The sequence below is a fragment of the Salvelinus namaycush genome, chromosome 21 (genome assembly GCF_016432855.1).
Source record: "Salvelinus namaycush isolate Seneca chromosome 21, SaNama_1.0, whole genome shotgun sequence".
Lineage (NCBI taxonomy): Eukaryota > Metazoa > Chordata > Actinopteri > Salmoniformes > Salmonidae > Salvelinus > Salvelinus namaycush.
In genome coordinates, this window is record NC_052327.1 from 46395978 (window position 1) to 46468066 (window position 72089).

The 72089-nt window shown below is 43.4% G+C and overlaps 2 protein-coding genes across 2 annotated transcripts; one reads left to right on the top strand and one right to left on the bottom strand.

The window, feature by feature from the left end:
- Positions 1 to 12728: 12728 nt before the first annotated feature.
- On the top strand, positions 12729 to 37281 carry LOC120066760 (protein mono-ADP-ribosyltransferase PARP12-like). The gene is made up of 12 exons (XM_039018228.1): positions 12729 to 13054; positions 19287 to 19422; positions 19608 to 19863; positions 19948 to 20076; positions 20160 to 20286; positions 20433 to 20601; positions 20702 to 20822; positions 20927 to 21023; positions 21267 to 21351; positions 21958 to 22088; positions 36183 to 36334; positions 36437 to 37281. Exons 1-12 carry the CDS (start codon positions 12738 to 12740, stop codon positions 36691 to 36693), a joined length of 1977 nt encoding a protein of 658 aa, XP_038874156.1. The 5' UTR covers positions 12729 to 12737; the 3' UTR covers positions 36694 to 37281.
- A 4581-nt stretch (positions 37282 to 41862) lies between these two features.
- LOC120066426 (thromboxane-A synthase-like) lies at positions 41863 to 43818 on the bottom strand. The gene is made up of 4 exons (XM_039017788.1): positions 43739 to 43818; positions 43214 to 43351; positions 42806 to 42968; positions 41863 to 42498 (listed from the first exon to the last, which is right to left on the bottom strand). Exons 2-4 carry the CDS (start codon positions 43321 to 43323, stop codon positions 42385 to 42387), a joined length of 387 nt encoding a protein of 128 aa, XP_038873716.1. The 5' UTR covers positions 43324 to 43351; positions 43739 to 43818; the 3' UTR covers positions 41863 to 42384.
- Positions 43819 to 72089: the final 28271 nt, after the last annotated feature.

Below are 72089 nucleotides of genomic sequence, written 5' to 3' on the forward strand. Positions count from 1 at the left end.
ATCTACCTAGAGAGTTTTCATCTGTATTTTTCGTAGCTGTCTACATACCACCACAGACCAATGCTGGCACTAAAACCACACTCAATGAGCTGTAGACCGCCATAAGCAAACAGGAAAATGCTCATCCAGAAGCGTCGCTCCTGGTGGCCGGGGACTTTAATGCAGGGTAAATTAAATCAGTTTTTCCTCATTTCTATCAGCATGTTAAATGTGCAACCAGAGGGGGACAAAAACTCTAGACCACCTTTACTTCACACACAGAGACGCTTACAACAGTCTCCCTCGGCCTCCATTTGGCAAATCTGACCATAATTCTATCCTCCTTACAAGCAAAAATTAAAGCAGAAGCATCAGTGACTCGGTCTATATAAAAGTGGTCAGATGAAGCAGATCCTAAACTACAGGACTGTTTTGCTAGCAAAGACTGGAATATGTTCCTGGATTCTTCCGATGGCATTGAGGAGTACACCACATCAGTCACTGGCTTCATCAATAAGTGTATCGATGACATCATCCCCACAGTGACTGTACGTACATACCCCAACCAGAAGCCATGGATTACAGGCAACATTCGCACTGACCTAAAGGGTAGAGCTGCCGCTTTCAAGGAGCGGGACTCTAACCCGGAAGCTTATAAGAAATCCCGCTATGCCCTCCGATAAACCATCAAACAGGTAAAGAGTCAATACAGGACTAAGATCAAATCGTACTACAACGGCTCTGACGCTCATCTTATGTGGCAGGGCTTGCAAACTATTACAGACTACAAAGGGAAGCACAGCCGAGAGCTGCCTAGTGACACAAGCCTACCAAACGAGCTGAATAACTTCTATGCTCGCTTCGAGGCAAGTACTATCCACAGACAGCGCTAACTCTGGCTCCTCTACCAACGGTGAGCGTTTTTTCTACAACAGAGGGCGGGGAAACCGGGAACAACGTCGAGGCCAACACCCCCAGCACGTAAGAGGGTTCGACACATACGTCGGGGGAAGAAGAAATCCACTACCACACCGCGACACCTATCAATTGAGACCCAGGACGAGCCCACAGTCCAACAGGAGCTAAATGTCTTCAACTTATCAAGTAAGACCCTGACATCCGCTCACCTCAGTGTTCTCAATAAGGGGTTAACATTTGTACCCACTGCATACATGAATGACTTTGATGTCCAGATAGATCTATTCAAGTTTTTCCGTCATCTGAGATTGCGTGAGTTCTTTGATAAGAGTGAAACTTACATGACTCCACTTGAAATGTCATCCTCAGTGAGTTGTATACATAGGTCTACCACGCAATCAATAGACTTACCTGTCCTACCGTGAGTCAAGGAGGAGATGGAGCCATTAACCCAGCTGAGGTACCTGAGAACTCTGAGAGAACTACATTTAGAGCAAAAAGTTATTTGTACCTCCCACCAAATGCAATGCCTCCATAGAAACTTTCTGTAGGATTGTTGAAAATTATGTAGGTGACTTACTGAAAGACAAACAGAAACACAAATCCTATGATAACCTGAGTAGAGATGAGAGAATGGCTCTTAAGGACTTAAAGTCAGATCCTTCGATTATCATAAAAAAATGTGACAAAGGAGGAGGAATTTGTATACAAAACAAATGTGACTATGTGAATGAATGTCGCCGACAACTATCTAAAAGTGACTTCTATCGCAAACTGAATTGTGACCCTACCCTGGAATTCCAGCATAATATTTTATCTACAGTGGAAAGCTGTTGGGAATCAGGACAAATCACTAAACAAGAAGTTGAATTTCTATGTGTGAAATTTCCCAAGATACCAACTTTCTATACAGTCGCTAAATTACACAAACAAGTATCTCCTCCTCCAGGTATTGTAGCAGCAATCGACTCTGTGACATCCAACATTTCTAAATTTGTGGATTACCACATTAAACCGATGTTTGAGAATCTCCCATCTTATGTCAAAGTCACATGATCTCATTGATAGAAGGCTTAGGAAGGATACCAGAGGGCACCCTGCTGGCCACGTTTGATGTGGGGAGCTTGTACACTAACATCCCACACACCGGAGGCTTACAGGCGCTGCAACACTTCCTTCAGCAGAGAGACTCTACTCTTGCTCCATCCAATGATTGCATCTTACAACTTACTGAACTGGTATTATCCCATAACTACTTCGTCTTTGAGTCAGACTTTTTCCTTCAAATTTGGGGTGTAGCCTTTTCCCCCCAACTATGGAAACCTGTATGTGGGACAATTTGAAGAAGCATTCCTTTTTAAAACAGACACACACCCCTTACTTTCTAAAATACTTCTATGGAAGAGATACATAGATGATGTCTTTGTGCTCTGGGAAGGAAGGCAGCAGGAACTAAATGAATTCCAAACTCTACTAAATGAGAGCTCTGAATAGCTCAAATTCAGCATGCAGACTGATGAGAGAAAAATAAACTACCTGGACTTACGGATTATCAAAGAGAATGATGCATTACACACAGACTTATACACAAAGCCCACAGACCACAATACCCTGCTATGTGCGGATAGTATGTATCCCCTTCCCCTCAAGAATGGTCTACCATTTAGCCAGTTATGTAGGGTTAAACTAATCTGTGGCCACCAGTCAGATTTTGACAGCAATACTAAAAAAAAATGACAGATAAATTCAAAATGAGAGGCTACAAGGACAAAAGTCTTGATGCCACAATGATGAAAATATCTCAAAAACCAAGAGCGTAATTACTAAAAACTCAACCAAAGAAGAAAAACAAGGCAACCGTCTTTTGTGTTAAGTACACCAAGGGTTTGGAGAAAATGAAAGCAATCCTGAAAAAGCACTGGCATATTCTGCAATCAGATAAAAAAATTGCACACCTCTTCAAGGAACTCCCACTGGTGGTCTATAAGCGTGGTCGCAATATTGTAGATAGTTTGGCGAGATCTGACATGCCCCCGGAACCACTCAGACAATCTTGACACCTATCCCAAATGGGAACTACAAATGTGGCTCATGCGCACAGTGTAATAGCACCAAATAAACGTATTTCTTTAGACACCCACATACAGGTCGAAAGATCCCTGATCCCATTATGAACAAGTCTTTAAAATTGAAAAATTATTTTTACAGCTTATTAGAATACACCTAATATGTTCCCCCTGTTGATGATGTTCATTATATATTAAGGTTGAACCAATATTACATGTAAAAAAAAAAATACGAAATTATGTACAATTGAATGAAACAATGTATGTTGATGCTAATATGATGTACAATATTCCATTATGTTTCTATATGATAACAATAGCATAATATATTTAATATTCCATACACTATTTTTTTAACAGTTTCACTAATTAATTTTAATTAACGTATGACACACCCCTCCACTGTCATTGGTTACACTAATTGCACTGTGTGTCTACATAACCTGGTTCAAGTATTTATGACGTTAACCTGAGGGAGGCACAGTGATGCCGAAACGTTGGTAAATACCCATTAAATTGCTGGGAGATTATACATGGAGTGTGCGACTTTATTTTGATAGTTTATAGCTTCGAGGCAAGTCACACTGAAACATGCATGAGAGCACCAGCTGTTCCGGACGACTGTGTGATCACGCTCTCCGCAGCCGATGTGAGTAAGACCTTTAAACAGGTCAACATTCACAAGGCCGCAGGGCCAGATGGATTACCAGGACATGTACTCCGAGCATGCGCTGACCAACTGGCAAGTGTCTTCACTGACATTTTCAACCTCTCCCTGTCTGAGTCCGTAATACCAACATGTTTCAAGCAGACCACCATAGTCGCTGTGTCCAAGACCACTAAGATAACGTGCCTAAATTACTACTGACCCGTAGCACTCACATCTGTAGCCATGAAATACTTTGAAAGGCTGGTCATGGCTAACACCATTATCACAGAAACCCTAGACCCACTTCAATTTGCATACCGCCCCAACAGATCCACAGATGATGCAATCTCTATTGCACTCCACACTGCCATTTCACATCTGGACAAAACGAACACCTATGTGAGAATGCTATTCATTGACTACAGCTTGTAATGATGGGGTGGTGAGTCGGAAGCAGGTGCAACGTTTTAATAAAACAACAAAACCAAGAACACAACACTAACATAAGGCAGTACGCTGAGACACACTTGTAGCAACAGGCACCGTAATTTCGCTACATTTTTAGTGTCTATCTTAGGGTGCATTCGTAAATTCACTCTGGCTATCTACTCCTATTTCAGAGCACTCTTCTGAGTGTGCCAGAGTGCAGAATAACTGATTAATTTATGAAGGCGCAACACCCGTTGAATATGACCGTTGTCAGTAAACGTAGACAAAAAAGCGTTATTAAATTGTTGCCAGCAGCACAGTTAGTCACCATCGCTCTAGACAAAATTAAAACGGCCTAAAGTGCTGACTACACTGGGCACGTGCGTGCATCCGCATGCGCATGTTGATTTAGTTCATCCACACCAGACACGATCAGGACATCCAGGTTGAAATATCAAATTAACTCTGAACCAACTATATTAATTTGGTGACAGGTCAAACCACATATGAAACATGCATGGTCATTTAGCTAGCTAGTGTGCTGTAGCTAGCTAATTTGTCCTGGGATATAAATAATGGGTTGTTATTTTACCTGAAATGCACAAGGTCCTATATTTCTGGATCGTTGTTTAATTTTGACCCATTTTGAGTCACACAAAATCGTGTGTTCTCTACTCTGATAGTTAATTCACAGTTTCTAATAATCTTGCCTCCTTCAGTCTTCTTCTGTAGACTTTATATGGTGGTTGGCAACCAAATTTAAGGTGCCATACCACCACCAACTGGACTGGAGTGTTGACCTCAGTTCATCTTTCAATCACCCACGTGGGTATACTGTATGCTCCTAAAAACCAATGAAGAGATGGGAGAGGCGGGACTTGCAGCGCATTAAGGTTGCATTCGTAAATTTCCTCCAGTGTGTCTGAGTGCGTTTTGGTCCATTCGTAAATTCAGAGTGTTGTCAGATTGTCAATTTGTAAATTCATTGAGTTTCGCTCTTGGAACGTTCAGAGCGCTTTGGCAAAGGAGTAGGATTGATCTGATCCGAGCTTTCTGACCTCACAATACAGTCAAGCGCCCAAGCTAACTGGCTAAAGTTGGCTAGCTTGTTAGTTATTTCCAGACACAAATGAGAGAACACCTCACTCTGACCATTTTACTCACCTTAGCAGAGCTAGTAAGGCTGTTTTCATGTTATCTAGAGCGTTAGTGACTGTAACTGTGCTGCCAGCAGCAATTGAATTCTGTTATTTGCCAACCTGTCATATTCAACGGGTGTTGGCGTTTGTAAATTCATCAGTTAGTCTGCGCTCTGGCACACTCAAACGAGAGTGCTCTGAAATCGGAGTATATAGCCAAACGAAATTTACAAACGCAGCCTAATTGTCTAAAATAGAAATGGCTACGAGCTTGTTGGAGCGAGCAGTTTGGATTAAATAATTTGAATAACATGTACAGTTGAAGTCTGAAGTTTACAAACTGTAGTTTTGGCAAGTCGGTTAGGGCATCTACTTTGTGCATGACACAAGTCATTTTTCCAACAATTGTTTACAGGCAGATTATTTCACTTATAATTCACTGCATCACAATTCCAGTGGGTCAGAAGTTTACATACACTAAATTGACTGTGCCTCTGTTGAATCATTGGTCATTGTGTTACATGACATACTTCACTATTTACATCTTATTTGCAAGCTAATGTTCATTATTCTACCTTACTCTGAGAAAAACGGGTATAGGACCTAAGCTGACATGAAAAGCTAAAAACTATTTTCAATATTTAAGAAAGAACATAAGAATAGTTTCTGCACCATTAAATGCACACAAATCAAGGGGTAACATAAATTCCATTATCATAAGATCCTTATTCTCTAGCGGCTAGCATAGAGGTAGTTCTGCTCCATATTCAAATGAACCAGTTTCGATGGTGACTCTCCCCCAGACTCCTCAAACACACTAGCAGTTGAGGACTGGGACTGAGCCCCTACAGCAGTAGCTGGCTATGTCATGCTGCTGGCAGAGGACCTTTGCACAGTGACAAATACAGTTCAAAAGAGCACATTACTACCCACTAGCACCCAGTACAAGATCTTAGCATTAAAAATTAGGCAGGAGAGAGAATTCTCCCTGCAGCGTAATCTGGTTTCATTGACATGCTAGGCTGATGCTGGGGCATTCAGAGGCAAAGCTGGCAAGTGTCGGAGGCTACTATAGGGTAGAGTGGGGTAAGTTGAGCCACACTTGTTTCTAGGAAACCAAACACAAAATTAATTATTTGACCAAATATTTAGGAAGAGGTCATAATTTCATGGAGTTTGAAGGAAGAAACCACATGGAAAAAGTGGTAAGCAAGTTAGGTACAAAAAACAGATTTTCATCAAGTCAAATTAATGTATTGTGCTATGGGTTTCATGATGTGTCACGCCCTTGCCATAGAGAGGTTTTTATTCTCTATTTTGGTTAGGCCAGGGTGTGACTAGGGTGGGCATTCTAGTTTCTTTAATTCTATGGTTTGTATTTCTATGTTTTGGCCAGGTATGGTTCTCAATCAGGGACAGCTGTATATCGTTGTCTCTGATTGGGAATCATACTTAGGCAGCCTTTTTTCCTTTGGTGTTTGTGGGTAGTTATCTTTGTTAGTGGCACTATAGCCCTGTTAAGCTTCACATTGACAATAATAAAAGAAAATGTATGCTCACCACGCTGCACCTTGGTCTCCTTCCCTGCGACGGCCGTGACAGAACTACCCACCACCAAAGGACCAAGCAGCGTGGCCAGGAGGAGCAGGGGTCCTGGGCCCGGGAGAAGAGAGAGTGGAGGACATCTTGGACATGGGAGCAGGTTATGGCAGGGGACAAGACCCTGAAATGGAAACAGGCGGAAGTAGCGAGGGAGGAACGACAACGATACCAGGAGTCACGGCAACGAAGCAGGCACGAGAGGCAGCCCCCAATTTTTTTTTGGGGGGGGGGGGGGGGGGGGCACGCGAGGAGATTGGCTGAGTCAGGTTGGAGACCTGAGCCAACTCCTCGTGCTTACCGTAGGGAGCGTGGTACTGGTCAGGCACCGTGTTATGCGGTGGAGCGCACGGTGTCTCCAGTGCGCGTTCATAGCCCGGTGCGATACATTCCAGCTCCCCGCATCGGCCGGGATAGAGTGGGCATCCAGCCAAGACGGATGGTGCCGGCTCAGCGCATCTGGCCGCCAGTGCGTCTCTACGGCCCAGGATTTCCTGTGCCAGCTCTGCGCACTGTGTCTCCGGTGCGCCTGCACAGCCCAGTGCGTCCTGTGCTAGCGCCCCGCATTTGCCTGGCGAAAGTAACCATCTAGCCAGGACGGGTTGTGCCAGCTCTACGCTTGAGACCTCCAGTGCGCCTCCACGGCCCAGTGTATCCGGTGCCTGCTCCACGCACCAGGCCTCCAGTGTGTCTCTCCAGCCCGGTGAGTCCTGTGCCTGCTTCACGGACCAGGCCTCCTGTGTGTCTCCCCAGCCTGATGAGTCCTGTGCCTGCTCCACGGACCAGGCCTCCTGCGTGTCTCCCCAGCCTGGTGAGTCCTGTACCTGCTGTACGAACGAAGCCTCCAGTGATGATCTATGGCACGAAGCCTCCAGTGATGATCCATGGCACGAAGCCTCCAGTGATGATCCATGGTACGAAGCCTCCGGTGATGATCCATGGCACAGAGCCTCCAGCGACGGTCTCCAGCGACGGACTCCAGTCCGGAGCCTCCAACGACGGCCTCCAGTCCGGAGCCTCCAGCGACGGTCCCCAGTCCGGAACCGCCAGCTAGGGTCCCCAGTCCGGGGCCTGCAGCGAGGGTCCCCAGTCCGGGGCCTGCAGCGAGGGTCCCCAGTCCGGGGCCTGCAGCGAGGGTCCCCAGTCCGGGGCCTGCAGCGAGGGTCCCCAGTCCGGGGCCTGCAGCGAGGGTCCCCAGTCCGGGGCCTGCAGCGAGGGTCCCCAGTCCGGGGCCTGCAGCGAGGGTCCTCAGTCCGGGGCCTGCAGCGAGGGTTCCCAGTCCGGGGCCTGCAGCGAGGGTTCCCAGTCCGGGGCCTGCAGCGAAGGTTCCCAGTCCGGGGCCTGCAGCGAGGGTTCCCAGTCCGGGGCCTGCAACGAGGGTTCCCAGTCCGGGGTCGGCGACGAGGTGCCCGCACCTGAGGCGCCACCAAAGTGCGGGGAGCCAGAAGTGGAGCGGGGTCTACATCCCGCACCGGAGCCGCCGCCGTGAATAGATGCCCGCCCGGACCCTCCCCTATAGATTCAGGTTTTGCGGCCGGAGTCCGCACCTTCGGGGGGGGGGGGGGGGGGGGGTACTGTCACGCCCTTGCCATAGAGGTTTTTATTCTCTATTTTGGTTAGGCCAGGGTGTGACTAGGGTGGGCATTCTAGTTTCTTTATTTCTATGTTTTGTATTTCTATGTTTTGGCAGGGTATGGTTCTCAATCAGGGACAGCTGTATATCGTTGTCTCTGATTGGGAATCATACTTAGGCAGCCTTTTTCCCTTGGTGTTTGTGGCTAGTTATCTTTGTTAGTGACACTATAGCCCTGTTAAGCTTCACAGTTGTTTCTTTGTTTCTTGTTTTGTTGGCGACATTGACAATAATAAAAGAAAATGTACGCTTACCACGCTGCACCTTGGTCTCCTTCCGACGACGGCCGTGACATGATGCTTGTACCTAAACTAAAGTAGATAATGTATAGAACAAAGTTCTATGAAGTTAGTTGGTCTCTATAAGCTTCAATATGAGGCCCTAAACATAGCATTAAAGTGCATCCCTGTAGCTGTGTGGGCTAATATAGTCAAAATGTTTACCTTAGATTAAGTTGAGCCAAGGACATGTCGAGCAAATTGAAGCGTTTTCTTCCCAGGCGTAATGCAAGGCATTATTGCTAAGATATAAGGTAACAACAGGGCCTGGACTATGGTAAAGTGTAAAAATAAGTGTTTGTTAGGTGTTAAGCCTGTGTTCAAATTATAAAAAATAAATGTGATTGTGTTGAATTATGTTTGGGAAATAAATATAGACCGTTTAAAAAAGGTAGTGGTAATATTTAATTTAGTACAGAAATGTGTAGGTGGCTTAATTTAACCAATACATGGGATAAGTTGTGCCAAGAGACCACTTTTTTGGACACTATGTTTTCAAAACTGTAATGTTTACATGAATTCTGATTATTTTCAGGGATACACAACATCCTGAAATATATGTAGATATATTTGTTAGAAAGAATACTATATTTCCCTTGATGGAGTGATGTTGAATGTAAAAAGTAGCTCAACTTAACCCACTCTCCCCTACAACCGGTGTCTCCTGAGAAGTTCTCCTGCCTGAAGGAGAAACTACAGATCTTGGTTTCTATAGGCCAACTATACAACATATCTTGTAATTTACAATTATCATAATGTTCAACATTACTGTAATACAAGTATGAGTATGAATTTGCAATGCAGTAGGTTACAACAGGGAGGGTTTTCTGTATTTGTAACTTTAAAAGCTGACTCATACACAGCTCAGGTAACATCAACTTTACTTGCTCTCTCTTTATAGGCTACCTGTTAGGTCTACTGACTAACCAATCTCTTCCATGGTTGCTGTTTTTTAAATGATTTCTTGAATTACAAATCATAATTGAATGTAGGGAAGGGAACTCCAAATAAAACTCAATGTAGGCATGAAAGGTTCCCACAAAGTATCCTGTGTTATAACAGTTACACCAATATGATAGACAGTATATTGTAACAAAAGTTAATGTTCTTTGCAACACTGTAGTTCCATCATGTGACCATTAGTATTACATCAATTTACTTATTTCATGTTTTACATACAACACAGTTGAATAAAAAGCAGAGGGGTCCATGTAAGGCAAAATCTTATGTCGAAAGTAGAGGTCAGCCATCTTAGATCCTTCCTTGTGACGTCCCTATAAACACTTTTAAAACGTCAACTTTGATCAAGTACTCCTGACTACAGTGTGCAATTCGGGTCCGGGCTCAATGTGGGCGGAGTCAAACATTTGTTTGACTCAACTTGGGTGACCTTGAAGGAGACTGGAAGGGTACACTCACCCCCCTTTTGACCTCCTCCTATTCCGCAGCAACCAGTGATCCGGGTCAACAGCATCAATGTAACAGTGTAGCTTCTGTCCCTCTCCTCGCCCCAACCTGGGGTCGAGCCAGGGATCCTCTGCACACATTGACAAATGCCACCCTCGAAGCATTGTTACCCATCGCTCCACAAAAGCCGCGGCCCTTGCAGAGCAAGGGGACCAACTACTTCAAGGTCTCAGAGCGAGTGTCGTCACCGATTGAAACACTATTAGCGCGCCCCGCTAACTAGCTAGCCATTTTTTTATTTCACCTTTATTTAACCAGGTAGGCTAGTTGAGAACAAGTTCTCATTTGCAACTGCGACCTGGCCAAGATAAAGCAAAGCAGTTCGACACATGGAATAAATAAACAAACATACAGTCAATAATACAGTAGAAAAAGTCTATATACAGCATGTGCAAATGAGGTAGGATAAGGGAGGTAAGGCAATAAATAGGCCATGGTGGCAAAGTAATTACAATATAGCAATTAAACACTGGAATGGTAGATGTGCAGAAGATGAATGTGCAAGTAGAGATACTGGGGTGCAAAGGAGCAAGATAAATAAATACAGTATGGGGATGAGGTAGTTGGGTGGGCTATTTACAGATGGCCTATGTATAGGTGCAGTGATCTGTGAGCTGCTCTGACAGCTGGTGCTTAAAGCTAGTGAGGGAGATATGAGTCTCCAGCTTCAGTGATTCTTGCAGTTCGTTCCAGTCATTGGCAGCAGAGAACTGTAAGGAAAGGCGGCCAAAGGAAGAATTGGCTTTGGGGGTGACCAGTGAGATATACCTGCTGAAGCGCGTGCTACGGGTGGGTGCTGCTATGGTGACCAGCGAGCTGAGATAAGGCGGGGCTTTACCTAGCAGAGACTTGTTGATGACCTGGAGCCAGTGGGTTTGGCGACGAGTATGAAGCGAGGGCCAGCCAACGAGAGCGTACAGGTCGCAGTGGTGGGTAGTATATGGTGCTTTGGTGACAAAACGGATGGCACTGTGATAGACTGCATCCAATTTGTTGAGTAGAGTGTTGGAGGCCATTTTGTAAATGACATCCCCGAAGTCGAGGATCGATAGGATTGTCAGTTTTACGAGGGTATGTTTGGCAGCATGAGTGAAGGATGCTTTGTTGCGAAATAGGAAGCCGATTCTAGATTTAATTTTGGATTGGAGATTCTTAATGTATGTCTGGAAGGAGAGTTTACAGTCTAACCAGACACCTAGGTATTTGTAGTTGTCCACATATTCTAAGTCAGAACCGTCCATAGTAGTGATGCTGGACGGGCGTGCAGGTGCGGGCAGCGATCGGTTGAAGAGCATGCATTTAATTTTACTTGCATTTAAGAGCAGTTGGAGGCCACGGAAGGAGAGCTGTATGGCATTGAAGCTCGTCTGAAGGTTAGTTAACAAAGTGTCCAAAGAAGGGCCAGAGGTATACAGATTGGTGTCGTCTGCGTAGAGGTGGATCAGAGAATCACCAGTAGCAAGAGCGACATCATTGATGTATACAGAGAAGAGAGTCGGCCCGAGAATTGAACCCTGTGGCACCCCCATAGAGACTGCCAGAGGTCCGGACAACAGGCCCTCCGATTAACACACTGAACTCTATCAGAGAAGTAGTTGGTGAACCAGACGAGGCAATCATTTGAGAACCAAGGCTGTTGAGTCTGCCGATAAGAATGTAGTGATTGAGAGAGTCGAAAGCCTTGGACAGGTCTATGAATACGGCTGCACAGTAATGTCTCTTATCGATGGCGGTTATGACCTTGAGCGTGGCTGAGGTGCACCCATGAACAGCTCTGAAACCAGATTGCATAGCGGAGAAGGTACGATGGGATTCAAAATGGTCGGTGATCTGTTTGTTAACTTGGCTTTCGAAGACATTAGAAAGGCAGGGTAGGATAGATATAGGTCTGTAGCAGTTTGGGTCTAGAGTGTCTCCCCCTTTGAAGAGGGGGATGACCACGGCAGCTTTCCAATCTATGGGAATCTCAGACGATAAGAGAGGTTGAACAGGCCAGTAATAGGGGTTGCAACAATTTAGGCAGATCATTTTAGAAAGAGAGGGTCCAGATTGTCTAGCCCGGCTGATTTGTAGGGGTTCAGATTTTGCAGCTCTTTCAGAACATCAGCTATCTGGATTTGGGTGAAGGAGAAATGGGGGAGGCTTGGACGAGTTGCTGTGAGGGGTGGAAGGCTGTTGATCCGGGTAGGGGTAGCCAGGTGGAAAGCATGGCCAGCCATAGAAAAGTGCTTATTGAAATTCTCAATTATGGTGGATTTATCGGTGGTGACAGTGTTTCCTAGCCTCAGTGCAGTGGGCAGCTGGGAGGAGGTGCTCTTATTCTCCATGGACTTTACAGTGTCCCAGAACTTTTTTGAGTTTGTGCTACAGGATGCAAATTTCTGCTTGAAAAGGCTAGCCTTAGCTTTCCTAATTGCCTATGTTACAACAGCATGGATTTAACTTTAAAGGGCAGGTGCTTTGATTGTCAGTTTCGTTTCTCCAGAAGTGGAACTGACGACATACAAATTTAGGGTGAGGTGATGAGCATAAAGATACCAGGTGCCTACCATAACGATACCAGGTGCCTACTATAACACGATGTCGTCTGTAGTGTCTCAATATGTTACAAAAATTATCTGTGGAAATCAAGGATGTTTGGACTTCAAGCAGCTTGACCAGATCGTTGGTCAAAAGTTCACTTGTGCAGATGAGATCCTACTTGGAATACTTAGTGACAGCGGAAAATATGCCATCAGTGAAGGCAAAGAAAAGGCTTCGGGTTGTGTTATGAGCCAGGACAGTGTTATTGTTGCCAAGACTTCACTACGAGTCTGTCAAACCTCTCATAAAGAGTGTCATCAGTGCGATAATTTACACATATGCAGCCACTTTGTATGCGGTAACTGCAAGTACGGGTAAGTGCCATGCTCTTTTAGACTATTATATGTAGGCTGTCAAGTTTCTTATCGCATAGGCTATACACAGTGGGTCTGCAGATGTTTCATAGCATATGTAAATACAATTTAGTTATGAGTCCAGTATGTTGATAATTTGGGTGTAGCAACAGGCACCGTAATTTAGCTACATTTGTAGTGCCTATTTCAATTAAGATGCGTTCGTAAATTCACTGTTGCTATCTACTCCGAATTCAGAGCACTCTCGTCTGAGGGTGCAGAATAACTGATGAATTTAAGAAAGCGCAACACTGGTTGAATATGAGCAAAAATGCGTTGTTAAATTGTTGCCAGTAGCACAGTTTGTCACCAAAGCTCTAGATAACATGAAAACAGACACCAGGTTTGCTAGGGGCCCTAGTAGGGCGAGTAAAATGGTCAGTGAGGTGTGCTCTCATTTGTGTCTGGAAGTACAGTAGCTAGCAAGTTAGCCAATTTAAGCAGGTCACCCAGCTTGGGTGCTTGACGATGAAACGCTGTTTGGGTCTTTGGGTGTCAAAAAATAGAAGTTACACGTCAAATTACACTATTTGGCGCGTTAGATAATGTAATGAAACAGCAGGGAGCAGGTCTCGAACCCTCGACCTTCTAGCCTGAAGTCCAGCGCGGATATCGACTCTGCCGCTCGACCATGCTTTTGCGGAAAAGAGTCGATATCCGCGCTTATAAACCCAGGCTCGTTACACTAAGCTTTTAATTTGACACGTCAAATAACACAATTCTATTTTAGAATATTGTGTGTGTGTGCTGAATTTGTGCGTGCAATCCAAGCGCTACCACTACGATCGCACTGTAAAAGCTGTACAAAAAAGGCATACACTGGCCACGAATGATGTGTTTACAATACCACTTTGGTAATAAGGCAGCTGAGTCTTTCTACCGACAGGCATACATTGAATGCCTGAAATACATTGAATGCCTGAATTGGGACGATTTCTCGCCCGTCTGTATTATGTGAGTAACGTTCTTTCTAGTGACCGTGTGGACACTAGGCTACATACATCTATGGCCATCTATCGGTCCATTTCTCGTGAAACAATCCTATGCTAAAGCTTGCTGGCTACAGTAGGTATGTTTGAAGCAGCACATAACTCGTTTCTGTTGACAATTACATACTATACTATCTCACTGCTCTTTAAACTTCAATTTGATCTTGTTTTAGTTTCTTAATCAAAGACAATCGCTGGTAAAAGCGCAGCATTTTGATTTTTTTTCATTTTACTAAGGCTTTGAACTTGCTGCTCCACTAATGGCAATCTATAGCCTACATTGCAGATTGGCAGCTTTTAGGTCATTTTGAATACCAATGTTACTAGATAGTTAGACACCGATCCTGTCCACCAATATTTGTGTGTGTGTATACATTTTTCATTGGTCTGCTTGATGTATACAATTTTGAGAAAAGAAAATACTCTTTATTTTTATGGACACTGAACTACCGTGGTTTACGTTGGCCTTGATTGTTGAGGTTGGTCACTGACGGTCCTCAGTTACATTCCTTTTATCTTGGACTCCACTACGACATTGGAGTCTAATACTATCAATCCTCTCTTCCAATTGTACTCTTGTTTAATTGTTGCACTAGCTGAAGTTTAGACCCACGGTTCGTTTGCATAATTGTACATATCCAAAATGCTAATTGTCCGTTTGTATACTCTTATTGAATTGTTCCCTCCTAACGACGTTCAACAATTTACAGATACAGGGGCTGACCATTTTTATAGCCTACTGGTTAATTTTAAACATCTATTTACTCAGCCCTGTGGCGACACCTAGTGGAGTACACATTTTATGGCCATTGAAATGCCACCAATCACTGTTAACATTTTTTAATAACTGAAGCTGAAGGTTATACTCTTTGTTTAAAGTGTGACCGAAACCGAAAATGTACACTTGCCTATTGACATATTACATTTTTTTATTTCAAGGGCGTTATGTAACTTCTTTCCTAGATTGGTTTGACCTCACTGCACATGTAGGGTAATCAACTGATGCTGAGTAAGATAATTCCTGCTGCTCGTCTCGTTCATAATGACGAGTTTATGATTTGTATTTTTTCTTTTGAAGGGTGTTGTGCTATTTGTGTACGTTGGCATTATCCAAAGATTCTTGTGCTCTGCTTTTTTATTTTATTTTCCTATTCAGATGTTTTGCTCATGCTGCTCCTCTCTCAATTTGACTTCTCTTATAAGGATTCATGTCTAGGTCAACAACAAGTCAGGATGGTACTTTAGGACTTTCAGTCAGACTGGTGCATGGAACATTTGCGGTTGTGGGGAGAAAATGAAGTGCTCCAGAGTATTTTCATATCTGAAAAGCCTGAAGACTGGTATCGCATTTCTTCAAGAAACGCACCTACTGTACGACCATTACTAGATTGTGTAAAGCATGGGTTGGACAGGTTTTTCATTCAAATTTAACGGCAAAGCCAGGGGAACCGCAATAGTGATTCACAAACGAGTGCAGTTTTCACCCTCACAGATCATTTCAGATCCTGGAGGACGTTATACAATAGTTAGTGGCACCCTCTTCCAAACCCCTGTAGTACTTGCGACTGTTTACGCCCCTAACTGGGATGACACTAGATTTATGACATCTCTTTTAGCCTCTCCCTAATCTTGACACCCACCGCCTCATCTTTGGCGGGGACCTTAACTGTGTTATTGAACCAAGACTTGACCGGTCTGATCTCAGAACACTTACTCCTTGCGGGATGGCAAAAGCTCTTTCTACAGTGACCCAAATGGGTTGTGTTGATCCATGGCGCTTCCTCCACCCGGTCACAAAAGACTTCTCCTACTTTTCTCATGTTCATCAAGCCTACTCGCGCATATACTACTTTAAAAAAAATAGATAGAGCCCTTCTCCCCTCAGTTAAAACTAGTGATGCACCGATATGACATTTTTGGTCGATATGACATCCAATATTTTCCTTGGCAAAAAAAACGATAACGGATATTTAACATTTTAGCGGCCTTTTAAGCATTCTAGAACAGTTAAATAGTTAACACACACATGGACGCAGCGGTCTACTCAATTTAATCTGCTTTCCACTGATAAAGCAGAGTTTCTGTTGCAATGAACAAAGGGGACGTACTATGAATATGGTGACAAGTCCAGCCACCTTTTGGCACACCAACTTAAACGCCAGTCAGCATCATCTTATCTCTCAGGTATTTACTTAAATTATTATTCTTTTTTTTACCTTTTGTTATACAGGTTTTTCTCATTGAGTTAACATCTATTTTCCATGAGAGACCTGGTCCAATAGCAGACTCCTCCCGTAATCTTACAAGTGATCCCTCTAATATTAATTAAACTTTTGTGTCATTTTATTCTAACCTCTACAAATCCAAACCCCCATCAGATAATACAGCTATGGACAACTTTTCAGATATGGACATGAGTAAAGTTCTGGACAACCCTCTGCATCTTGATGAAATAACAAAGGGTCTAAAGGTAATGCACAGTGGCAAGGCCCCAGGCCCCGATGGCACCCCGTCGATTTTTACATAAAATTCTCAAATCAACTTGCCCCATTACTATTAGATATGTTCACCAACTCGCCAACACTGGGCTCTCTTCCCCCAACGCTAACCCAAGCCTCCATCTCACTTATACTTAAGAAAGATAAAGATCCGGTTGGAATGTGGTGGCCAATTTCACTTTTGAACGCTGATGTTAGCTAATAATTTAAGGTTCTAGCATGCCCGGTTGGAACCCTGCCTTCAGGATGTCCTATCTGATGGTCAAAGGGCGACAACTGTTTTCCAATTTACGACGGCGTTTGAACATTATACTATCTCCCCAGACCCCGAAATTGTTTCTCTTGATGTGGAGAAGGCTTTTGACCGGGTGGAGTGGGATTATTTATTTAAGATTTGGTTTTGGGTCCAATTTCATCTCATTAATATTTCTGCTCCTACGGCTAGCGTACACACCAACTCTCAACATTCAAAATATTTCCCCCCACTCCAGAGGGACCCATAAAGGTTGTCCTATGTCCCTGCTCCTTTTTGCTCGTGATAGAGCCGCTTTCCTTGGCTTTAAAATTATCACCATCATTCAGTGGAATCCACCGAGCTGGTGAAGAGCATAGTGTCACTGTATGTAGATGATCTACTATTATATCACTAACCCTGTGAACTCTGTCGATAACAATGCATATTTTAAACACGTTTGGATAATTTTCAGGATAAAAATTGAACATTCAGTTGTCCTATCAACCCTGCTGCCAAGCAAATTCCCCTTGGAGCCCTGCCTTTCCATCTGTTGCCCTCTGGTTTTTCCTATTTGGGTGTGAATATAACACACTCTGTGGCTACCCTCCATAAAACTCACTTTGCAAGCCTAGTCACACGCGTTAGAGATAGACCAAGGCGCAGCGAATGTAGAGTTCCACATAATTTATTATAAAGTGAAACTTAGCAAAACAAACTATAAACGAACAACAAACCGTGACTACAGAGGTGCAACATGCACTACTCAAAACAATATCCCATAACACACAGGTGGAAAAAATGCTACTTAAGTATCCCCAATTAGAGACAGTGATAGCCAGCTGCCTCTAATTGGGAATCATACTAAAACACCAACATAGAAAAAACAAACTAGAACCCCACATAGAAAATATAAACTAGACTAAACCCCTAGTCACGCCCTGAACTACTTTACCATATAAAATAAAGGCTTTCTATGGTCAGGACGTGACAGTTAAAGCAGACTTACACCGCTGGGATAGTCTGCCTCTCTCATTAGCTGGCAGAATTCAATCTGTTAATTTATATTTTACCTAGGTTTCTATACCTTTTTTCAATGTCTTCTGATCTTTCTGCCAAAATATTTTTTTTACAAAGTTGGATAGGCTCATCAGTCATTTTATCTGAGCAGGCAAATCACCTAGGATACATAGAGCAATACTTCAAAGAAGGAGACAAGATGGAGGATTGGCACTTCCAAATTTACTGCTTTACTATTGGGCAGCCAATATTAAAAAGATTATGGTCTGGTGTAATGCTCCAGGTACCAACTGGTGCTCATTAGAGGAGCACTCCTGCCAATCATCCTCCCTTTCTGCTCTTGCTTGTGCCCCAGTGTCCTTGTCCTTCTAAGTATATGGGAAAACCCATTGTGTGCTCTAGGCCCCGTGTGGCTCAGTTGGTAGAGCATGGCGCTTGCAACGCCAGGGTTGTGGGTTCGATTCCCACGGGGGGCCAGTACAAAAAAAAGTATGAATGTATGTACTTGTAAGTCGCTCTGGATAAGAGCGTCTGCTAAATGACTTAAATGTACTTTGAAGATCGGAAGACAATTTAGTCAACATTTTAGACTTTCTGCCCCTTCTTCTCTAAGCCCTATCTGTAATAACCACCTATTTTTACCCTCCAAACTCGCCCAGGCTTTTGTTTTGTGGCGTGAGAGAGGTTTGGTTTGTTTCAAAGATTTATTTTTAGATGGGAAGTTTGTCATTTTTAATGATCTCGTAGCTAAATCTAATCTGGCTCATTCTAATCTTTTCCGCTATTTTCAAGCCCGTAACTTTGCTTGCTCTCATTTTCCCACCTTTCCTCCATTTTTCCTCAACTAACTCCCAAGACATTGCTAGAGGAGATTTTGTCCCTCCCATGGAATCGGCAAGGTCTGATTTCTAGGTTATATGACATTAGGCCGTCCTCTCCAATAAACGAAATCAAGACAGACTGGGGTAGTGAACTGCTGCCGCGGTCATCCCCCTCTTCAAAGGGGGAGACACTCTAGACCCAAACTGTTTTAGACCTATATCCATCCTGCCCTGCCCTTCTAAAATCTTCAAAAGCCATGTACTCTTATAATCTCCACCCGGCACAGCCAGAAGAGGACCGGCCACCCCTCAGAGCCTGGTTCCTCTCTAGGTTTCTTCCTAGGTTCCTGCCTTTCAAGGAGTTTTTCCTAGCCACCGTGCTTCTACATCTGCATTGCTTGCTGTTTGGGGTTTTAGGCTGGGTTTCTGTATAGCATTTTGTGACATTGGCTGATGTAAAAAGGGCTTTATAAATACATTTGATTAAATAGATAAAGTAGCTAACAAATATTTTTGCTGAGCAGCCTTCAGCATTTGTTGACCTGACAAACCTGTCTTCTGTTGTCTTGGTTTAATTTGCACATCTTATGTCTGTGTACTCAAACATTGTTTGCATGTCTCTTTAAACTCTAGGAACAAGTGCAAAAAGGCCCACAGTCTAGATTCCCCACACAACGCAGCTATTATAAGTGAGGTGGGTCACCATGACCTGGGGGAGGCAGAGCTGTTCCAACTTCTGCTGCAGAACGACCCCTACCTGATGCCTGAGGTGGGTGGCACCCAAAATTACCCTTAACAATTAATGTACAGTTGATGTAAAAAGATTGGATAGGTTAGCACTGGGGTAATACTGTAGCTCCGGCACCAACTGATATGGAAAAAGAGTAAGCCAAGTGTAAATAGCATGTAGTATGCGCTCTGGATGTTTGACAATCTCCTTTCAACTCCTTCCAGATCTGCTCCCATTACAACAAGCGCGTTGGTGAGCATGGCATCTGCAAGTTTAAAAGCAGCTGCACAAAACTCCACCTCTGCCTGCACTTCCTCCAGGGTGACTGTAGGTTTGGTGCTGGTTGTAAGAGGGCCCACACGTTCGATGCCCCTGCAATGAAGATTCTAAACAGCAGAGGATTCAGCCAAGAGAACATCAAGATCCTCCACAATATCTACAAGAATAAATTCATCATCACTCACCAAGAAAATCCAGCTGGTAAGGAAATGACAAGGTAGAATCCATGAATACAGAGAATCCATGCAAACAGTGCTTTAGTAACCGTGTCTGTCCTGTGTTTAGCCGTAGCACCCTCTCTTGCTCCAGTCATGAAGCCAGTTGAGAAACAACAGCCCTCCTCCAGCCCCACCAGTGAGACTGACAGGAATGAAATCTGCCTCTTCTCCATCCGCAGTCGCTGCAGCTTCAAAGGTAACATCAACCTAAACATACTTTATTATCAACATTTCTGTCTACAGTAGTGTGTTTACATGTTTCTGTGGTTGTGTTGTCAGACACATGTATCCGTGTCCACTACCATCTGCCTTACAAATGGCAGATCTTAGATGGAGTGGCTTGGAGAGACCTGGACAATGTAGAGGAGATTGAGAAGGCCTACTGTAATCCACGAAATGAAACAAGGTACTGTTGTCATCATATCCGGTTTGGTGTGGATTTTTGTTACCTGTCATACCAGATCTAAGATATGTTAGTGTTTTATTAGATAGAGAATATTACCTTTTTTAAACAACTGGTCTTATTTTGTTGTTCATCTGTGTTGCCCTCAGTGGAGGAAGTAAGCCTGTGAACTTCCTCACCATGACATGTGGAAGCCCTCCAGTTCGTCGTCTGTCCACTATTTCATCCGTCACCAAACCCCCTTACTTCATCCTCACAACAGAGTGGCTGTGGTACTGGAGAGATGACTGTGGCCAGTGGATAGAGTATGGCCATGAGGTCAGTCCGAATACTGAATATGCATGGATGTGGTTTTTATTGTGACTTTACACCACCACCCTCTTTGAGTTGACCTAAACTGTGGTATTATTCTGTGCAGGGTGGTGAGGGGAATGTGGCCTCTGTCATTTCCCAGACCCTGGAGAATGCTTACCAAACTGACTCTGACAGCGAGATTCCATTTGAATCTGGAGATCAGAAATACATTCTTAATCTCAAAGGTATACCCCTTGTCACAGATATATAGTAATTCAGCAGTTAATCAGCTCTTTATTGGCTAACAACCTGTTACAACATTTATGATTACATATGCTTTCTGTTTCAGAGATGCATCAGCAGAATATTAGATTTACAACCAAAAGAGCAATTTGTAGAAGGCCCCGTTTTCTCTCTAAGGAAGATGTGAATGCCAAGCTGAAGAGGTATTGTCCTTCATGGTTGTACTGTATGTCTGTAATGAATGTAATGTGAAGTGTGCCACTCCCCCAAATTTCACATCTCCCCATCCTACCCCAGAGCCAAATGAAGTAGTTGGCCAAATAATACTGAGCATTCAGGAAGGCCTATTGGATATCTGTGTCTGAATCAGCCAAACTAGAAGCCAACCCTTATCTATTGGAACTTCCCTGTTGAATTTCCTGTTTCTTCTTTTGTCTCTGTGTTAGTGAGTCTAAGGAGAGCTCCAGCTCCTCTGTGACTGTCCCTCCACACTGGGACAAAGGAGTCTTGTCTGACGCCACAGACTACAAGGTACTATGTAGTGATACTGTACTGTTTAATTTAGTTGAGTTTAAATGAAACACACGTGAGCACACAAGCATTTCACTGTAGTCGAAAACTGTGGTTTTCGACACCTGACATATACCATTTGATTTGCTTTGACACTATTATAATGGTGGGCACCAATATCGATAATGCAATATGATATCGAATTGAGCAAGGGATATCGGTTTATCCTTGATGTTATCCTACACCATTAAGTAAAATAGCATACATGACTGTTCCTGCAGGCACAAAAACCTCTCTTTACCTCTCAATTTAGCATACTTAATTGCCAACTGATGGGCCATCAATGGGCTTACCATTTTATTCAAACTGGTTGGGTAGGTTAAGCCCCCAGAACATTTGCACCTGGCCTAATGGGCAATTAGCAAGCCGTTGTCTGGACTTCACAAAACCGTGGAAGTGAAAAGAAAATGTAACATTCACACAGTTGCAATGCTATATATCGATATCGGATTGAAAAATTGCAACTGATATCGATATAGATTTTCCATATTAGTGATATTAATATCAGTGTGGAATATTTCCCATAGAGACATCTCACTCAATAAAGTAATCTGTGGTTTCCTTCAGCTGGTTCCACTCTCAAGCCAGATAGAAGAGTACCAAAAGTTGGAGAAGCTATTCAAACATACCATGGCCAGCAGCACCATCCACAGCATCAAACGGATCCAGAACCCCTCACTCTGGAGGGTCTTCCAGTGGTATGTTTTGTAGACTGCTGTATTCAGTTGAAAAACTGGTGTCTAGTAGATCTCCTGAGACTCACTCCTCAGCCTTGTGCCGTTGAAGACCTTTTTCAATAGCGTGATGAGTTGGAACACTTCAGAGGGGCAGTTACGTGTTTTTGTGAAGCAGAGGTCCTGAGTTCTGTGCAATAAATAGAATAGATACCAACATTTTGACATCTGTGCTGCTTTCATCAGGTTTTCTTCTGAGTGGGTACTGGATAGCAGCTAGTCATACTGTAGCTAGTTTAGCATCGGGGCACTGCCTTCTTGAGACCATAAATGGGTTTCTGTAGTATAATAGTAACTATGGTGACCTTGTAAGTTGGCAAGTTGGCATCGAATCTTGTAGTGGGTTTGGTACATGAAACATTAGCATATTTACATAATGATATTTGTTTCCTTACATCGTCCCCGATGCAAATTCAGTACATACCCGGACAAGGAGTGACTGCAATCTACACTTTGGTTTTGACTAGCAACTGGAGAAGTTAATATGTTCATTTTTGTACCAAAAAATTATATCTTCTCTGTTTAGCATGTTTAAAATGTCATGCCCATGTAACAGTATAACTTTACGGCGTCCCCTCACCTCTCACACATCAACAACGGTCGCCCACGAAGCATCGTTACCCATCGCTCCACAAAAGCCGCGGCCCTTGCAGAGCAAGGGGAACCACTACTTCTAGGTTTCAGAGCAAGTGACGTAACCGACTGAAAGGCTGCTAGCGCGCACCACCGCTAACTAGCTAGCCATTTCACATCCGTTACACCCAAATCATTGCAAGATAATTTTACACCAAATTTATTGAGTAACACAATCCATGTAGCCCTTAACACTAGTACCCGTATACGGGTTGAAAATTATAGATTTGGGCACTGATAAATTCCTAAATCGGAACGCAGTGTCTGTACAGTAACATGCTATACATGACGTCAGAGTGCTGGATCTGCGCTGTACCAGAGCATGTGAGCGGAGTTGATCAGTTGAAAATCCCACTCCTCTCTCACAGAGCGCTGCGCCGGTTATCCATGTCCTTTCCAACGTCTCTGCTAAACTTCCTCGCTCACAGAAAAAACTGCTGATCCAGATTCACCCCATTCATTAAAATCACAATTTAACCAACACCCATCTATTTTTGACTACCTGGACATACTACAGTATTTGGTTTTGAAGTATTGAAACCAAACCATATGATTTGAATTAAAAGTATTTTAATAAACAGGTGACAGTAAGAAGTGCTCATCATTTCAATTAGGCTACATGTCGTATTAAACAGCATGTAAGCACGCTAAATAGGTCTAATGAATTATTTAGGCTATATAATTATTATTTATTAGCCTATTTAAATTAGCCTATTTCAATTCATCCAAGATGGCATAGCAGTCGGACGTGTGTATGTCTTGTCTTGTCTCATGTAAATAGTCGGTCTCATCGTTTTTTTTTGTAGTATATATTTTAATCTCACTTTCCACCTACATTCTAAATATGCTTTCCTGCAACCCGCCTCACCCAATGTGGTACGGATCTGATATTTTATACTTTATAACTGGAACCTCCATCAGAAGCTAGTCAGCTAACTAGCTAGTAGTCACTGTTAGCCACGGCTAGCGGTCTTCACCTTTTTAGCTCGGTCACCAGCCAGCTTTAGCTCGGTCAATACCTGCCAGTCTGCACAGCGCAATATCAACCCAGAGCATATCAAACTGCTTTTCTCCACCACATCACCGGATTCCTGCCGCAAGCTCTGGACCATTACACCGGATCATCGCAGCTAGCTAGCTGCAACCGATTGGCCACCGCTCGCTAACACCTCTGTCCCGACGCAAGCACCAGTTAGCCTTGAGCTAGCCTCGAGCTAGGCCCATCTCCCGGCTAGCCGAAGAGGTATACCTGTTAATTCGTGGGCTTTAATACCTCTTTTGCCAATTGACCTGGACCCTTTATTGCCGACACGGAGCCCCGCTGATCCATCACGACTGGTCTGCCGACGTAATTGTCTGATGTGGTTTCAACAGGCTTTTCCGTTGTAATGTCACCGAAGACCCATCTGCTAGGCCCGGCCCGCTAGCTTTCTGAACGCCGTGCCTCCTGCTTGCCTAGCATAGTAACGACTACCGAACGGCTCCCGGGCTCACCTATTGCTGCTCATTGGACCCTATGATCACTCGACCACACATGCCTCTTTCTAATGTCAATATGCCTTGTCTTTTGCTGTTTCGGTTAGTTTTATTTCACTGTAAAGCCCCTATTCCAGCTCAACATGCCTTAGATAGCTCTTTTGTCATACACCTCACACATGGGGAGACCTCACTTGGCTTAGCTGTTGTCTCCAGATGCAAGCTCTCTCATCGTCACTCAATGCCTAGGTTTACCCCCACTGTACTCACATCCTACCATACCCTTGTCTGTACGTTATGCCCTGAATCTATTCTACCACGCCCAGAAATCTGCCCCTTTTATTCTCTGTACCCAACGCACTAGATGACTCGTTCTTATAGCCTTTAGCCGTACCCTTATCCTACTCCTCTGTTCATCTGGTGATGTAGAGGTTAACCCAGGCCCTGTAGCCCCTAGCATCACACGTATTCCCCAGGCGCTCTCATTTGTTGACTTCTGTAACCGTAAAAGCCTTGGTTTCATGCATGTTAACATCAGAAGCATCCTCCCTAAATTTGTTTTACTCACTGCTTTAGCACACTCAGCCAACCCTGATATCCTAGCCGTGTCTGAATCCTGGCTTAGGAAGGCCACCAAAAATCCAGAAATTTCCATCCCCAACTACAACATTTTCCGTCAAGATAGAACTGCCAAAGGGGGCGGAGTTGCAATCTACTGCAGAGATAGCCTGCAGAGTTCTGTCTTACTATCCAGGTCTGTGCCCAAACAGTTCGAGCTTCTACTTTTAAAAATCCACCTTTCCAGAAATGTCTCACTGTTGCCGCTTGTTATAGACCCCCCCTCAGCCCCCAGCTGTGCCCTGGACACCATATATGAATTGATTGCCCCCCATTTATCTTCAGAGTTCGTACTGTTAGGTGACCTAAACTGGGATATGTTTAGCACCCTGGCCGTCTTACAATCTAAGCTAGATGCCCTCAATCTCACACAAATTATCAAGGAACCTACTAGGTAATACCCTAAATCCGTAAACATGGGCACCCTCCTAGATATCATCCTGACCAACTTGCCCTCTAAATACACCTTTGCTGTCTTCAACCAGGATCTCAGCGATTACTGCCTCATTGCCTGCATCCGGAATGGGCCCGTGGTCAAACGACCACCCCTCATCACTGTCAAACGTTCCCTAAAACACTTCAGCGAGCAGGTCTTTCTAATCGACCTGGCCCGGGTATCCTGGAAAGATATTGACCTCATCCCGTCAGTAGAGGATGCCTGGTTATTCTTTAAAAGGGCTTTCCTCACCATCTTAAATTAGCATGCCCCATTCAAAAAATGGTTCACTCCAGACTTGACTGCCCTTGACCAGCACAAAAGCATCCTGTGATGTACTGCATTAGCATTGAATAGCCCCCGCGATATGCAACTTAACAGGGAAGTCAGGAACCAATGCACACCGTCAGTTAGCTTTCCTAAGGCTAGCTTTTTCAAACAGAAATGTACATCCTGTAGCACTAATTCCAAAAAGTTTTGGGGCACCGTAAAGTCCATGGAAAATAAGAGCAGCTCCTCCCAGCTGCCCACTGCACTGTGACAAGGAAATACTGTCACCACCGATAAATCTATGATAATCGAGAATTTCGGTAAGGATTTTTCTATGGCTGGCCATGCTTTCCACCTGGTCATGCTTTCCACCTGGCTACCCCTACCCTGGCCAACAGCTCTGCCCCCCCCGCTTCTCCTTCACCCAAATCCAGATAGCTGATGTTCTGAATGAGCTGTAAAATCTGGATCCCTACAAATCAGATGGGCTAGACAATCTGGACCCTCTCTTTCTAAAATGATCTACCGAAATTATTGCAACCCGTATTACTAGCCTGTTCAACCTCTCGTATCGTCTGAGATCCATAAAGATTGGAAAGCTGCCGTGGTCATCCCCCTCTTCAAAGGGGGAGACACTCTAGACCCAAACTGTTACAGACCTACATTTGAAATCAGAAATGTACATACACATTAGCCAAATACATTTAAACTCTGTTTTTCACAATTCCTGACATTTAATCCTAGTAAAAATTCCCTGTCTTAGGTCAGTTAGGATCACCACTTTATTTTAAGAATGTGAAATGTCAGAATAATAGTAGAGAATGATTTATTTCAGCTTTTATTTCAGCTTTTATTTCTTTCATCACATTCCCAGTGGGTCAAGTTTACACTCAATTAGTATTTGGTAGCATTGCCTTTAAATTGTTGAACTTGGGTCAAATGTTTTGGGTAGTCTTCCACAAGCTTCCCACAATAAGTTGGGTGAATTTTGGCCCATTCCTCCTGACAGAACTGGTGTAACTGAGTCAGGTTTGTAGGCCTCCTTGCTCGCACATGCTTTTTCAGTTCTGCACACAAATTTTCTATAGGATTGAGGTCAGATCTTTGTGATGGCCACTCCAATAGCTTGACTTTGTTGTCCTTAAGCCATTTTGCCACGACTTTGGAAGTATGCTTGGGGTCATTGTCCATTTGGAAGACCCATTTGTGACCAAGCTTTAACTTCCTGACTGATGTCTTGAGATGTTGCTTCAATATATCCACATCATTTTCCTGCCTCATGATGCCATCTATTTTGTGAAGTGCACCAGTCCCTCCTGCAGCAAAGCACCCCCACAACATGATGCTGCCACCCCCGTGCTTCACGGTTGGGATGGTGTTCTTTGGCATGCAAGCCTCCCCCTTTTTCCTCCAAAAATAATGGTGGTCATTATGGCCAAACAGTTCTATTTTTGTTTCATCAGACCAGAGGACATTTCTCCAAAGAGTACGATCTTCGTCCACATGTGCAGTTGCAAATCGTAGTCTGGCTTTTTTATGGCGGATTTAGAGCAGTGGCTTCTTCCTTGCTGAGCGGCTGTTCAGGTTATTTCGATATAGGACTCGTTTTAATGTGGATATAGATACTTTTGTACCTATTTTCTCCAGCATCTTCACAAGGTCCTTTGCTGTTGTTCTGGGATTGATTTGCACTTTTCGCACCAAAGTACGTTCATCTCTAGGAGACAGAACGCATCTCTAGGAGACAGAACGCATCTCCTTCCTGAGTGGTATGACAGCTGCGTAGTCCCATGGTGTTTATACTTGCGTACTATTGCTTGTACAGATGAACGTGGTACCTTCAGGCATTTGGAAATTGCTCCCAAGGATGAGCCAGACTTGTGGAGGTCTTGGCTGATTTCTTTTGATTTTCCCATGATGTCAAACAAAGAGGCACTGAGTTTGAAGGTAGGCCTTGAAATACATCCACAGGTACACCTCCAATTGACTCAAATTATGTCAATTAGCCTATCAAAAACTTCTAAAGCCATGACATAATTTTCTGGAATTTTCCAAGCTGTTTAAATGCACAGTCAACTTAGTGTATGTGAACTTCTGATCCACTGGAATTGTGATACAGTGAAATAATCTGTCTGTAAACAATTGTTGGAAAAATTACTTGTCATGCACAAAGTAGATGTCCTAACTGACTTGCCAAAACTATAGTTTGTTAACATGAAATTTGTGGAGTGGTTGAAAAACGAGTATATCCATCCTGCCCTGCCTTTCTACAGTCTTCGAAAGCCAAGTTAACAAACAGATCACCGACCATTTCGAATCCCACCGTACCTTCTCCGCTATGCAATCTGGTTTCCGAGCTGGTTATGGGTGTGCACATAAACCACGCTCAAGGTCCTAAGCGATTTCATATCCGCCATGGATAAAGGACAGTACTGTGCAGCCGTCTACATCGACCTGGCCAAGGCTTTCGACTCTGTCAATCACCGCATTGTTATTGGCATACTCAATAGCCTTGGCTTCTCAAATGACTGCCTCGCCTGGTTCACCAACTACTTCTCAGAGTTCAGTGTGTCAAATCGGAGGGTCTGTTGTCTGGACCTCTGGCAGTCTCTATGGGGGTGCCACAGGGTTCAATTCTTTCTCTGTCTATATCAATGATGTCGCGCTCTTGCTGATGATGGTTCTTTGATCCACCTCTACGCAGACGACACTATTCTGTATACATCTGTCCCTTCCTTGGACATTGAACCTCCAGACGAGCTTCAATGCCATACAACACTCCTTCCGTGGCCTCCAACTGCTCTTAAATGCTAGTAAAACTAAATGCATGCTCTTCAGCCGATTGCTGCCCGCCCGCCTAGCATAATTACTCTGGACTGTTCTGACTTAGAATATGTGGAAAACTACAAATACCTAGGTGTCTGGATAGACTGTAAACTCTCCTTCCAGACTCACATTAAGCATCTCCAATCCAAAATTAAATCTAGAATCGATTTCCTACTTCGCAACAAAGCATCCTTCTCTCATGCTGCCAAACATACCCTTGTAAAACTGACCATCCTCATGATGTCATTTACAAAATAGCCTCCAACACTCTACTCAGCAAATTGGATGTTGTCTATCACAGTGCCATCTGTTTTGTCACCAAAGCCCCATATACTACCCACCACTGCGAACTGTATGCTCTTGTTGGCTGGCCCTCACTACATATTTGGCGCCAAACCCACTGGCTCCAGGTCATCTATAAGTCTTTGCTAGGTAAAGCACCACCTTATCTCAGCTCACTGGTCACATAGCAAAACCCTCCCGTAGCACGTGCTCCAGCAGGTATATTTCATTGGGCAACCCCAAAGCCAACACCTACTTTGGCCGCCTTTCCTTACAGTTCTCTGCTGCCAATGACTGGAACCATTTGCAAAAATCACTGAAGCTTGAGCCATATCTCCCTCACTAACTTTAACCTCTCTTGGGTAGGGGGCAGTATTTTGACTTCCGGATGAAAAGTGTGCCCAAATTAAACTGCCTGTTTCTCGGGCCCAGAAGATATGATATGCATATAACTGGTACATTTGGATAGAAAACACTCTAAAGTTTCCAAAACTGTTAAAATAGTGTCTTTGAGTATAACAGAACCCATTCAGGAAGTAGTTTCTTTTGTGGTTTTGTAGTTTTCTATTCAATGCCATTACAGTATCCATTGACTTAGGACTCAAATTGCAGTTTCTATGCCTTCCACTAGATGTCAATAGTCTTTAGAAGTTGTTTCAGTGTTGTATTCTGAAAAATGATGACGTAAGAGCAGTCTGAATGAGTGGACCCTAAACTGTCACAAAGCTTTTTCATGCGCACAACCGAGAGAGGGCCTTTCTTGTTTACATTTTATATTGACGACGTTATTGTCCGGTTGAAATATTATCGATTATTTAGGCTAAAAACAACCTGAGGTTTGAATATAAACATCGTTTAACATGTTTCTATGAACTTTACGGATACAATTTGGATTTTTTTTCTTCCTGTTTTGACTGCGTTTGAGCCTGTGGATTACTGAAGAAAACGTGCAAACAAAACTGAGGTTTTTGGGTATAAAGAGACTTTATCGAACAAAAGGAACATTTATTGAGTAAATTAATGTCTGCTGAGTGCAACCATATGACGATCATCAAAGGTAAGGGATTAATTTTATCTCTATTTCTAAATTGTGTAACTGTTCTACCTGGCTGGCTACTGTTTGTAATGATTTGTCTAGTGGGCTATGTTCTCAAATAATCGTAAGGTATGCTTTCGACGTAAAGCATTTTTTAAATCTGACACCGTGGTTGGATTCACAAGAAGTTCATCTTTAAACCTATGTAAAATATGTTTGTTTTCAGAATTTTTATGAGTATTTCTGTATTTGAATTTGGCGCCCAGCAGTTTCATTGGCTGTTGAAGAGGTGGGACGCTAACGTCTCACGTACCCAAGAGAGGTTAAATAAAGGTGAAAAAATAAATAAAAAATAAAATAATTAAAGTCTATAGCCTTCAAATAAATAGACTGTGAAGCGTTTGTGAGTGCGACACACTTGGCTGGCATGAACATTATGCACTCAGTATTTAAACAACATTTCGTTGCACATATAGGCTGTGACTTACTTATGAAACAAAAAACACCTTATTAGGCCTTTGAATTAACTTTTAGAAACACGAGTTTGGCCAGAGTCTGTGGCTTCAGGCTCATACGACGATGCCTGGAGAGCAGGCCAGCAGTGGAGAATTGACTATAGTACTCGCTTGGAAAAACAGATCACTGCTACACGCCTTTTCAGAACGCCTACAAGGCCCTCCCCCGCCCTCCCTTTTTGCAAATCGGATCACAACTCCATTTTGCTCCTCCCTTCCTATAGGCAGAAACTCAAACAGGAAGTACCGGTGCTAAGGTCTATTCAATGCTGGTCTGACCAATCAGAATCCATGCTTCAAGATTGTTTTGATCATGCGAACTGTGATATGTTCTGGGGTAGCCTCGGAGAGTAACATTGACATTTACACGGACACAGTGACTGAGTTCATCAGGCAATGTATAGGGGATGTTCCCACAGTGTCTATTAAAACCTACCCAAACCAGAAACCGTGGATAGATGGCAGCATTCATGCAAAATTGAAAGCGTGAAACACCGCATTTAACCATGGCAAGGTGACTGGGAATATGGTCGAATACAAACCGTGTAGTTATTCCCTCTGTAAGGCAATCAAACAGGCAAAATGTCAGTACAGAGACACAGTGGAGTCGCATTTCAATGGCTCAGACACGAGACCTATGTGGTAGGGTCTACAGACAATCACATATTACAAAGGGAAAACCAGCCACGTCGTGGACACCGTCGTCTTGCTCCCAGACAAGCTAAACACCTTCTTCACCCGTTTTGAGGATAACACAGTGCGACCGACGCAGCCCGCTCCCAAGGACTGTGGGCTCTTGTTCTCCGGGGCCAACGTGAGTAAGTAATTTAAGCGTGTTTATCCTCGCAGGGCTGCCGGCCTAGCCGGCATCCCTAGCCGCATCCTCCGAGCACGCACAGACCAGCTGGCTGGCGTGTTTATGGATATATTCAATCTCTCCCTATGCCAGTCTTCTGTCCCAACTTGCTTCAAGATGTCCACTATTGTTCCTGTACCGAAGAAAGCAAAGGTAAGTGAACTGGCTATCGCCCTGTAGCGCTCACTTATGTCATCATCAAGTACTTTGAGAGGCCAGTTAAGGATCATATCACCTCCACGTTACCTGACACCCTAGACCCACTTCAATTTGCTTACCGCCCCAATAGATCCACAGACAATGCCATCGCACTGCACACTGCCCTATCCCATCTGGACAAGAGGAATACCGATGTAAGAATGCTGTTCATTGACTACAGCTCAGCCTTCAAAACCATAGTACGCTCCAAGCTCATCATTAAGCTCGGAGCCAGGGGTCTGAACCCTGCCCTGGACTTCCTGACGGGCCGCTCCCAGGTGGTGAAGGTAGGAAACAGCACCTCCACTTTGCTGATCCTCAACACGGGCCCCACAATGGTGGCGTGCTCAACCCACTCCTGTATTCCCTGTTCACCCATGACTGCGTGGCCACGCACTCCTCCAACTCAATCATGAAGTTTGCAGACGACACAACAGTGGTAGGCCTGATTACCAACAACAACGAAACAGCCTACAGGGAGGAGGTGAGGGCCCTAGCGGAGTGGTGCCAGGAAAATAACCTCTCCCTCAACAAAACAAAGGAGCTGATCGTGGACTTCAGGAAACAGCAGAGGGAGCACCCCCCTATCCACATCGACCGGACCGCAGTAAAGGTGGAAAGCTTCAAGTTCCTCTGCGTACACATCACTGATGATCTGAAATGGTCCACCCACACAGACCGTGTGGTGAAGAAGGCACAACAGCGCCTCTTCAACCTCAGGAGGCTGAAGAATTTTGGCTAGGCCCCTAAGACCATGAAACTTTTACAGATGCACAATTGAGAGCATCCTGTTGGGCAGTATCACCACCTGGTATGGCAACTGCACCGCCCTCAACCGCAAGGCTCTCCAGAGGGTGGTGCGGTCCGCCCTACGCATCAGCGGTTGCCTGCCCTCCAGGACTCCTATATCGTCCGACGTCATCAAAGCTGGGACCGAGAAACTGAAAAACAGCTTCTCTCTCAAGGCCATCAGACTGTTAAATAGCCATCATTAGCCGGCTACCACCCAGCTACTCAACCCTGCACCTTAGAGGCTGCTGCCCTATATACATAGACATGGAATCACTGGCCACTTTAATAATGTTTACATACTGCTTTACTCATCTCATATGTACAGTCGTCGCCAAAAGTTGAGAATGACGCAAATATTAATTTTCAGTCTGCTGCCTCAGTTTGTATGATGGCAATTTGCATATACTCCAGAATGTTATAAAGAGTGATCAGATGAATTGCAATTAATTGCAAAATTCCACTTTGCCAAGCAAATGACTGAATCCCCCAAAAACATTTCCACTGCATTTCAGCACTGCCAAAAAAGGACCAGCTGACATGTCAGTGATTCTCTCGTTAACACAGGTGTGAGTGTTGCCGAGGACAAGGCTGGAGATCACTCTATCATGCTGATTGAGTAAAAATAACAGGCTGGAAGCTTCAAAAGGAGGGTGGTGCTTGGAATCATTGTTCTTCCTCTGTCAAACATGGTTACTTGCAAGGAAACACGTGCCGTCATCATTGCTTTGCACAAAAAGGGCTTCACAGGCAAGGATATTGCTGCCAGTAAGATTGCACCTAAATCAACCATTTATCGGATCATCAAGAACTTCAAGGGGAGTGGTTCAATTGTTGTGAAGAAGGCTTCAGGGCACCCAAGAAAGTCCAGCAAGTTGATTCAGCTGCGGGATCGGGGCACGACCAGTACAGAGCTTGTTCAGGAATGGCAGCAGGCAGGTGTGAGTGCATCTGCACACACAGTGAGGTGAAGACTTTTGGAGGATGGCCTGGTGTCAAGAAGGGCAGCAAAAAAGCCACTTCCCTCCAGGAAAAACATGGGACAGACTGATATTCTGCAAAAGGTACAGGGATTGGACTGCTGAGGACTGGGGTAAAGTCATTTTCTTTGATGAATCCCCTTTCCGATTTTTTTTAAATTTTCTTTTTGGGGCATCCGGGAAAAAGCTTGTCCGGAGAAGACGAGGTGAGCGCTACCATCAGTCCTGTGTCATGCCAACAGTAAAGCATCCTGAGACCACTGTGTGTGTGGTTGCTTCTCAGCCAAGGGAGTGGGCTCACTCACAATTTTGCCTAAGAACACAGTCATGAATAAAGAATGGTACCAACACATCCTCTGAGAGCAACTTCTCCCAACCATCCAGGAACAGTTTGGTGATGAACAATGCCTTTTCCAGCATGATGGAGCACCTTGCCATAAGGCAAAAGTGATAACTAAGTGGCTCAGGGAACAAAACATCGATATTTTGGGTCCATGGCCAGGACACTCCCCAGACCTTAATCCCATTGAGAACTTGTGGTCAATCCTCAAGAGGCGGGTGGACAAACAAAACCCCACAAATTCTGACAAACTCCAAGCATTGATTATGCAAGAATGGGCTGCCATCAGTCAGGATGTGGCCCAGAAGTTAATTGACAGCATGCCAGGGTGGATTGCAGAGGTCTTGAAAAAGAAGGGTCAACACTGTAAATATTGACTCTGCATCAACTTCATGTAATTGTCAATGAAAGCCTTTGACACTTATGAAATGCTTGTTACTATGGAATACTGAAGTATAATTACATCTCACAAAAATATCTAAAGACACTGAGGCAGCAGACTTTGTGAAAATTAATATTTGTGTCATTCTCAAAACTTTTGGCCATGACTGTATATACTGTATTCTATTTGACTGTATTTTAGTCAATGCCACACCGACATTGCTCGTCCTAATATATATATATATTTATTTCATTATTTTACTTATTTTACTGTTGGAGCTAGGAACCGAAGCATTTCGCTACACCCAGAATAACATCTGCTAAATATGTGTATGTGAGCAATAACATTTGCTTTGATTTGAGAATACCCTCTCTGCCCTTGCAGAGCCACTAGGGATGCTAAACACCCTTCGGGCTACTCTTGCCATGTTGGGTAGGGATGCATAGCTTTTTTGATGTTGTTGGTAGGTCTACAGATTTTTAGGCAACATAACCCTATCAAAACGGAAAGCTCCTTGAGAGGTAATATGTCAGCAGGCCTATTGGGACAAAATAAACAAAACTTTTAAGAGTTGATTTTTTGGTTTCTAAATACTTTGCTACAATGACACATAGCTAGTTACCCACTTCATTCTGTTCTGTTAGCATGTGCACGTAGTAAGTACACCATCATGCTTTCGGGATGCATGTCTTTTCAGATTCCACAGTGATTCTTTAGTTGTGGACACAACATCACTGCACTCCCTCTCTTGCTCTTGGTCCTCATCTTTGTAAGTCACCTTGATTTTGCACCTGAATGTTTTTTTTTAATCAGTTTCTTTATGAAAATATTTAGCAAACTCCATGACAGTAGCTAAAGAAAGGGGCTATGCTGGGGCGGACATGCCCTGAGCTCATGAAGTGAGGTGCTACTGGAATGAAATTGGAGCGGGCGAGGGGACTGGAACTCTGCGCTCCAGCCAAATTGGGCACTGCTCATGCTCTGCGTTGTACGGGTTTTGACTGAGAGCCACTCTGAACTTGAGCACCTCGCGTGACAAAAAGTTGCCCTCATCCCTCCTGCTAATTGGGCAACTTTTGCACATTTTGTTTTTGATTGAGGGGAGATGCTGTAAATTGTATTTTGAAAGATGAGATATTGAGGATTTATAATAAATATGGCTTTGTCATACAAGCAAACCAAACACCTGTGAGTCCATTAATGTGCACTTCACATTTCCAAATCATTAAACTGATGACATATACAATCAATATTTATGATCACCATGTTTGGTGTACAGTTACAAGACGTCATACCCTGCATTGTTCTGAACAGAATGCTCATTTTCGTCACAACAGTAATTGTGTAATGGCGGGGATGCAGGGTTGTAATTCCAAAGAAAACAACTACAAACTACTTGCCGTAGATCCACAGCGTCACAGCTAGGAGAGCTCAAACACCTTATGGTTGAAGACTCCTGGAGACACAAAAGTTTATTCAAATGACTTAGGAACTGTGCACATTTTGGAGAGGTGTGTGTGGGGCCACTTGGAGACACCAGTTAGTCCTCACTCAAACTGTTGTCATTTTTTTGTCTTATGTTGCACTTACCCCACATTTCCCAGGAATATTATTATGTTACTGAATGTATGCAAAGTATTTGCAGCGAAAAGTACACCAAATGTAAAATCCAGTGTAATGTTTGTTTTCAGTCTTGTGAACTGTCAATAATAATTTGGGCGTGGGGGGTGCTTATTTGTCCTGTTACACACAAGTGTTTATTTTTACATATCCAAACTCCCCCTGAGACACCCGCAGGGAGTGGTCATGGCCAGGGTCACCATTGTACAGCGCCCCTGGAGAAATTTGGGGTAAGTGCCTTGCTCACTTAACAGCTATAGATTTTTATTTTGTTTTCTCCGATAATCAAATCAGCAACCATTTGGTTACTGGCCCAACATGCTAACCTCGAGGCTACCTGCCACCCTGTTGTGTCTTGACCTTTTGGTATAATAATTTTCCCATCAACTCCAAACTGTTGTCTTTAAATTGCTACCATGGTTATACATATGCTTTTCATATTTCTTCTGTAAGACACATTTACATTTAGCCCTATCCATATAGGCCAATTCCAACCAGTGTAAAGGGCTAAGAGAATATTTAGGCATGATATTTCAAACTTGCTAAATTTAATTAATGTCCCTGTTTGATATTTCCTGTTTGTTGACCGGTCAGTCTGCAACTTTTGAGGTTCGTATCTTTGACGTTTTACTGTATAAGCATGTGTTTGCAGGGGCTAGTTGTGTTTGCAGGGGCTAACAAAACCAAATGTATGGATTGCAGCCACTCCTTGTCCATAGATTGCGTTCAAGGTAAGGAAACAAATATGTAAATTTGCTGAACTATCCCTTTTAATGTATTGTTTTGTGTGCTTGTGGTTAGGCAGAAGGAACAGATGATGAAGAAGAATGGCGGGAAACCGGTTGATGAGAGAGAATTGTTCCACGGCACAGATCACTCTATCATAGATGTCATCTGTGAACAGAACTTTGACTGGAGGACCTGCGGTGTCAATGGAACACTTTATGGCCTAGGTGAATCTCTCTCTATTGCTATATCAAGTCACATAAAAGCAAATGTTTCTGCTAGACTTTTGAAACATTTGTCTCTAACACGCTGTTGTTGTTATTTTCCAGGGAGCTACTTTGCTAGAGATGCCTCTTACTCTGACGCGTACATAAGATCTCAGAGCAATAGCAAGAAGATTATGTTTGTGGCTCTGGTCTTGGTTGGAGAGTTCACCAATGGGTGTAAAACATACCGTCGTCCACCTCAGAAAAGCACCAGCAAGGTCCTCTACGACAGCTGTGTCAACTCAGAAAACAACCCATCCATTTTTGTTGTGTTTGAGAAACAGCAGATTTATCCTGAATACCTAATTGAGTACTCTTAAATCCACAGGGGTCCATACCAATCTTCCACTGAAGACAACTGATATTTTGTGACTTGCTAACAGTCCTCACATGCTCTACCTACTGTATTTCTGTTATTTATTGAAATGGGGCTAGTGATTTATTGAATTGGGGCTAGGTTTTGGTATTTTTTTGTTATGCATTAAATAATAATTATTATTATAATATCGCCAAAGTTCAGTGCTATAGCATGATTGAAATTTAAAGGCAATGTTCCCACGCTCAGTCGCTTCTAGTCCGTATCTTTTTATGTGTTATTTCTTACATTGTTAGCCCAGAAAATCTTAAGTGTTATTACAGACCGCCGGGAAGAACTATTGGATATCAGAGCGACATCAACGTACCAACATTACGACCAGGAATACGACTTTCCCGAAGCGGATCCTTTGTTCACACCACCACCTAGGGCATTTGATCTGATCCCAGAGACCGACCCAAAATAACGTTGCCTCAGAAGAGGTAGACGGAGCGGCCTCCTGGTCAGACTTTGGAGGCTTGCACACCACCCACTGCTTCCGAGTATATTATTCGCCAATGTCCAGTCTCTAGATAACAAGGAAGACAAAATTAGGGCAAGGGTTGTTTTCCAGAGAGACATCATGGATTGTAACATACTGTTCCACGGAAACATGGCTCTCTCGGGATATGTTGGAGTCAGTACAGCCACCGGGATTCTTTATGCCGTGCCGACAGAAATAAACATCTCTCAGGGAAGAAGGGCGGGGGTGTATGTTTCATGATGTAATTGTAACAACATACAGGAACTCAAGTTCTTTTGTTCACCTGACCCAGATTTCCTCACAATCAAATGCTGACCATCTTATCTCCCAAGAGAATTCTCCTCGGTTATTGTCACAGCCGTGTATATCCTCCCTCAAGCTGATACCACAACGGACCTCAAGGAACTTCACTGGACTATATGCAAACTGGAAACCATATATCCTAAGGCTGCATTTATTGTAGCTGGGGATTTTAACAAAGCAAATGAGAACAAGGCTACCTAAATTCTATCAGCATATTGATTGTATTACTCGTGCGGGCAATACACTGGGTCACTGCTACTCTTAACTTCCGCGATGCATACAAGGCCCTCCCTTCGGCAAATCTGAACATGACTCCATTTTGCTCCTCCCGTCCTATAGGCAGGATGTATGTGTGACGAGAACTATTCAACCCTGGTCTGACCACTCAGGAATCCACGCTTCAAGATTGTTTTGATCACGTGGACTGGGAAATGTTCGGTGCAGCCTCAGAATAATATCAATTTATTCGGTGAGTGAGTTTATAAGGAAGTGCATGTTGTACCCACTGTGACTATTAAAACCTACCCTAACCAGAAACCGTGGATAGATGGTGGCATTTGTGCAAAACTAAAAGCGCGAACCACCGCAGTTAACCATGAAAAGATGACTGGGAATATGGCAGATTACAAACAGTGTAGTTATTCCCTCCGCAAGGTAATCAAACAAGCGAAATGTCGGTATAGGTACAAAGTGGAGTCGCAATTCAACGGCTCAGACACGAGATGTATGTGGCAGGGTCTACAGGCAATCATGGACTACAAAAAGAAAACCAGCCACGTCATGGACACCGTCTTGCTCCCAAAACAAACTAAACACCTTTGCCCGCTTTGAGGATGATACCATGTCACCGACGCGGCCCGCTACCAAGGACTGCGGGCTCCCCCTCTCCTTCTCTGTGGCCTATGTGAGTAAAACATTTAAGCATGTTAACCCTCGCAGGGCTGCCGGCCCAGACGGCATCCCTAGCCGCATCCTCAGAGCATGTGCAGACCAGCTTGCTGATGTGTTTACGGACATATTGAATCTCTCCTTATCCCAGTCTGCTGTCCCCACATGCTTCAAGAGGGCCACCATTGTTCCTGTACCTAAATGACTACCGCCCCATAGCACTCACTTCTGTTGTCATGAAGTGCTTTGAGAGCCTAGTCAAGGATCATATCACCTCCACCTTACCTGCCACCCTAAATCCACTTCAATTTGCATACCGCCCCAATAGGTCCACAGAAGATGCAATCGCCATCACACTGCACACTGCCCTATCCCAACTGGACAAGAGGAATACCTGTGTAAGAATGCTGTTCTTTGACTACAGCTCAGCATTCAACACCATAGTACCCTCCAAGCTCATCATTAAGCTTGAGGTCCTGGGTCTCAACCCCGCCCTGTGCAATTGGGTCCTGGACTTCCTGACGGGCCGCCCCCAGGTGGTGAAGGTAGGAAACAACATCTCCACTTCACTGATCCTCAACACTGGGGCCCAATAAGGGTGCGTGCTCAGCCCCCTCCTGTACTCCCTGTTCACCCATGACTGCGTGGCCATGCTCGCCTTCAACTCAATCAAGTTTGCAGACGACACGACAGTAGTGGGCTTGATTACCAACAACTACGAGACAGCCTACAGGGAGGAGGTGAGGGCACTCGGAGTGTGGTGTCAGGAAAGCAACCTCTCACTCAATGTCAACATAACAAAGTAGATGATCATGGATTTCAGGAAACAGCAGAGGGAGCACCCCCCTATCCACATCAACGGGACAGCAGTGTAGAAAGTGGAAAGTTTTAAGTTCCTCTGCGTACTCATCACTGACAAACTGAAATGGTCCACCCACACAGTGTGGTGAAGAAGGCGCAACACGCCTCTTCAACCTCAGGAGGCTGAATAAATTTGGCTTGTCACCTAAGACCCTCACAAACTTTTACAGATGCACAATTGAGAGCATCCTGTTGAGCTGTATCACCCCCTTGTATGGCAACTGCACCACCCACAACCGCAGGGCTCTCCAGAGGGTGGTGCGGTCTGCACAACGTATCACCAGGGGCAAACTACCTGCCCTCCAGGACACCTACAGCACCCGATGTCACAGAAAGGCCAAAAAGATAATCAAGGACAACAACCACCCGCACCACTGCCTGTTCACCCCGCTACCATCCAGAAAGCGAGGTCAGTACAGGTGCATCAAAGCTGGGCCATCAGACTGTTAAACAGCCATCACTAACACAGAGGCTGCTGCCTACATACAGACTTGCAATCATTGGCCTCTTTAATAAATGGATCACTAGTCATTATTAATGCCACTTTAATGTTTACATATCTTGCATTACTCATATATGTATATACTGTATTTTATACCATCTATTGCATCTTGCCTATGCCGCTCGGTCATCGCTCAGCCATATATTTGTATGTGTATATATTCTTAATCCATCCCTTTAGATTTGTGTGTATTAGGTAGTTGTTGTGGAATTGTTAGATATTACTGCACTGTCGAACCTAGAAGCACAAGCATTTCGCTACACTCACAATAACATCTGCTAACCATGTGTATGTGATCAATAACATTTGATTTGCATTCACAGTAAATGCTGCATATGCCGGCTTAATCAGAAATGACCTTTATATTTAAATCACGCTATAGCGCTGAACTTCGGCGAATGGAATTGACCCAGCCCTAAGGTGTTTTACTTTCCTTTTATAAAAGTCATGCATAACATAACACATGGCACAACGGTTGCAGAGGATCGAGCTCTTTTTATATATTTAATTTTTTTAAGGCATGTGGCAATCCCACTCCTTACATATTTTATTGGTTGATGGAACAATGGTGAGAACACAGGAAATGAAGGAGAGAGATGTGAGTCAGAAGGGCACTGGGTCAGATTTGAACCCATGCCCACACAGTATATGTGTGCCAGGGTCTACGGCCCTGTAACCGCTAGAACACGGGTAGGTTTTTATTTAATGGTCATTGGGTCTTCTATATTTATGTACACATGGAAATTGTTACACTGCAATAAAATGGCTCTTTACTCAGTTTCTTCCTCATTGACAACATTCAAGAAATCAGACGCTAAATAGATAAAACATGAACTATTAAATGTTACACACATTCTGAATGATTGTGAGAGATTTTTTTCCATTTCAGCATTTAGTCCACCGTTGCATTTACTCTTTCATAGCATGTCATCATTATTCCTTTCAATTAAAATGGAATATTTCAGAATGTATATTGATAACATCTTTCCCTGATTTTGATTATTAATTTCACATTTAATGAATATAAAACATCAAATTGCAGAGCAACACTCCAAATCAACACAATTAATACCATCCCATTGGTATAAAGTCTATACAGTCAAGCTTAAAGAAATCATACACAGTAACATCAGAGCTTTTCAACTTAAGAGGCAATGAGAAATGGAGTGAGCTGATATTGCTTTCCGCTCTCATCGAGTCATGATCTTAAGAGTATTACCTTCATGTAAATCATAGCTGCATTTTAAAGATGAAAGATTTGGAAATCTGTGAGGGGGGGTCCTATAACATTTAGTCAATGCCTACACTGTTATGATGGATAATTGCGAAGACGCTTGCAAAGACTCACTTTCCAGTCAGAGCTGTTGGGAGAGACAATACCAATCCTTAAAGGGATAGTCCATCCAAATGACAAAAACATTCGGATTACTTTACCCTGTAAAAAGTCTATGGACAAGGTAATTGCATAGCATTTGGAGACAGTGGACAGGTAAACCAAACTAAAGCATGGATCGCTGTCTTATCCATAGACTGCTTACAGGAAAACCAATATTATATAATTTTGTAATTTGGGTGAACTATCCCTTTAATAGTTCATGGGCATGTTCTAACATACATTATACTTTGAATTGATCCTTCCCTTTAATGCAGTCCTGCAGTGACTATTCAGTAACAATGGATATCAATATGAATTTATACAGATGTCAAGGAATGTTGTTATTTTGTTATAAGAAGAGTTTTGCCAGTCTTCCCCCTCCATCAGCTCACAGTTTCCCCAGCATGCTTCTCCTCCCCCTCTCTCTAGTTCTGCAGAATCACCGTGGCGATCATTGTGCCATTGGCAGGGGCCTCTTGGAGGGCTTGACCTCCATTCAGTACACTGGCTGATTAAAAAGGTGAGCTGCCCCTGGCCCAACCTCACTTTTTCTGTGCAAATTGTCATTTACCATGGAAGCAGTTGCATAAAGTACTTAAGTAAAAATACTTTAAAGTACTACTGAAGTAGTTTTTGGGGGTATCTGTACTTATTACTAGACTTATTTTTGACAACTTTTACTTTTAATAATGTACTTTTTACTCCACACATTTTCCCTGACACCCAAAAGTACTTGTTACATTTTGAATGCTTAGCAGAACAGGAAAATAGTGCAATTCACGGTCATGCCTACTGCCTCTGATCTGGCGGACTCACTAAACACACATGCTTAATTTGTAAATGATGTCTGCGTGTTGGAATGTGTCCCTGTCTATCCATAATTTTTCAAAGTAAAATAAAAATGGTACCGTCTGGTTTGCTTAATATAAGGAATTTGAAATGTTTTACTTTTGATACTTAAGTACATTTAACCAAATACTTTTAGATGTTTAAGTTAAAGAAGAGGTTAATGCTAGCCTGGACTCAGATCTGTTTGTGCTTTATTGCCAACTCTCTTATGTAAAGGGAGCGCCAAAAGTGTGACAATAACCATAGAAGTTAGCAAGACAGCACAAACAGATCTGGGACCAGGCTAGGTTAATGTTACTTTATGTTTAGCCTTAAAATAAGCAGTCACTGGATGGATAATGTATCTGTTTCATAGAAATCACACTACGTTCTAGAGAGCAGATACAGAACAGAGCTATTCTTCTGCAGGGGGATTCGCTGGTTCTCCCTCTATCTCTCTTTTAGTGATTGTCACATAGATGCCATTCTTGGGTCCGAGAGTGGTGTGAGACTTCAACTCCAGAGGAACCTACAACATACATGTAGAAGAGCAACATGTTAAAGAGCTAGGATACAGCATAGACTGGGTTGTATACATGTGACTCTGTATTTTCAATCGTATTATGACCTTTACAAATGGAGGTTGGGATAAGTGCCAAAATAAGAAATATGGGCCCGTATTCATAAAGCGTATCAGTATGAATGGTGATCTAGGATCAGTTTTGCTTTTTAGATCATAGATCAATATGCTTATATGGACAGGGGTGACCTGATCCTAGATCAGCACTCCTACTCTAAGACTCTTTAGAGAATATGGACTCAGAGGTTTAACCCACCTTGGTGTCTGTGCAGGCCACAATGTTGAACTGCCTGAAGACATGCACCAGGGCCATCTTGATCTCCAGCTGGGCCAGCCTCATGCCGACACAGCTGCGGGGCCCCGCCCCAAACGGCAGGTACACAAACGGGTGTCTGCTGGCCTTGGCCTCCACTGTGAATCTGAATGGCAGAGTAGAGGCCTCAGTGGTCAGTATGGAATACAATCTGATACTATACTTCTGTGTTGTATTATCACGTGTCAATGTTGTCACTCCATGTTGTACAGAACATTAACATAATGTGAGGCAGTGACAGTGTACTGTAGCTGTGCTGTGTAACAATGTAGCTGTGCTGGGACTTCTCTATGGTAAACCGATAGAAATGGAACCTAATTACTGAGCTACAGTAGACTGACTGCCGCCTACCTCTCAGGGATGAACTTCTCTGGCTCGGGCCAGTACTCTGGATCATAGTGCAGATAGCCTGCAGGGATCTCCAGAGTGGCTCCCTTGGGTAGGAACTGTCCATTCACCATGCAGTCCTCGTCAACGTCACGGGCAAACCTGAAACAAAATGGTTGCTCAGTTTCCACAATGCACATAATGAAATGATGAACTATGGAAACATGGGGGACATTTATTTTATTTAACCTTTATTTAACTAGGCAAGTCAGTTAAGAACAAATTCTTATTTACAATGACGGCCTACCCTGACCAAGTCCTAACCCGGATGACGCTGGGCCGATTGTGCGCCGCCCTTGGGACTCCCAATCACGGCCGGTTGTGATACAGAATCTAACCATGGTCTGTAGTGACACCTCTAGCACTGAGATGCAGTGCCTCAGACCGCTTCGCCACTTGGAAGCCCAAACATGGCCATATACAGTACATAAGAGAGTTGTCTTGTGAATCATACTAATGTCAATATTATCAATACTATAAGGCTCTTACCTGAAACCAGGCGGGTAGAGGCGCAGAGCTTCTTATATGACCATGTCAAGATATTTCAGCTCCTGGACATTAGTGTAATCTGGTGAATCCTACAACAGAGAAAATAACACAATCCTGCATTCATATACTATCAGTCAATACTGAAAGCACATTTTACACCAAAAAAATCAAGAAAAGGAGCAAAGTGCAATTCATACTGATGCCAGCAGAGCGCAGCAACACATGTTATTCAAAACTATGCTATGGCTATGAGTTTATTTGGAGAGCATGGCTGAGAATGTAAGAGTTTGGTGTTTGTTACTGCACCAAACAAACCACAAAGATTAACTACATCCTAGATGAATGTATGGATGTTCAGAGTGACTGAGTCGACATTAACATTGTTAAACAATAACTACGCTGAACAAACACCCCGCTGTCCCTAAAACACTGCTGTTGTGATCAATGTGTGTGTGCATGCTTGTACATGTGTGCCCATGTGTGTGTGGTTCGGTGGTTAGAGGGCCAGTCACTGCCATGTGTGAAGAGTGTATGTGTGTCTGGGGACAATTGCAGAGGCTGTAAAGACGGGGCTCCATTGTCTGGCCTTCCTGTCACTTCTCATTGGCCGCCACACAGTTCCCCAGGGGAATGATATGTCCCTAATGAGCGCTAAGAGCTAACACTGCTCTCTGCTCCACTGATAAAGCCTAACCGCCGCTAGCTGCCAGACCTGTTGTGTAAGATGGGCTTGAGAGAGAGAGAGAGAGAGAGAGAGAGAGAGGGCTTTTCAATGTGTCTGTAGCCTAGTACCACAACACTCTCTGCCAGACTGTGGATGAAATATGTAGCATGCAGCGACAGTGTTATTTCCGCCTGTAGTGTCGGTGTACCTAATGATTATTCATGCTTGGTTTACTGCAAGGCCAGGGGAGAGGGAGCGTCTGTGGAGTTGAGAGTTAGTTGGAGCATTTATATTCCGACGCCATGATTTCCTAATTATGCAGATTCAATGACAATCACTTATCCAAATCCTGCGGGGCAGTTTAACAAAGCTGATTCAACAAGTTAATCGGGAACACATTGGCCCCAGTGTGTGTCTGTGTGTGTATGTCTATCCGTCTGTGTGGTGTGTCTGTCCGTCTGTGTGGTGTGTCTGTCCGTCTGTGTGGTGTGTCTGTCCGTCTGTGTGGTGTGTCTGTCCGTCTGTGTGGTGTGTCTGTGTGGTGTGTCTGTCCGTCTGTGTGGTGTGTCTGTCCGTCTGTGTGGTGTGTCTGTCCGTCTGTGTGGTGTGTCTGTCCGTCTGTGTGGTGTGTCTGTCCGTCTGTGTGGTGTGTCTGTCCGTCTGTGTGGTGTGTCTGTCCGTCTGTGTGCGTGTATCTGTCCGTCTGTGTGGTGTGTCTGTCCGTCTGTGTGGTGTGTCTGTCCGTCTGTGTGCGTGTGCATCAAACACGCTGGTTCTGCACCACGGGGCGTGACAGGGCACAATGTTGTGAGGTACATCAGATATCAGTGTTTAGCATGTCTCAGCCCTTTAGTCATCAAATTAAGCCCATTGTTTATCCAACGGCACACAGAGACCTAGAAAAAAAACTCCCTTTCACTGAGGGATGGCACAGCAACATCTTCATCAAGATTTGGAAATGTGCTACATTTAGTGTACACTCTAGAAAAACATTTTGCAACAGAAAACAAAAAAGTGTTTCTTATTGGTCAAGTTCATCTTGTCCCTCCCCGTATTCTGCCATTTGCTACCTAATGAATGTGGGTTATAATACACAGGAAAGCTGCTGATGAGCAGTGTTCTATAACAGAGGAATAGGATTGACTGACCTGACCAACCTGACCTTACAGCGATCACAGTTTGAAATTCCCCCCTCCCAGTCACAGTGTGAGGTCAGACAGTAATAACTGAGGGCTCTGGAGTGGCTAATGGATGGAGGGACTGGGTGGAGAGGAGCCCGCTCTGTCTGTCGCCTGTCCTGGGGGCCACCAGAGGGCACAGGGGGCCTGGAGTGTGTGGTGAGGCTCCCCACCTTTAGATATCCTCCTAAGACCCCCTTAAGCACCTGAGTTGGTTTGATGTCCGCTTGGCTGCATCTACATGTGGTACAAGTGAAGCGGCGTCATGATAAGACTATGTCGGCGAGCATCTAGACCGTCATTGCCCTCTGTTTTGTGGGTGAACGTGCAATCACTAGAGAACAAACTGGCGAGCTCCGTCCGAGACTATCCTATCAACGGGACTTAAAGAACTATAATATCCTATGTTTCTCGGGAGTCGTAGCTGAACAAGGACATGGATAATATACATTTCGTTGTCTTTTCCATGCATCGTCAAGATCAGAAGGCAGCCTCGGGTAAGATAAGAGGTGGAGGGGTGTGTCTTTGTTAACAACAGCTGGCGCATGATCTCTAATGTCAAGGAAGTCTCAAGTTTGGCTCACCTGAGTTAGAATACCTCATGATAAGCTGCATACCATACTAGCTGTCTATTTACCACCACAAACCGATGCTGGCACTAAGACAACACTCAACAAGCTGTATATGGCCATAAGCAAACAAGAAAATGCTCATCCAGAAACAGCGCTTCTCGTGGACAGTGATTTTATTACAGGGAAACTTGACCTCATTTTTAACAGCATGTCACCTGTGTAACTAGAGAACTAGATCACCTTTACTCCACACACAGAAACACATACAAGGCTCTCCCTCGCCCTCCCTTTGGCAAATCTGACCATAACTATCCTCCTGATTCCTGCTTACAAGCAAACACTCGGGAAGTACCTAGGGATGGACATGAGTACTCAAACAGATGTCAATGCTTTATCTTTAACCAGAGAAATTCAAATACTGCAACAACAAAAAAACAAACCCAAGCATCACACCGTTCTCCCAAAATTCCCTTTCCCCTCTCTCATTCAATTGCACTACCTCCACACACGCATGCTAAGCGTGTGCACACAAGCTCCTGTTAGGCCTACAGAAATGAAAGCCTATAAAACATATCTGATGGGCTAAACAAGCTACATTCCTTGCCAAATGGATTTATAACAAATTCAAAATGGACTGATTGATTGAAGTAGGAAAATATGTGTTCCAACAACGAGCTGCAGTTATGGAATAATTGTGTCTCATCTATTTTCCGCTTAACTTCGAGATTTTGGCAATGAGGCCCTTTAAATCAAATCAAATGTTATTTGTTACATGCAGATGTTAATGCAAGTGTAGCGAAATGATTGTGCTTCTAGTTCCGACCATGCAGTAATATCTAACAAGTAATCTAACCTAACAATTTCACAACAACTACCTTGTACACACAAGTGTAAAGGAATGAATAAGAATATGTACATAAAAATATATGAATGAGTGATGGCCGAACGGCATAGGCAAGATGCAGTAGATGGTATAGAGTACAGTATATACATATGAGATGAGTAATGTAGGGTATGTAAACATTATATAAAGTGGCATTGTTTAAAGTGGCTAGTGTTACATTTATTACATCAATTTTTCCATTATTAAAGTGGCTAGAGTTGAGTCAGTATGTTGGCAGCAGCCACTCAGTGTTAGTGATGGCTGTTTAACAGTCTGATGGCCTTGAGATAGAAGCTGTTTTTCAGTCTCTCGGTCCCCGCTTTGATGCACCTGTACTGACCTCGCCTTCTGGATGATAGCGGGGTGAAGAGGCAGTGGCTCGGGTGGTTGTTGTCCTTGATGCTCTTTTTGGCCTTCCCGTGACATCGGGTGGTGTAGGTGTCCTGGAGGGCAGGTAGTTTGCCACCGGTGAGGCGTTGTACAGACCTCACTACCCTCTGGAGAGCCTTACGGTTGTGAGCGGAGCAGTTGCCATACCAGGCGGTGATACAGCCCGACAGGATGCTCTCGATTGTGCATCTGTAAAAGTTTGTGAGTGTTTTTGGTGACAAGCCAAATTTCTTCAGCCTCCTGAGGTTGAAGAGGCGCTGCTACGCCTTCTTCTTCTTCACCTCGCTGTCTGTGTGGGTGGACCATTTCAGTTTGTCCGTGATGTGTACGCCGAGGAACTTAAAACTTTCCACCCTCTCCACTACTGTCCAGTCGATGTGGATAGGGGGCTGCTCCCTCTGCTGTTTCCTGAAGTCCACGATCATCTCCTTTGTTTTGTTGACATTGAGTGTGAGGTTATTTTCCTGACACCACACTCCGAGTGCCCTCACCTCCTCCCTGTAGGCCGTCTTGTCGTTGTTGGTAATCAAGCCTACTACTGTAGTGTCGTCTGCAAACTTGATGATTGAGTTGGAGGCGTGCATGGCCACGCAGTCATGGGTGAACAGGGAGTACAGGAGAGGGCTGAGAATGCAACCTTGTGGGGCCCCAGTGTTGGGGATCAGCGGGGTGGAGATGTTGTTACCTACCCTCACCACCTGGGGGCGGCCCATGAGGAAGTCCAGGACCCAGTTGCACAGGGCTGGGTCGAGACCCAGGATCTTGAGCTTAATGACGAGTTTGGAGGGTAATATGGTGTTAAATGCTGAGCTGTAGTCGATGAACAGCATTCTTACATAGGAATTCCTCTTGTCCAGATGTGTTAGGGCAGTGTGATTGCGATTGCGTCATCTGTGGACCTATTGGGGCGGTAAGCAAATTGGAGTGGGTCTAGGGTGTCAGGTAGGGTGGAGGTGATATGGTCCTTGACTAGTCTCTCAAAGCACTTCATGATGATGAAGGTGAGTGCTACGGGGCGGTAGTCATTTAGCTCAGTTACCTTAGCTTTCTTGGGAACAGGAACAATGGTGGCCCTCTTGAAGCATGTGGGAACAGCAGACTGGGATAAGGATTGATTGAATATGTCCGTAAACACACCAGCCAGCTGGTCTGCGCATGCTCTGAGGATGCGGCTGGGGATGCCGTCTGGGCCTGCAGCCTTGCAAGGGTTAACACGTTTAAATGTTTTACTCACGTTGGCTGCAGTGAAGGAGAGCCCGCAGGTTTTGGTAGCGGGCCGTGTCAGTGGCACTGTATTGTCCTTAAAGCGAGCTAAGAAGTTGTTTAGTTTGTCTGGGAGCAAGACATCGTGGTCCACGACGGGGCTGGTTTTTATTTTGTAGTCCGTGATTGACTGTAGACCCTGAACATATACCTCTCATGTCTGAGCCATTGAATTGCGACTCTACTTTGTATCTATACTGACGCTTAGTTTGTTTGATTGCCTTGCGGAGGGAATAGCTACACTGTTTGTATTTGGTCATGTTTCCAGTCACCTTACTCTGATCTGGTTCGCGCTTTCAGTTTTGCGTGAAGGATGCCATAAATCCACGGTTTCTGGTTGGGGAATGTTTTAATAGACGCTGTGGGTACAACATCACCGATGTACTTGCTAATAAACTCGCTCACCGAATCAGCGTATTCATCAATGTTGTTGTTCGACGCTATGCGGAACATATCCCAGTCCATGTGATCGAAGCAATCTTGAAGCGTGGAATCCGTTTTGTCGGACCTGCGTTGAACAGACCTGAGCACGGATGCTTCCTGTTTTAGTTTCTGTCTATAGGCTGGGAGCAACAAAATGGAGTCGTGGTCAGCTTTTCCGAAAGGAGAGTGGGGGAGGGCCTTATATGCGTCGCAGAAGTAAGAATAACAATGATCCAGGGTTTAGCCGGCCCGGGTCGCGCAATCGATATGCTGATAAAATTTAGGGAGCCTTGTTTTCAGATTAGCCTTGTTAAAATCCCCAGCTACAATAAATGCAGCCTCAGGATATGTGGTTTCCAGTTTACATAGAGTCCAATGAAGTTCGTTCAGGGCCGTCAATGCGTCTGCTTGGGGGGGAATATACACGACTGTGATTATGACCGAAGAGAATTCTCTTGGTAGATAATGCGGTCGGCATTTGATTGTGAGGAATTCTAAGTCAGGTGAACAAAAGGACTTGAGTTCCTGTATGTTGTTATGATCACACCACGTCTCGTTAATCATAAGACACACACCGCCGCCCTTCTTCTTACCAGAGAGATGCTTGTTTCTGTCGGCGCGATGTGTGAAGAAACCAGCTGGCTGTACCGACTCCGATAGCCCGTCTTGAGTGAGCCATGTTTCCGTGAAACAAAGAACGTTACAGTCTCTGATGTCTCTCTGGAAGGCAACCCTTGCTCGGATTTCGTCTACCTTGTTGTCAAGAGACTGGACATTGGCGAGTAGTATGCTCGGGAGCGGTGCGCGATGTGCCCGTCTATGGATCCTGACCAGAAGACCGCTCCGTCTGCGGCACCGTTGTTTTGGGTTGCCGGCTGGGATCCGATCCATTGTCCTGGGTGGTGGGCCAAACAGAGGATCCACTTCGGGAAAGTCGTATTCCTGGTCGTAATGTTGGTGAGTTGACGTTGCTCTTATATCCAATAGTTTATCTACTTCCCCAGAGTCAGATGGACTTGTGGATACCATTTTTAAGTCTTTGTGTCCAGTAAAAAGGAAGTTAGAGGTTGTTGTGCGAGCCAATGCTAACTAGTGTTAGCACAATGACTGGAAGCCTATGTGTATCTGTTAGCGGGCTAGCAGATACCCATAGACTTCCAGTCATTGCGCTAACATTAGTTAGCAATTGCGCTAGTGCTAGTTAGCAACTTCCTTCAAACTGCTCGCAAAGAAATAAAAATGGTATCCACAAGTTCGTCGGACTCTGGGGGCTCATTGCCAATATCCCAAAGTATCCTTTTAAGCCAGGGTTTCCCAAACTGGACCCCACTGGGTGCACGTTTTGGTTTTTGCCCTGGCACTACACAGATTATTCAAATAGCCAACTCATCAAGCTTTGATTATTTTAATCAGCTGTGTAGTGCCAGGGCAAAAACCAAAATGGGCCCCAAAATGGACTGAGTTTGGGAAACCTGCTTTAAGCTACTTTGCGATCTCCTAGGGCCATTTAGAATTGGTTAGCTTATAACCCACCTAAACATAGGTTCCACACTGAAAATATGCAAAAACATTAGTTTGATAAAGACAAAGAGCGCATTTTCATCAGAATCATATGCCTACTCACCAAACAGATGTGGCTATAATTCATCCCCATGCAGTGTTCAATGTGGAATTGTTCATCCATTTAGAAAATTACAAAGAACAGGCAGAATAAACTAAATCCAATGTCTGTATATTGATTTTGGTTTGATTTTGGCCAAATTGAGCCCCGTTTCAAATGATCACTCTTTGAAAATATCTGTTCTGGGCACGAGATGCGCATCACTTCACACTGCTAAAAAATTTATTTTGAAAAAGATTCTGTATAAAATAGGTGTGTCTTGTCTGTGATAAGGGCTCAGGAAATAAGAGCGCCTTGTCTGCTAAATTAATAAAACAAGGCTATGCCATTGCACAGCTATAGATTTCTACAAGCGCCACTGCTGAGGTTACTGCCTTTTTAGAGATTGTGTTCCACAATGTAATATAACCTGTTGATATTACGGTTTCAATAAATTTATCTTAAATGGAACTTGATTTTTATTGACTGAATATGCACTGAACAAAAATATAAATGGAACATGTCAAGTGTTGGTCCCATGTTTCAAGAGCTGAAATAAAAGATCCCAGAAATTGTCCATAAGGACAAAACGCTTATTTCTGTTGTACACACATTTGTTTACATCCCTGTTAGTGAGCATTTCTCCTTTGCCAAGATAATCCATCCACCTGACCGGTGTGGCATATCAAGAAGCTGATTAAACAGCATGATCATTACACAGGTGCACCTTGTGCTGGGGACAAAAAAGGCCACTCTAAAATGTGCAGTTTTGTCAAACAACACAATGACACAGATGTCTCAAATTTTGAGGGATCGTGCAATTGGCACGGGCACGTGCAATTGGCAATTGGCAGGAATGTCCACCAAAGCTGTTGCCAGAGAATTGAATGTTAATTTCTCTACCATAAGCCGCTTCAACATCATTTTAGAGAATTTGTCAGTACGTCCAACTGGCCTCACAACCCCAGGCCACGTGTAACCACACCAGCCCAGGACCTCCACATCCGGCTTTTTCACGGGATCATCTGAGACCAGCCACCCAGACAGCTGATAAGTTTGTGGGTTTGCACAACCAAAGGATTTCTGCACCAACTGTTTCAAGGAGTGGGACACTAATCTGAATGCTTATAATAAATCCCACTATGACCTCCGACTAGCCATCAAACAGGCAAAGCGTCAATACAGGACTAATATCGAATCATACTACGTCGGCTCTGACGCTCGTTGGATGTGGCAGGGTTTGCAAACTATCACAGATTACAAAGGGAAACCCAGCAGCGGGCTGCCCATTGACGTGAGCCTACCAAACGAGCTCAAAGCCTTCTACGCTCGCTTCGAGACAAGCAACACTGAACCATGCATGAGAGCACCAGCAGTTCTGAACGATTCACTATGTGTGCAATAAGTGTTTAACAGGATAAAAATAAATGGAATAGAGCTAAGCACAGGCAAAATCTAAGAGGAAAATTTGGTTCAGTCTGCTTTCCACCAGACACTGGGAGACAAATGTACCTTTCAGCAGGACAATAACTTAAAACACAAGGCCAAATATACACTGGAGTTGTTTACCAAGATAACGTTGAATGTTCCTGGGTGGCCTAGTTACAGCTTTGACTTATATTGGCTTGAAAATCTATGGCAAGACGTGAAAATGGCCATCTAGCAATGATCAACAACCAACTTGACAAAGCTTGAAGAATTCTTAAGAACAATGTGCAAATATTGTACAATACAGGTGTGCAAAGCCCTTAGACTTACCCAGTAAGACTCTCAGCTGTAATCCCAGCCAAATGTGATTCTAACGTGTATTGATTGACTCAGGGGTGTGAATACTTATGTACGTAAATGAGAGATCTGTATTTAATTTTCTATACTTTTGCAAAAAAATCTAAAAACATGTTTTCACTTTGTCATTATGGAGTATCGTGGGTAGATGAGTGAGGGAAAAAACAATTGAATCCATTTTGAATTCAGGCTGTAACACAACAAAATGTGGAATAAGTCAAGGGGTATGAATACTTTCTGAAGGCACTATACATATCTACCTCAATTACCTCATACCCCTGCACATTGACTCGGTACTGGTACCCCGTGTATTTAGCGATGTTATCGTTACTCATTGTGTGTTTCTTTTTTGTGTTATTATTTTTCTATATTTTTCTCAGAATTGTTGGAAGTTGCCCATAAGTAAGCATTTCACTGTTAGCCATAGATGTTCCTGTTGTTTATGAAGCATGTGACAAATACAATTAGATTTCATACATTGTAGGGTGCCCAGCCACTCTGCCCAGAATGGGTGAAAACACACTTTGGTGATGACATTCGTGACTCGTTTCAGGAAATTGTTGCACATCAGGAGAGGCATTTCAATGTAAAGAAATGCAGACTGGTACATGTGAAATTTCATGTGCTTTAATAACAAACTTGTATTCCATCTGTAAATAGAAATAGTTGTTAAATTACGAGCATAGTTGGTTTAGCCACAGAAAAAGCCCGATAGCGATGATTGGCTGAGATAATGGCTGGGCTGGACATGCTGGGAGAGGAGTTTGGATTGGTCTGCCATGTAGCATCTTTCTGTCTATAGCGTGAGCTGCTCAGTATGTGTTGATAGTCCTTTCTATTACGCTGTTTTTGAAAGATATAACGTTAGCCATCGAGAACTAAAAAAGTTTTGAAACTTTTCTCAACAACATTGATGTCTTGAATTTAGCAGGCGCTATCGACATATCAGTTGGATGGGCTACTTTCTGCACATGCCACGGTCAGTCTGAACCGGAATGACTTGACACAGCGCTGGCCAAACAAGATGTAGCTACAAACAAAACAGAGTTAAATGTTTCCGGTCTACCGTGAAGCCTTCATCCATGTATACGGATAAGAGTCTAGCTCCATTTTCAGATATAAGTTTCTAATTTTGTCAGAAAGACGTTTTCATTGCAAGTTAAAGCGTACTGTTAGCTAGCTAGCGAATGTTAGATTGCTGGCTCGCTATCTAATATTACGTGTATGATCTGTGTGGTAATATTATTCAAACCAGAAATCCATTTGCATTATTAGTTATAGCCTAATGTTAGCTAGCTAACATTGAACCTAGTTGGTTAGCTCTTTAGCTACCTGCAGATTAATACTACAGCTACGACAATGTTTGTATTGTCAGTAGTATGAGTTGGGATTATGCTGGTTCATTGTTTAGTTAGCTAGCTACATGCCTAAACAAAAGACTCCGCCAGACGATTACATGACCCAAAAGACTTAGCCAGACGATTACATGACCCATCAAGTTAGCCAAGTGTGTCTGGCGATGATTTTTTAAATTATTATTTTTTTAACCTTTATTTAACTGGGCAAGTCAGTTAAGAACAAATTCTTATTTTCAATAAAGGCCTAGGAACAGTGGGTTAACCTGTTTTGGCTGCAGGGGCAGTATTGAGTAGCCAGATAAAAGGTGCCCATTTCAAACGGCCTTGTACTCAATTCTTGCTCGTACAATATGCATATTATTATTACTATTGGATAGAAAACACTCTCTAGTTTCTAAAACCGTTTGAATTATATCTGTGAGTAAAACAGAACTCATTTTGCAGCAAACTTCCTGACAGGAAGTGGAAAGTCTGAAATTGAGGCTCTGTTCTAGGGGCTGCCTATTAAAGTCCTTGTTATTTATTAGTTTAGATGCACTTCATACGTCTTCCACTAGATGTCGACAAGGAGTGAGAGAAGAAATGGAGTGTGTAACTTGATCTGGACTCGAATTACAGCTCCTGGAATGACGTGTCCCCCATTTCCTGTTTTCAGGAAGGCGCGAAGAGGGACCTGGATTTGCCTTTTGAAAAGCTGTCGTTATAGGCGACTACTATCTCCGGCTTTGATTTTATTTGATACATGTGACCATATCATCGTAAAGTATGTTTTTTCAATATAGTTTAATCAGATTATTGAAATTTTTTCGGGAGTTTTGCCGTGTTCCGTTCTCTTCCGTTTGTTGACATGGAGAGATTCGTGCCACTTGGCTAGTGTGCTTGCTAAATCGAGAGGGAAAGAGGCCGTTCTAAATCCAAACAACGATTGTTCTTGACAAAGGACACCTTGTACAACATTCTGATGGAAGATCAGCAAAAGTAGGAAACATTTTATGATGCTATTTCATATATCTGTCGTACATGTGAACTAGTCGTCGGCGCCCAGCTTTTGGGTACTCTAGCTATACCGAAGCTGTATGTCGAAATGAAGTTATTTTTAGAATTCTAACACGGCGATTGCATTAAGAACTAGTGGATCTATCATTTCCTATACAACATGTATTTTTTAGTTATGTTTATGAATAGCTATTTGGTCAGAATATGTGTGTCAGAAAAAGTGTCAGAAAAAAATCTGGACGTTGTGGGAAAAAGTAGCTAAATTAGCACAATGTATAACCATTGATTTCAGCTCTAAATATGCACATTTTCGAACAAAACATAAGTGTATGTATAACCTGATGTTATAGGACTGTCATCTGATGAAGAATATCAAGGTTAGTCAAAAATTATATATCTTTTACTGGTTTGTTACGATCGCTAACTTTTACTGCTGGGAAATGGCTTGTGTTTTTGGCTATTGTGGTAAGCTAATATAACGCTATATTGTGTTTTCGCTGTAAAACACTTAATAAATCGGAAATATTGTCTGGAATCACAAGATGCCTGTCTTTCATTTGCTGTATACTATGTATTTTTCAGAAATGTTTTATGATGAGTATTTAGGTATTTGGCGTTGGTGTCTGTAATTATTCTGTCTGCTTTCGGTGCAATTTCTGATTGTAGCTGCAATGTAAACTATGATTTATACCTGAAATATGCACATTTTTCAAACAAAACATAGATTTATTGAATAACATGTTATAAGACTGTCATCTGATGAAGTTGTTTCTTGGTTAGTTTGGTTGGTTCTTGGTTAGTTAGGTTGGCTTTGTGCATGCTACCTGTGCTGTGAAAAATGTCTGTCCTTTTTTGTATTTGGTGGTGAGCTAACATAAATATACGTGCTGTTTTCGCTGTAAAACATTTTAAAAATCGGACATGTTGGCTGGATTCACAAGATGTGTACCTTTCATTTGCTGTATTGGACTTGTTAATGTGTGAAAGTTAAATATTTATAAAAAATATATTTTGAATTTCGCGCCCTGCACTTGAAGTGGCTGTTGTCATATTGTGGGCGGCCTCGGGACTTGCAGCCAGAAGAAGTTAACTGCCTTGTTCAGAGGAAGAACAACAGATTTGTACCTTGTCAGCTCTGGGTTTCGAACTTGCAACTTTTCGGTTACTAGTCCAACGCTCTAGGCCACTAGTCTACCCTGCCGCCCCGTCCAACACTCTAACCACTAGGCCGCCCTGGCCATCTATTGTATTTCATGAACATGTGTACATGTCTAGACAATAGTGACCCATCCACTTAGCTATATGTGGCTGGGGAGTGGTTATAGCGTTTCCTTTACATGGCCCATTAATTTAGACAAGTGTGTCGGGTAAGCATCATCTAATAATTATAAAATATTTATTAACATTTTTTTATCTGAACACTTTCTGTTTTTGATATTGCTACTATGCAAGTAACCATTTCACTGTACCGTTTACACCTTCTGTATCCTGTGCATGTGACAAATAGATCTTATTTGATATAGTGTGTGTTTACCAGAGACTAATGTGAAGAACAACATGATCTGTACCAAAGTCAGATTAGGATATAGGATATAAGATATAGGATATATAAGGACTAGATTATTGAAGGCTACTAATTTTACCACTTTTAGTCTTTAAATCTTTGGTTGTTTACTAAACTACTCAATCTGTTTAGCACATGGTCTCACAATTTAATATTTAAAGAGATGGGAGGGGCAAAGGCTTAGGAAGGTATGAACGATGCTGAATGGGTGTAGACAAAGAAGAGCTCACCAGTAAGTATACAAAAAACATTCGAGGGCCATTTTCTCAAAAGTGTGGCTTCAAGTTTTTCAACTTTCAGCTACTTTCCTATTTGTTCCTCAACTGCAGTGTATTATTTACTATTTTCTAGCTCTGTCTCTCTACTTTTAGCCTATGCAAAAAACACAATTTCAAATGTTGCTAAATAAGACCGAAACATTTCACTTCCTTATGTTATAAAATACATTATAAAATACATTTTACCAAGACAAATATGATTCTTCATGTTCTGAATCATTCAGTAGGGTCTTTCTCTAACATATCATTAACACTATATCCAAAAAGTTGGATTTTGTAACCTAATAAGCACCAAGCTCTGTTGAAGGAGCGGTGCAGCCTTTTGGCCGGAACGTTTGAGGATTTTAAATGTTGTGATCGTCCTTTTCCAAGTTGTTTCTGCGAGTCACTAAAGCTAAATTAGCATGACATGAGCTGAATGAAACGTAAAAGGATTTGAAAATAAAAAGCTTGCGGTGCTCTATTGACATTTCACAGAGATACGCTTGTTTTTGTGAGATGTCTTCAAAAAGAACATGAACTTCGCATTAATATGGACAGTGTATACTAAAATATGAAAATACTACATGTCATGTCTCAAAATGGATATCTTTCTCACCTCCTATATTGTTTTATGTCCTCCGGATTTGAGAAGAGAGATGACGAGTTCAATGGTAAGCCTGTCAGGTAGCCTTAATTCTCACACAGCATCCAGCACAGCTGACACAATGCTATTTTCCAGATTTTTTTACCACTTCTTTTCTAAGCCTCCATCAACTTAGTCGCTCTAATTTTGACCATCCTACAAGGGTAAAAACCACAAAACATTTTGAACGGATTATGATAGAGACTTGATGTTTGGACCTTTGGTTTTCTTAGATGATTATCTACCCAAGTAACATTATTGGTCAAAAGATGCGTTTTTGAAAACAATGGCAGCACTCTTCCAATGATAGGTCCAGCAAAAATGTACTTTGAGACCCTTTTCAACCTGTGCTTACTTCAGAACCTTTCAGACCCATATTTTGAGGCCCTCCCCATGCGAGGGCCGGCTCTTCCTGTAGGACACCGATCAGTGTTCTAAAGGGCAGAGCAGCAGTTGGGGCCCCAAGGTCATGATAGGAGGGAGGCGAAGGTCGTCATAAAGCCTGCTGTTTCATCCCCTATCATCTACAGCAGGGGTCTGCTACAGACGGCAACTTGTGTCCCGCAAGTGATTCTCTCTTTTTGTAAAAAATAATATATTAAAAAAATACTGTAAAATCAGCAGGAATTAAGCACAAAATGTGTTATTCACAAAATCTGTTCCCAATTATTCCCACAAATAAAAAAAGAGATGTGATCATGTCTCAATGTATGAAATGATTGTTATTATCAAATACAACCTCAATTTGCAGTGTACAAATTTAATACAATTATGTTCCGGCCCCCCAACCATTCGCTCCGACAAAAATCGGCCCGCGGCTGAATTTAATTGCCTACCCCTGATCTACAGTTACTGACAGGTCTACCTCACACCTCAGCATCAGGAGACCTATCTAGCTTATGTGTAGCTACAGGCACACATTTTCACAAAAACATGAATTCAAATGTAGATTTAAAAAAGCTGTTCTTGGCGCCATACGGTAGGTGACAAATCCTGGTGTTAAAGACGTCAAACTAATGCAGCCCAACGGAAAGAGAGATTTGGCAGATATGCTTGATTAAGAATTATCTCCATTTGGCATATCAGTCTAAAGAGGGATAGCCAAACTCTTGACTCTGCAGGTCTTGAGATCCCACCATTTAGATAAAACAAGTCAGTTAAACATCTATGATCCATGCATCTATGACACTCACACACCTAGCAGTATCCACTAAAACACGGATGAAGTCATGATGACCTGTTGGGGAGGTACTCCCCAAAATCAGCCTTCAACATCTGAGTATTTCGTGCAGAGCACTTCAAAAACAGAACAAGTAGTGGTACATGAGTAAGTATAACATTTATTGTGTTTCACAGAATTTCTAAATGTAATGAAGACTAAAAGTCCCGCTGTGTTCAAAGGAATCCCCCTGAAAACACAGAGAAACCTTATAACTGCACCAGACACATTTTAAAGCCTCTCATAGCCTAATATCCACCTTAACTCTTTGATAAATTAGATTAATTTTTGCACAGCCTGAAATGAACAGCAAGCTTGGCTTGAATCTCAATCTCTCAGTACAATCAGTAGTGAGACTAAATTATTTGGCCTCTAGAGTGCCTGTGTGTGCTTATTTCTATTTCTCTGCCCCTCTTCATTACAGGTCCTATTTGGAGTAGAAAAACAAGTAATTACTCTGTTGAATATGGGAGCTGAAACCTTCTCTTCTATGCTAGTTTGCCTCAGTGTCTTTGGCTTTCATTTCCTGTGGCCTACTACCACACAGTGTGGCTGCGGCTAAAATGGCAGCCCATTCCCTACCTTTGACCAGAGCTTTATGGGCTCTGGTCAAAAGCAGTGCACTATATGGGGAATAGGGTGCCATTTGAGATGCGAACTCTGTGTCTGGCCCTCTCCGTGCTGCTGCTGCCCAGTCATTCCAGTTTATTTACATTCTATTGCCCCCATTTGAATGCCCAGGCCCCAAGAGTCCCTTAGAAGTAGGTGCTTTGGAAACAGACACACACACACAGCCTCCTTTTCTCTACCGCATCCTGTGGGGTTGCCATGGCAACGATCACTTATGGTTATTGATAGGGATAGAGGCGTATATGTTCAAACAAGAGATGTGGCTTTAGGGGATTGTTAATACACAAATGCAATGACTGTCGGTTTGCATTGTCTTCAAATAGCCGGGAACAAAGAGAGAGAGAGTTGGGGGAGAGCAGATCTGTCACATCCTGACCATAGAGAGCCCTTATTTTCTATGGTAGAGTAGGTCAGGGCGTGACTGGGGGGTTTTCGAGTTATTATTTTCTTTGTGGGGTTTTAGTTTAGTTTTTCTATGTTGGTGTTTGGTATGATTCCCAATTAGAGGCAGCTGGCTATCGTTGTCTCTAATTGGGGATCATATTTAAGTAGCATTTTTTCCACCTGTGTTTTATGGGATATTGTTTTGAGTTAGTGTATGTTACACCTCTTAGTTATGGTTCGTTGTTTGTTTCGTTCTTTCTTTGTTGTTTTGTGCGTTTCTAATGTGGAAACCATATCGCGCTGCAGCTTGGTCCATTTACATTTAACATTTAAGTCATTTAGCAGACGCTGGTCCGATATTTATTCCAGCGAACGTGACAAAATATCCCATCAAACCAGGACCAAGCAGCGTGCCAAAAGAGGGAAGGATTTCTGGACATGGGAAAAAGTGATGGGGAGATGCGAAAAACCTTCCTTGGCGACAGACGGAAGGAGATTATGGAGGACAGCGACGACGACAGGGTTCGCGGCTACAGAAAGCCCAAGGACAACCCCTTGGGGGGGGGGCACATGGAGCTGGCGGCTGAGCAGAGGGAAGAGCCAGAGACTGTCAGGGAGGCAATGGCGAAGTTGGGAGAGAGTGAGATGAGAGAGATGTTGTGCAAGTGTGTTCTGCTCAACATCCGACTAGAGGATCCGGTTAGCAGTCTGGTGCAACCTGTGCCGGTTCCACGCTTCTGGCCTCAAGTGCACCTCTCCAGTCCGGTACGTCATGTGTCTCCTCCTCGCACTCTCCCTGAAGTGCGTGTCCCCAGTCCGGTACGTCCTGTGCCTGCTCCTCGCACTCTCCCTCAAGTGCGCCTTCCCAGTCCGGTACGTCCTGTGCCTGCTCCTCGCACTCTCCCTGAAGTGCGTGTTCCCAGTCAGGTACGTCCTGTGCCTGCTCCCCGCACTCGCCCTGAAGTGCGTATCACCAGTCTGGCGCCACCTATGCCGGCTCCACGCACTAGGCCTCCAGTGCGCCTTCCCAGTTCAGTGCATCCTGTGTCTGCTCCTTGCACTCGCCCTGAGGTGCGTGTCACCAGTCCGGTCCGATATTTATTCCAGCGAACGTGACAAGATCTGTGCTCTTTGCAAACAAAAAGCAAACAGTAGATAATCTCTCTGTGATAAAACTATTAAACTCAGCAAAAAAAGAAACATCCCTTTTTCAGAACCCTGTCTTTTGAAAGATAATTCGTAAAAATTCAAATAACTTCACAGATCTTCATTGTAAAGGGTTTAAACACTGTTTCCCATGCTTGTTCAATGAACCATAAACAATTAATGAACATGCACCTGTGGAACGGTCGTTAAGACACAAACAGCTTATAGACAAATAAGGTCACAGTTATGAAAACTTAGGACACTAAAGAGGCCTTTCTACTGACTCTGAAAGACACCAAAAGAAAGATGCCCAGGGTCCCTGCTCATCTGCATGAACGTGCCTTAGGCATGCTGCAAGGAGGCATGGGGACTGCAGATGTGGCCAGGGCAATAATTTGCAATGTCCGTACTGTGAGATGCCTAAGACAGCGCTACAGGGAGACTTGACGGACAGCTGATAGTCCTCGCAGTGGCAGACCACGTGTAACAACACCTGCACAGGATCGGTACATCCGAACATCACACCTGCGGGACAGGTACAGGATGGCAACAACAGCTGCACGAGTTACACCAGGAACGCACAATGCCTCCATCAGTGCTCAGACTGTCCGCAATAGGCTGAGAGAGGCTGGACTGAGGGCTTGTAGGCCTGTTGTAAGGCAGGTCCTCACCAGTCATCAACGGCAACAACGTTACCTATGGGCACAAACCCACCATCGCTGGACCAGACAGGACTGGCAAAAAGTGCTCTTAACTGACGAGTCGCGGTTAGCTTTCACCAGGGGTGATGGTCGGATTCACGTTTATCGTCGAAGGAATGAGCGTTACACCGAGGCCTGTACTCTGGAGCGGGATCGATTTAGAGGTGGAGGGTCCGTCATGGTCTTGGGCGGTGTGTCACAGCATCATCGGACTGAGCTTGTTGTCATTGCAGGCAATCTCAACGCTGTGCGTTACAGGGAAGACATCCTCCTCCCTCATGTGGTATCCTTCCTGCAGGCACATCCTGACATGACCCTCCAGCAGGACAATGCCACCAGCCATACTGCTCGTTCTGTGCGTGATTTCCTGCAAGACAGGAATGTCAGTGTTCTGCCATTGCCAGCGAAGAGCCCGGATCTCAATCCCATTGAGCACGTCTGGGACCTGTTTTATCGGAGGGTGAGGGCTAGGGCCATTCCCCCCAGAAATGTCTGGGAACTTGTAGGTGCCTTGGTGGAAGAGTGGGGTAACATCTCACAGCAATAACTGGCAAATCTGGTGCAGTACATGAGGAGATGCACTGCAGTACTTAATGCAGCTGGTGGCCACAACAGATACTGACTGTTACTTTTGATTTTGACCCCCCTTTGTTCAGGGACACATTATTCCATTTCTGTTAGTCACATGTCTGTGGAACTTGTTCAGTTTATGTTGAATCTTATGTTCATACAAATATGTACACATGTTAAGTTTGCTGAAAATAAACGCAGTTGACAGTGAGGTGAGGTTTCTTTTTTTGCTGAGTTTATCACAACTGGCTAATTCTAATCTTCTCCATCAATCTACAAACCAATAATTATGTGAAAGATATGACCTCGATGTAAAAAATGATGCAACAATGAGAGTATGAGACAATGAAAGGAAACAAAACACTTCAGCCAGCCTTTTGATTTTACTTGGGATAGTCGTGGCATTGGCCAAATTGTTAATTGGTTTGACTAATTTCAGAATGGAAGTGTTGGAAGGAAATGTTTTGTGTTCTTATCACATGGAGAGAGGTCAGGGCAGAGAGCAGAGAGAGAGAAACATTCATTAGCTGGTCAACACAGGTTGGTTGGCAGTTCAGGTTAGCTGCCCAGCACCCTTAAACCAACCTCTTGGCAGACAGACCCAACGCCTGAATGCAAAACTATGAAGCTAATGATTTGAATGACAATGAACAAAAAACAAAACCACCTGGCTGGCATACAAATAACACTTCCCATTTTCATATCAGCTCACACAGCAACACACAGTGATGGGTTATAACACAGTGAGGGGTATCAGTCCCTGAAGCACAGTGGAAATGGAGAGGAGAGCCTGTCTGGGGTAGGAGGAAGTAGGAACCGAGGCAAACTGAGTTTAGGTTAAGCCAGAGAGAGGGAGGGAAAAGGGGGAGCCCCTTTTCTGCCCAAAATCTGTCCACGTTAAGCAGATTCCACCTGGCTACCCCTACCCAGATCAACAGCCCTCCACCCCCCACAGCAACTTGCCAAAGCCTCCCCCACTTCTCCTTCTCCCAAATCCAAATAGCTGATGTTCGGAAAGAGCTGCAAAATCTGGACCCCTACAAATCAGCCGGGCTAGACAATATGGACCCTCTCTTTCTAAAATGATCTGCCAAAATTGTTGCATCCCCTATTACCAGTCTGTTCAACCTCTCTTTCGTATCGTCTGAGATACCCATAGATTGGAAGGCTGCCGCGGTCAACCCCTCTTCAAAGGGGGAGACACTCTAGACCCAAACTGCTACAGACCTATATCTATTCTACCCTGCATTTCTCAGATCTTCGAAAGCCAAGTTAACAAACAGATAACCGACCATTTCGAATCCCACCGTACCTTCTCGACTACGCAATCTGGTTTCAGAGCTGGTCATGGGTGCACCTCAGCCACGCTCAAGGTCCTAAACGATATCATAACCGCCATCGATAAGAGACATTACTGTGCAGCCGTATTCATCGACATGGCTAAGGCTTTCGACTCTGTCAATCACAACATTCTTATTGGCAGACTCAACAGCCTTGGTTTCTCAAATGATTGCTTCGCCTGGTTCACCAACTACTTCTCTGATAGAGTTCAGTGTGTCAAATCGGAGCGCCTGTTGTCCGGACCTCTGGCAGTCTCTATGGGGGTGCCACAGGGTTCAATTCTCGGGCCGACTCTCTTCTCTGTATACATCAATGATGTCGCTCTTGCTGCTGGTGATTCTCTGATCCACCTCTACGCAGACGACACCAATCTGTATACCTCTGGCCCTTCTTTGGACACTGTGTTAACTAACCTCCAGACGAGCTTCAATGCCATACAACTCTCCTTCCGTGGCCCCCAAGTAAAACTAAATGCATGCTCTTCAACCGATCGCTGCCCGTACCTGACCGCCCGTCCAGCATCACTACTCTGGATGGTTCTGACTTAGAATATGTGGACAACTACAAATACCTCGGTGTCTGGTTAGACTGTAAACTCTCCTTCCAAACTCACATTAAACATCTCCAATCCAAAATTAAATCTAGAATCAGCTTCCTATTTCGCAACAAAGCATCCTTTACTCATGCTGCCAAACATACCCTCGTAAAACTGACCATCCGACCGATCCTTGACTTCTGCGATGTCATTTACAAAATAGCCTCCAACACTCTACTCAACAAATTGGATGCAGTCTATCACAGTGCCATTCATTTTGTCACCAAAGCCCCATATACTACCTACCACTGCGACCTGTACGCTCTCGTTGGCTAGCCCTTGTTTCACATTCGTCGCCAAACCAACTGGCTCCAGGTCATCTACAAGTCTCTGCTATGTAAGCCTTATCTCAGCTCACTGGTCACCATAGCAGCACCCGTAGCACGCGCTCCAGCAGGCATATCTCACTGGTCATCCCCAAAGCCAATTCTTACTTTAGCCGCCTCTCCTTCCAGTTCTCTGCTGCCAATGACTGGAACGAACTGCAAAAATCACTAAAGCTGGAGACTCATACCTCCCTCACTAACTTTAAGCACCAGCTGTCAGAGCAACACACAGATCACTGCACCTGTACATAGCCCATCTGTAAATAGCCCACCCAATCTACCTCATCCCCATACTGTATTTATTTATTTATCTTGCTCCTTTGTACCCCAGTATCTCTACTTGCACATTCATCTTCTGCACATTCTACCATTCCAGTGTTTAACTGTTATATTGTAATTACTTCGCCACCATGGCCTATGTAATGCCCTACCTCCCTTATCCTACCTCATTTGCACATGCTGTATATAGATTTTTCTACTGTATTATTGACTGTATGTTTGTTTATTCCATGTGTAACTCTGTGTTGTTGTATGTGTCGAACTGCTTTGCTTTATCTTGGCCAGGTCGCAGTTACAAATGAGAACTTGTTCTCAACTAGCCTACCTGGTTAAATAAAGGTGAAATAAAAAAATTCTAAAAAAGATTATTAAACAGATGAGGTGTTTTTTTATTGGGGCAATGCAGAGACTGTCAAATTTAGTCAAGATAAACATGAATTGCTATTTTGATACATGAGGCTTATTTGATCTAATAGAAGTTTCATAATGCTTAAGTTATTACGAGTGTAAGTGTGATGCATGTGACATCTCAGCAAATGAGGAAAAAAATGTTATATCGGAGTTGGCCCTGTTGAAATTCAAAATGGTTTATGCATATTCATGAAGCTAGCATAGCATCTCCCTCTCCACTGAACACAGGCGGTTGATGTCAACACCCCTCATCGAATATGTATCCACTAATCTAAAGAGAGAAATAGGCGGGAGCTTGACAGCCCGCCATTCTGCTCTGTTGACAATGAATCCCATTGTTAGAGCGGAGACATATAGTGCCTTCAGAAAGTATTCACACTCCTTGACTTTACCACATTTTACAGCCTGAATTTAAAATTGATTAAATTGGCCATCACTAGCCTACACACAATACCCCATAATGTCAAAGTGTAATTATGTTGTTAGAAATGTTAACAAATTTGTTAAAAATGAAAAGCTGAAATGTCTTCAGTATATACAGTACCAGTCAAACGTTTGGACACACCTACTCATTCAATGTTTTTTCTTTATTTGGACTATTTCCTACATTGTAGAATAATAGTGAAGACATCAAAACTATGAAATAACACATATGGAATCATGTAGTAACCAAAAAAAGTGTTGAACAAATCAACATATATTTGAGATTCTTCAAAGTAGCCACCCTTTGCCTTGATGACAGCTTTGCATACTCTTGGCATTCTCTCACCAGCTTCATGAGGTAGTCACCTGGAATGCATTTCAATTAACAGGTGTGCCTTGTTAAAAGTACATTTGTGGAATTTCCTTCCTTCTTAATGCGTTTGAGCCAATCAGTTGTGTTGTGACAAGGTAGAGGTGGTATACAGAAGATAGCCCTATTTGGTTAGAGACCAAATCCATAGTATGTCAAGAACAGCAAAAATAAGCAAAGAGAAACGACAGTCCTTTAAGGTCAGTCAATGCGGAAAATTTCAAGGACTTTGAAAGTTTCTTCAAGAGCAGTCGCAAAAACCATCAAGCGCTATGATAACACTGGCTCTCACGAGGACCGCCACAGGAAAGGAAGACCCAGAGTCCATTAGAGTTTCCAGCCTCAGAAATTGCAAGCAAAATAAATGCTTCACAGAGTTGAAGTAACAGACACATCTCAACATCAACTTTTCAGAGGAGACTGCGTGAATCAGGCCTTCATTTATTTTTATTTTATTTAACCTTTATTTAACTAGACAAGTCAGGTAAGAACAAATTCTTATTTACAATGACGGCCTACCAAAAGGCAAAAGGCCTCCTGCGGGGATGGGGGCTGGGATTAAAAATAAAAATAAATTACTTAAAAATATAGGACAAAACACACATCACGACAAGAGAGACAACACTACATAAAGAGAGACCTAAAATGACAACATAGCATGGTAGCAACACAACATGGCAGCAGCACAACATGGTATCAGCACACAACAGGGTTCAAACATTGTTCGGTACAGACAACAGCACAAAGGGCAAGAAGGTAGAGACAACAATACATCACGCAAAGCAGCCACAACTGTCAGTAAGAGTGTCCATGATTGAGTCTTTGAATGAAGAGATTGAGATAACTGTCCAGTTTGAGTATTTGTTGCAGCTCGTTCCAGTCACTAGCTGCAGCGAACTGAAAAGACGAGCGATCCAGGAATGTGTGTGCTTTGGGGACCTTTAACAGAATGTGACTTGCAGAACGGGTGTTGTATGTGGAGGATGAGTGCTGCAGTAGATATCTCAATAATAAGCAACAACCAGTTGGTCTTGTGAGAGGTATACAGAGATGACCAGTTTACAGAAGAGTATAGAGTGCAGTGATGGATGGATGAGAGAGTTTCGTACTGCCTGAGCTATGTTGCTGATGTAAATTGAGAAGAGCGTGGGGCCTAGGATCGAGCCTTGGGGTACACCCTTGGTGACAGGCAGTGGCTGAGACAGCAGATGTTCTGACTTTATACACTGCACTCTTTGAGTTAGTTAGCAAACCAGCCCAAAGACCCCTCAGAGACACCAATACTGCTTAGCCAGCCCACAAGAATGGAATGGTCTACCGTATCAAAAGCTTTGGCCAAGACAATAAAAATAGCAGCACAACATTGCTTAGAATTAAGGGCAATGGTGACATCATTGAGGACCTTTTATGGGTGCAGTGATACATCCATAACCTGAGTGGAAACCAGATTGCATACCAGAGAGAATAACATAGACATTAAGAAAGCCAGTCAGTTGATTATTGACAAGTTTTTCCAACACTTGATTAACAGGGAAAAATAGAAATTGGCCTATAACAGTTAGGATCAGCTTGATCTCCCCTTTAAATAAAGGACTAACTGTGGCTGCCTTCCAAGCAATGGGAACCTCTCCAGAGAGGAGAGACAGGTTAAAAAGGTCAGAGATAGGCTTGATGATTATAGGGGCAGCAACCTTAAAGAAGAAAGGGTTTTTGGGGTCAAGTTTAAGGAGTTTAAGAAACTTTGTAGCGGGGCAGGGGGGAAAGTGGGAGGGGTATCGGGGCTAGTCGCATTAGAAGTGGTGGGAGATGAAGAAATGTTGGACGGGCAAGGAGGCATGCCTGAGTCAAATAGGAATCCTGACTTAATGAAGTGGTGATTAAAGAGCTCAGCCATGTGCTTCTTGTCTGTAACAACCACATCATCAACATTAAAGGACATGGGAAGCTGTGAGGAGGAGGGTTTATTCTCCAGGTCTTTCCAGAACTTCTTGGGGTTAGACCCACAGAGAGAGAACTGCTCCTTAAAGTAACTAACTTTGGCCTTCCGGATAGCCCGAGTGCACTTATTTCTCATTTGCCTGAATGAGAGCAAGTCAGGCTGAGTATGCGTGTGCCAAGCCTTTCGCCAAATGCCAGTCTTGAGGTGGAGTAACTCTGCAAGATCACGGTCGAACCAGGGGTTGAACCTGTTTTTAATTCTCATTTTCTTTATGGGGGTGTGTTTGTTAAGTATATCACTGAAGATATCAAAAATGAAGGTCCAAGCTTCTTCGACAGAGGGTATCAAGCTGATTCTATACCAATTTACAGAGGCCAGGTCCTGAAGGAAGGCTTGCTCATTAAAGTGTTTTAGCAAGCGTCTATGACAAATCAGGATAGGACGTTTCACGGAGCAGCCAGTATGAACACAGGCTGTAAAACAGAGGCATTACAGGTCATTACAGAAAACACCAGACTGGTACCGATCAGGATTATTTGGGAGGATAACATCGAGGAGAGTAGACTTTTCTGGGTGTTTGGAGTCATACCTTGTGGGATTGGTAATAATCTGAGATAGATTTGGGGAGTCCCATTGCTTTAGGTCTTGGTCAGGTGGTTTAAGCATGTCCCAGTTTAGGTCACCTAGCAGGACAAATTCAGACTTAGTGTAAGAGGCCAGGAGAGAGCTTAGTGCAGGTAGGGTACAGGCCAGTGCTGATGGAGAATGATAACACCCCGTAACAATCAATAAAGAGCTATTCGAAAGTTTATGCTTAAAACCAGCAAATCAAATTGTTTGGGGACAGACTTGGTGGAGACAACCGAGCACTGAAGATGGTCGAATTGGTCAAATTGCTGCAAAGAAACCACTACTAAAGGACACCAATAAGAAGGAGAGACTTGCTTGGGCCAAGAAACACGAGCAATGGACATTAGACCGGTGAAAATCTGTCCTTTGGTCTGATTAGTCCAAATTTTTGATTCTTGGGTCTAACCGCAGTGTCTTTGTGAGACGCATTGTAGGTGAACGGATGATCTCCACATGTGTGGTTCCCACCGTGAAGCATGGAGGAAGAGGTGTGATGGTGTGGGGGTGCTTTTCTGGTGACACTGTCAGTGGTTTATTTAGAATTCAAGGCACACTTAACCAGCATGGCTACCACAGCCTTCAACAGCGATACGCCATCCCATCTGGTTTGCGCTTAGTGGGACTATCATTTGTTTTTCAACAGGATAATGACCCAACACACCTCCAGGATGTGCTGCATCGGATGACCTGTCCTCCACAATCACCTGACATCAATCCAATTGAGATGATTTGGGATGAGTTGGACCGCAGAGTGAAGGAAAAGCAACCAACAAGTGCTCAGCATATGTGGGAACTCCTTCAAGACTTTTGGAAAAGCATTCCAATTGAAGGTGGTTTAGAAAATGCCAAGAGTGTGCAAAGCTGCAATCAAGGCAAAGGGTGGCTACTTTGAAGAATCTAGATATAAAATATATTTGGATTTGTTTAGTACTTTTTACTACATGATTCCATGTGTTATTTCAAAGTTTAGATGTATTCACTATTATTCTACAATAGTAAAAATAAAGAAAAACCCTTGAATGAGTAGGTGTGTCCAAACTTTTGACTGGTACTGTAAATCTGCTTGAAAATCTATGGCAAGATTTGAAAATGTTTTTCTAGCAATGATCAACAAGCAATTTGACAGAGCTTGAAGAATTTTGAAAAGAATAATGGGCAAATATTGTTTGAGTTTATTTGTATTTTTACAGGGACAGTGCACATTAATCAACGTTTCAGTAAAAGTTCCGGTTTTAGCCAGCCGGCTAATTTTCAACCGCAGTCCCTGGGTAGGTTATTCAATCCAGGTGTGCAAAGCTCCTAGAGACCTACCCAGAAAGACTCACAAATGTAATCGCTGCCAAAGGTGAATATAATATGTATTGACTCAGGGGTGTAAATACTTATATAAATTGGATATTTCTGTATTTCATTTTCAATACATTTGCAAAAAATTCTAAAAACCTTATGGGATGAGATTTTGTATTTATTTCATCCATTTTGAATTCAGGCTGTAACACAATATGTGGAATAAGTAAAGGGGTATGAATACTTTTGAAGGCACTGTAAGTATCTCGTCATTATATCCATATCTCTGGTTAAGCTCAGGGTACAGACACAACCATAACAGTCCCTTCAGTAATATATTATAAAATATATTTCAGTACTCCAGAAGGCAGAACACAGAGAGCTCTTTGACAGAGAACCTGAGGAAAAAGACATTAGCATATCAGAGGAGCTGCTGTGGGTTCTTCACTGGGGTGGGATCGAGAGAGAGAGAGAGCAGGGACCCGAAGGTCCCAGATAATAATACAATTAGATCCATAAAGCCGCACATCTGCTTTCTCTCCATCGTACACACACACTTTGTCACTCTCTTAAACACAGCGCACACATACAGAAATCACCTTCACAACCAAAACTCAAGGTGTCATGGACATCACTATATATCCCTCACAGTCATGAGCTGTGCTAGGACATAAATCATTCACTATTCGTATATAAAGACAGGGATCTTTGGCTGTACATAGGTCATCATCCAGTAGCTGAGAATTACCATTTCAATAACTTTATTAAAGCAAGCAGCTGATGTCCCTCATATGCCAGAGTCTATCCTCATTCCCATATTAATCATCCAGGGATGAGGCAGGAGGGAGACCAGGAATCACAGGTAGAATGAATTACCATACACTTAAGCTTGAATAAAGAGCTGTTTTTCTTTATTTTTGATATGCATCAAAGCAGTATGTCTTTGTCAACAAACTAATGATGAGATCAAATTAGTTACATTTGGACATGATACCTTAGTATCTACCTTAGTCATTCAGTCATGTAATGTTGTTGTCAGAAGTTGTCCTCATATCAAAAGGAACATGTCAGCTGTGAGCCAGCTGAGACTGTAGCTGTTTAATCATCACCAGAGCAATCAGCCTCAAGGAGAACACTCCTGTTGTATGTCACCAATCATGAGAAGACACAGGGTCTCCCTCCCACCTCAGCAGGGACTCCTCTAGCACCAAACAACATACATGCAGGTAAACCAGTCAGTACACCTCTCATGTACATACAGTAGTTACAAATGCATGGCATGGTGGAAGAGTGTAATTACGTGCACCCACACACGCACACACAGAATCTTATCATTGGTATAAGTTTTAGAGTATCAACCAGGTCTTTCATTTAGCGGTTACCATTTTAATTGGAAGCGACTCATATTTGATTTGATGAATGGTAATAAAAGAAACACCCCCAGGCAGACGGTTCAGTAATGAGATTTGGTGGTGGAGATAGTTCACGTCAGGCTGCATGATATAAGCACTCGCTGTAACACCTGGTATTAGATGATACTCAAATGATCTAGGCCTAATCCATAGCTTAAAGTGTAGAAGTACACAGGACGAGATTACCTATATAAGCAAGCAAGTTTCTCCCATATTTTTTCGTGAAAAAAATAAGATCTGTGTTAACTTCATCATACACAACACAGCCTAGCCACATGTTAAAGAGACAAATATAAAGTAGGATACCAAAACAAAATACTAATTATTAAGCAATGAGTTTTGTTATTCCCAAATTCCATAGAGAAACGAGTGAAGAATAAGCCCTTTTAATGTAACCAATGGAGGGATTCAGATGAGCCACTTATGTTATTCGAACTATCGCTACATGAAACAATCTCAGGAAAGTGCTTGGGGCTGTCTATAATACTTAGAATGTTCCTTATGCAGTTACAAACTTACTATCTTAATATTAATAGCAGCATCCGAGGGGGAGGGTCAGCTCTCTCCCAACCCATTCCCAGAACCATCCCTTGAATCCAGCTGGAATACTAACCCATCCACCTCAACCCAAAGCTATGGTTATACCATAAAAATACAATTACTAGAATGGAAAAGCCACTCAGACCACGGTAATTTCACTAGAACACTCATGGGTACACTCAATATGGCCGCCAGTACACCTATCACAGAACATAGACTTGAAGGGGAAAGCCTGTTCTAGTAATTATATTTCTCTGCCAACACTCTTTTCTGACCATCTCTATATAAGGCTGTGAACTCCCAGCTTCTCTAATGGGTATATTTCACTCATCACCCAGCACCACTCAACCTTTCTCTCTGCCTCTGATGGTTATTAAATACAAAGCAGCCCAGTGTAATGACTGGATTCATCAGAACAGCACCTGGATATTTTATTCTCTACATGGAGGAAGATAGATTCATGACATAGAGGTTGTGATGGCAGGTTACAGGCCATACCACACTCAGAGAAGTAATGATACAGTAACAGGCTTTTACAAAGGAGAGCTTGGATTGCGGAGGTGTCCAGT

Excerpts from the sequence above, each read along its gene's own strand:
- LOC120066426 (XM_039017788.1), bottom strand. The coding sequence starts at position 43,323 with ATGGTGAATGGACAGTTCCTACCCAAGGGAGCCACTCTGGAGATCCCT. Across the intron at positions 42,969-43,213 it reads GAGAAGTTCATCCCTGAGAG|ATTCACAGTGGAGGCCAAGG; the intron begins GTAGGCGGCAGT and ends TCTGCCATTCAG. Across the intron at positions 42,499-42,805 it reads TGGCCTGCACAGACACCAAG|GTTCCTCTGGAGTTGAAGTC; the intron begins GTGGGTTAAACC and ends TGTATGTTGTAG.
- LOC120066760 (XM_039018228.1), top strand. The coding sequence starts at position 12,738 with ATGTCGTCTGTAGTGTCTCAATATGTTACAAAAATTATCTGTGGAAAT. Across the intron at positions 19,423-19,607 it reads ACCCCTACCTGATGCCTGAG|ATCTGCTCCCATTACAACAA; the intron begins GTGGGTGGCACC and ends AACTCCTTCCAG. Across the intron at positions 20,602-20,701 it reads GGATAGAGTATGGCCATGAG|GGTGGTGAGGGGAATGTGGC; the intron begins GTCAGTCCGAAT and ends TATTCTGTGCAG.